This window comes from Salminus brasiliensis, chromosome 5 (assembly GCF_030463535.1).
Source record: "Salminus brasiliensis chromosome 5, fSalBra1.hap2, whole genome shotgun sequence".
NCBI classification, from domain to species: Eukaryota; Metazoa; Chordata; class Actinopteri; order Characiformes; family Bryconidae; genus Salminus; species Salminus brasiliensis.
The window spans coordinates 30413954-30484978 of record NC_132882.1 but is presented as its reverse complement, the minus strand read 5'-3'; the positions used below and the strand labels follow the sequence as shown (position 1 = coordinate 30484978).

Sequence of the window (71025 nt, the reverse complement as noted above, 5' to 3'; positions counted from 1 at the left end):
TAATACTTTGTACAACCCCCTTTTGCCAACATAACAGCACCTAATCTTCTCTTATAATGTTTCACAAGATGGGAGAATACAGATAGAGGGATCTTTGACCATTCCTCTTTGCACAATCTCTCTAAATCATCCAGCGACCTGGGTCCTCTCCTCTGCACTCTCCTCTTCAGCTCACCCCACAGGTTTTCAATGGGGTTGAGGTCTGGGGACTGAGATGGCCATGGGAGGAGCTTGATTCTGTGTGTGGTGAACCATTTCTGTGTAGATTTGGCCATAGGTTTTGGGTCATTATCTTGCTGAAAGACCCAGTGACAACCCATCTTCAGCTTTTGGGCAGAAGCCACCAGATTTTGTTTTAAAGTGTTCTGGTATTTCAAAGCATTCATGATGCCATGCACCCTAACAAGGTTCCCAGGGCCTTTGGAAGAGAAACAGGCCCACAGCATCACTGATGCTCCCCCATATTTCACAGTGGGCATGAGGTGCTTTTCTGCATACTCAGCTCTTGTGTTACGCCAGACCCACTTAGAGCATCTTAGTTTCACCTGACCAAAGCACACGGTCCCAGTTGAAGTTCCAGTACTGCTTAGCAAACTCCAAACGTTTGCGTTTATGATTGTGAGTGAGAAAAGAGCTTGTTGGCATGCAGATAGCGCCTGATGGTTGTTTTGGAGACTTTGTGACCCCAAAAAGCTACCATTTGTTGCAGTTCTGTAACAGTGAGCTTTGGAGACATTTTTATTTCTCTTATCATCCTCCTCACTGTGCGTGGTGGCAAAAGAAACTTGTTTACCACTGTTCCAGTTGTTTTAAACTTCTTAATAATTCCTCTGACAGTAGATATGGACAGGTGGAGGTGAGTGGCTATTTTCTTGTAGCCATTGCCTGACTTGTGGAGGTCAACACACATCTGCCTTACTTGAATGGTATGTTCCTTTGTCTTTCCCATGTTGAAGAGAAATGGCCTCTGTGTCACGTCATATTTATACCATATTTATAAGTTGTGAATTACTAATTAAATGTTCCTACATACTCTGATCAACTTCGTAAACTACTGTAGAATTGACAGAAATACTTTAATTACATTTATTTCCTAAGAAATGTTAGGGGTGCCAATAATTGTGGAACAGGTGATTTTATGAAGAATAATTATTTCTTAGTCAGGGATTTTTGTTTTCCCCTTAAAATTCACTTGAGTTAAAGGTTGGATTTTACTCTTTTTTTCCATCGTGGTCCTATATTATTTAGAAAAAAACTAAATCTAAAGAAGCTAAAGAACACATCTTAACCAGGGGTGCCAATAATTATGGAGGGCACTGTATGTCAGCCTTGACCCTATTCAATAATACAATCCTGAGAGGAGCAGCAAGTTGCTCACGTGGCTGTTCACAAATAATGCACAATTCTTAGGTGATATATTTAAACAAACAGAATTGACTAGTAGGAAAATGCTATGACTGTGATCTGAGCAGAGATTAGCCCTTTCACACTGATCCATAGTCTGGCGCTCCCAACTTTTTTCTTTATTTATTTGGAGGATGTATCTGCCATCCAAATAACAAGACTCACGTATCTGGTATCGGAAAGACCTGCGCATCCCTAATTATCATTTCTGTAACACAAATACATTACTAGTAATGTAGTGATAAGTATGATATTCAGAACCGCAATAGTTACTGAAGATGTATCAGGTGGTAACGCTTCAAGCACATATTCTATAAATTTGCTTTTCTTTTTTTTTTTCCTTCGGACCTCGCATACAAGCTTTATATTTAGACCATAACTGTAAAGACAGGATGCTATATCTTTATAAAAAAGGCTGTCCATTTTCTTCAATAGATAAGTCAGACAACCAAACCCTAATGAGTCATAAAATGCTGGCATTTTGATATCCAAGTTATGTTTTTACTATATTTCTTTTCAAAATACAATTCTGATCATTAATAAAGCATGAAATTGTATAGAACTGTTAGACATGGTACATAAATAGCACACACAATCACCCTTTTCATAGAGCTCTTAGCATGAGAGCAATCCCAATTAAGATTGTGATTAAAAATGTATTACAATTACAAACACACAATCCAAGTTCCTCCTTGGCCATATTGGTTTAAAACACCCAATAGTGGACACGGCAAACGTGTACACGAATTTACAGTCCACTCACAACCAAGCTCACATGGCTGAGCACAGTTTGGCTCAGCCAAATACATAACAGGCCTCTCCTTTCTTCAGTATCCACTGCTCAGTTTCTCAAGACTCCTCATCTTCACTTCTGTCGTCTTCCACGTTCTCTTTTCTTCGGCCGCCTTCATCATCTTTATCGCCTTCATCCTCCTCTGATGTCTCGTCCTCCCCACTTTCAGAGTCCTCGTCCTCATCTTCTTCCTCTTCCCCCCTGTGCAAAAGTACAAAAATGTACAAATCATGCAATTTAAGGCTTACGTATAGTAACCAAGTACAATTTCTCAAGAATTTCTCTTCTTACCCCAGTGGTCTGTTGAGGTTCATATACTCCCTTCCAGAGTCCACATCGAAAGGATCTGTATAAGCACACAAGCAGACAAGCTTATGGACAAATTAGGCTGGTTAGTATTGTGCTCCTACACCTCTTTTTTAACGTCGAAACCCATACCTATCTCTTCCTCTGGAGGAGCGGTGCTGAGGTACTCTTTCTCCACTGTGAGCAGCTCCTCCTCTGACTTGCTGGCAGCGTAGCGCTCTAGAAGCGTCTTATTCAAGTCGAGAAATCCCTTTCCCCACTTGAACTTCCTCAACAGGAGCACTGCTAGGTCCTGAAAACCTGTCACACACACAAGTGTGCTTAAGGAAACATTGCCTGATTTTGGAAAAATGTGCATTTTCAAGTTTATTTATTCAGCTTCATGATCATTAACAGCTGAATGTAGCATAACAAGCCATATCCAATGGTGCTGCACTGGTATAGTGTGGTGTCCTTGCTTTGGAAAGAGTAGAGGTGCTACCTACCCACTGTGCTATGCCAAACAATTTGATTTTCTTACTTTTCTTTTCCGAGCTGTTGTACATATCTTTATGCTCATACATCCTTATGTTCCAAATATGGTATAAACCCCTGAATACCTGGGTGCTTACTGCATTAAAAGGAAAGACACTGTGTGCAGTACAGCATTAGATGCAGACATAAGTGATTATAAGTGAAGTGCCCACAGACGGGCCAAAACATTATGCCGCTAATATGCTGCTGGTCCTCAAAACACGAGAACATCTTCAACCTGCCGAGACATGGACTGTACAAGACCTCTTAAGGTGCCCTGAGTTATCCAGCACCAAGATATTAAAAGCCTTGTATGGTGTGAGGTGGAGATACCACGCATCAGACATGCTGTTTCAGAACATCGCAGTTCTACTGAGGAATTTGGAGGCAGGGGAATGGTACACATGTACCTAGATGTCTGTGTGATGTAAACAGATGATATTCCTTCTTCCATTGCTCCAAGGTTCTAATGCTAACGCGCCCACTGGACAGAGTTTAGACCGGTCTGCAGCTATGCAGCCCTGTACACATCAAGGTGTGATGCACTGCGAGTTGACACATTCCTTCCATAACAATTTCTTTTTTTTTTTTTTACACTTGGGACAGTCACGCGGCCTTTCTATCCGTTTGGGCCAGCCAGACGAGACAGCCTTTGCTGCCCCCTAGCATTGATGAGCCGCGGGTGCTCAACTGTTGCTGTTGTCAGGCCAGTCTCAAAGTCACTTCTGTCGACATGTTGGCTACGCAAGCGGACTGTTCATCTAATATATTCCAGCCCTTGATTTGATCAACGGTCGTGAGATACTCAATGTTACCTGCTTTGTCTTTTTGCTCACTGGTGTACACTACGGCTTGTAATACTCAACGTGATCTAACTGCCTAGTTTAGGTTTGCATGTGCCAGGCTTAGATTCAAATTTCACAGCTTGTTTCCCTAAAAAAAAAGTAAAAATTGTCCCCTGAATTTTCGCTTCATTTTAGCCCACTCAGAGCTTAAAGTGTCAGGGAACTTATATTTCACATTTCACTTACATACATACAACATATTTTCTTTGTAATAAACAACTTTACAAAAAAAAAAAACTGTAGACATACAGTGTACAAAGCATGTCCCATTACGTCTTATTCTTGGGTACCACTCTCATACTGTAACCACATGTCTGGCAGCGCCTCTTATACCCACACAGCTTTAACTGTGCGTTTTGCTGTGGTCTGTATCTCTTTTCTTTCAGAGAAACAAACGAAAATTAACTAGCAAGCTAAAAGTAACCTAACCAGGATAACCAAAAAATAGCAAGCTTGGTCATTTGTCTGTCTTTCTGCTGGTCTGCCTGTCCATCCAGCCAGTATGTATTCCTTGGACACAGACTAAAATGTAGCACTAAGGTGAATCTTATCTTCTTTAAAGTGTCTCCACATGCTAGATAATGTTTTTAGTGAGTGAGTAGTAAAGCAAACAGCACCACTTGCATTTTGTAATAGTTCTCCCCACTCATTTCACCCATGCTGTTTAATTCAGAGTGGAGAAGCAGTCTGGGAGTCTTACAACCTTGCCAATCAAGCATGCTCATTAGAATACCAGACACTTCTCAGATAGGCTTGATCATGAAGAGACATTATAAATAAGTAGACTGACCACAGATTGAAATTTGAATGGGAGTTCTCGTAACGCTCAACATGGCGTCTGTCCACGAATAAATTCCCGCCCTTCAACAAAAAGGGCCAAACAGCTTGCTAGTTATGCCTCCAGTGGGGGAGGGTTGACATGTTAGTGGGGAAAGCACCCCTTTACGAGGAAATCTGCTCAAGCGCAGTAGCCAGAACTAGCAGAACGCTACAAACTACAAAAAAAAAAAAAAAAAAAAAAACCTTATTCAAGATAGCTGCTTACCTACAATGCAGAAGGTGGCAGCGTAGGCCTCCACACAGCTCAGCTTACAGGGTTTGCCATAGTTCACAGGATTGGCTGCCACAAGGTACGGCAGGAGTCTAGGATGGGACCCAATCATCTTACTGAATGGTGTTTCCTCAAGTTTTGCCCACGAACAATCAATAACTGCAACTCCACTCTGAGCCACGATCCCCCTGAAACCAAATATCGTTTCATCAACCATGAAGTAGGATTATTCTTTTAGTGAAAAACACATACCAAATACAAGAAAAATTTTGCATATGGGCCTTTTAATGCAAAGTCGGGCTCTGGAAATGCGTTACGGCATGCTGATCGTGCAAGGGAGTTTTACCGGTCTGCAGGAGTGACATATCTGGTGCCCATAGGGCTGAGGATGAGGCCGTTAAAGCGTTGGTTGAGACGAAGGCAGCGCACAAAGCCCTTTCTGGCAAGTTTACGTCCTGTGCAGCGTTTAGGGTCACAATGACCCAATTCCCACATCGCCAACGGGCATGGCAACTTCACATGCCCTGCAGCCTCCGACCCACCATCTTCACATGCTAAAAATGAACACATACACAAACGAACACCAAAAAACATGATTCACACAGACGATGTGATAAATGCTATGTGCAGAATAGTAACTATGAAGGAAGGCACTGAAATACTGTGGTCTGTGACTGTAAATGTAACGTTTGATGGGATTTGTACTTTTCCAAGCATGCTCACGTGACATTCATTTTACTACTCCTAAAGAGCACTTGTGAAGAAATGGTGCTGGCTGCTTTTCTGGAGCACCAAACATGACTGAAACCCTAGATTTAGCTGATTGATGTTGGATGTATGGAGCTGCCTGTTTTTACTTAGCTAGTTTGGTCTGGTTGCCACTTTCACTTCCATTTGATTAAACGGATGAATTAAGTTAAATTAATCTGGACTGTGCATATTAAAAATAATAAAATATACACAATAACAGGCCCTTGCTTTACTGTAATGACAACATCTATCAGAAGGGGAACTAAAGTTAGATCCTCGCTCATTTGTCCCCTTTGAATCTGTACTCCAGAAAAGTTTAGAGCACATTAGAATAACACACCTTGCAAAACATCATGCATCTCTTCGGTAAAGGTTTCCAAAGACTTCCCTTTCATTCTGTGTCTCCTGTCTTTGCCCTTGTTTACCGACCGGTCGCTCTGACCCTGCTTTTTGCGTCCCATGGCAGGAACTTTGTAGACCACCCGAGTTAAACAGGTGTAAACAGCTAGCTAGCTAATGGCTAGCGCTAACAGTCAACCCCTAACCCAAACCCAGACACGCAGTACTGGAGTTGCACTAAGGCTTAAGTCTACTTCAGCCGTACAATCACCAGACCATGACAGTCAAGGAATCTTTGATTTTTGCAGTTTTTCGAGCTGACATGCTGCTGCTGCTACCCACGAAAACGTGAAGCTGCTGCTTCTTCTTCTTACGCCAGACTCAACGCTGCATGTCGTAATGCTGCCCCCTACAGTGTAGTAGCAGACACTGCACGCCTTCGTACAAAGCAGTGTTGAACGCGAAATCCCTAAACTTAATAAAAACACAGGTTCCGTCCCAAACCGCACACTGTATGCAAAAAGTGTGCTGCCATTAAAAGTGTATTTATTCGTGTAAGGAAAAAAAGTGATATTCCACTCATTAGACATCCATTAACTAGAACAAATACACAGCGAGTCCCGTGGACTGGACTCTTACAGTAAAACGTTTGGTTATATGAAGGGCAATGCAATATGGAAAAATTACACAAGAGTGGGCGCATTCATATCGTATTTTTACAAACTGTCCAGGTTTTTTTTTCCACAATAAAACAAGAACCTGTTACTGTTTTGTGCAGACTTTTATTTTGACATCGGTTTAGAGTGATAATTAATTAATTAATTAATTAATTAATTAATTAATTAATTAATTAATGTATTTATACAAAAAAAGTTTGTAAGTAAAAATATGTAAGTAGTCAGGTAGTAAGTTACAGTAACGTTTTATTTTCTAAATACATGAATTATTTAATAAATAAATAATACACAATTATGTAAAACATCATTAGCAAGTGAGACTTAGTGGCGTCGATCTTCACAACAGTAATAATTTGAATTATTATAAACACAGAGTTTAACTCATATAGCTACAGTTAAACACCGCAGGTGTACATTTTCCAACACCACCTCATCTCCTCGACTTCATCTCCCATCTCTCCCTCGACTGGCCTTCCTGCAGAGTCACATGATCAGTAGCGGCATCATGGCGACGGCTACGGATAAACAGCACAGCATAACATAACGTTTCTGCACATTTCTCTGGCAGGTTTGAGATTTTTTTGAAGTCATGTCGCGCACACTCGCCTCTCGACATCTGCCATGGCTGACATTACTGGGTAAGTCACTAATAGAAAGGCTGTTTTACAGCTGTCTATTTTCGTCCCTGTGTTGTTGCTGTTCTTCTTCTTCTTCCTCCTAATGTGGGTTTGGTGTGAAGGTCCTTGTGTTCGTTAGACACCCCAGCGTAAAAGGTCTGCTGCTTGTGTTACAATGACAAATGAGGTGTATAGTGCAGTTGCTTTAGCACAGCAGTCAATCATGGTCAATTACTGTCAATAATTATTTCTCCCATTAAACTGAACTGAACAAGTGAGTTAAACTGCCCTTCTGTTCCAGTGTCGCTTGTATTTGGTGGGAAGATGAAGATCGTAGAGGAGCCGAACACATTTGGGTGAGTACTGGCCAGTCTGATTGATCTCAGTGCCTGTAGACTGGGCTTCTCAGCAGTTGTGTACATTTATTGAACATCCCACCTACTGTGTCACGGTTAGATCACTGGGCTATTGAAGACAGGGTTGTGAGTTCGATACCTGCCACTGTTGGGCCCTTGAGCAAAAGACCTCTGCTTCCAGGGGGCCACAGCAATGGCTGCCCACCGCTCCAGGCTTGTGTGCTCACTGTGAATGATTGATCACTAGTGTGTATGTGGGTGTGTTCACTCACTGCACGGATGGGTTAAAGGCGGAGGCCAAATTCCATCTCTGTCCAACACTAATGCTGAATATGGTTGTCTTGTCTCGTCTTGTCATTACATTAAAGAGTCATTTGGAGGGGTGTGACTTAAGAGACAGTTGGTCAAATTTGAGAAGATGGCAGAAGTTGATTACCCAAACAGTTAAATTAGCTGTGATGTTTGGAGGTTTAGCCAGAACATTACACTGCGACATGATTGCAGCATAGTACTGTTACAGACAAGTGTGTGGCATGTCTCTTTTCTCTCAGCTTCGATCCATACCTAGCAATGCAGTGATCAGCCTGTCATTAATGTCAACACAAAGTTAATCAGTTTTTATTGTCTTGACAAAAAAGGCAGCTGGATGTATTTGGTAATATAATGTAGGGCTGCGTGACATTGGAAAATATTACAGGAATTCAAGAATTCTCACCAGATTTCACCAGAAGTCAGTGATCCAACAGGTCATAATATTAATAATGCAGTCTGCGTATCCAAAATCAGAGTAAAATAAGTAATATTGGGCAGATCTAATCTGCTCTGGTTGGTCTGTCACAGAAAATGAGAACAGCACACATTTTCCTTTTGTTTCAAACAGAGTTGTTGTATGACATGCATGTATAATTTGCCTTGACATTGCACATCCTGTATAGTGCAACTATTGAGCATGTACACAATGCTAAAAACCACTTGTAATAGAACAACATGGCCAACATATTCTATTGCTATATTATGGCACAAAAATTACACAAATATGAGAGTAAACACATCCTATTAAACAGGACTAAATATGCTGTTTGTGATGAAACATGCTGATAGTGAGTGTTCTATAGGAACTGACGATATGCAGAACATGCTCAGAAAAGTGTGCCCTGTGTCATACAAAAGGCTTTTACAATTTTAGTGGCAAGAATGATAAATTTGGAGTAATTTGAGCAAACAATGTAAAACTGTTTAAGAGGCGGAATTCATTTTAGCCCAAATTGACAGTGAGAAGGACAGTGCCTTACAGGCAGCTCCACCCACATCTCTTGTTGTGTAAAAGCAGTAGAGCTATTGCTTAACTGAACTCTCAGCATTTCCAGCAGAATGTATGTCCCTGAACTGGTCAGTTACTCATTTGCATACACAGGCTTTCACATGATCCTGTTCTGGGCCGTTGTCACTCAATCTTTCCTTCTCTCGCTTTCACTCTCCAGGTTGAATAGCCACCTCCTGGTCCAGGGCAGTCGGCTGCAGGCCAGAGTCAAACCGTCTCCTGTGTCTGGCCCTCCTCATCTGTCCAGGCTGGCCGGGAAATGTTTCAGCTACATCGAGTCCACGTCAGTAATATTTAAAAGCCTGCTGCGGGTATCGTGTGTATTAGTGGGGTGTTGCAGTTGACCTTATATTTGACCGTTCTCATGTTTTAGGTATAAGTACGAGTTCTGTCCTTTCCGTAATGTGACGCAGCATGAGCAGAGCTTCAGGTGGAACGCCTACAGCGGAATACTGGGGTACACGCACACCCACACCATGATCATTTTTGTTTTTAGTTAAATATACTAATATATAACACTGGGGTCCAGACATTTGTAGAGATCATCAATCATCTAGTGCTTCTTCTGAAATGAAGGAAATTAATTGTGTTTTTGCCACCCTTTACTGCAATAACAGACTGCACACTTCTAGGAAGATGTTGAAAACATGGCTGTAAGAATTCAATTGCATTCAGCAATAAAGCACTGGTTCACACACACCACTCCAGCTCATCCCAGAGGTTCTGAATGGTTGTCCATTACTACAGAGAACCAGGTCCACTGCTCCACAGCCATTGCTGTGGGGCTTGTACCCCCTAAGAGACATGACCTTATGCTCTTGTGCCGCTACTACAGTGTTTCTCAGAAAAAAATGATTGCTTTAAATCAAAATGTGAATTTTGTGAATCACTACACATCTACTTAGCATACAGTACCTATTTTTCTGTATTGATGTTTAGCATCTGGCAGGAGTGGGAGATCCACAACAACACATTCACTGCAATGTGGATGAGAGAGGGAGACTCCTGTGGGAACAAGAACAGGCAGACCAAGGTACTATGCGTGTGTGTCTGTGTGTACGTTAGGGTGTATTATGCTAGACTATATTATATATCAGGTATCATGTATGTATCTGTGTATGCAGGTATGTGTGAAAGTAAGTATGTTGTGCTGTGTGGTAGTTCTGTGCCATGTGTATAAATGTGTGTAATGTGCTTTCTCTCAGGTCCTCTTCACATGTGGGAACAGCAGTAAGCTGGCAAAAGTGTCGGAGCCACAGACGTGTATGTACTCGCTCACGTTTGAGACGCCGCTTGTATGTCACAAACATTCCCTCCTGGGTGAGTGCAGAGAGAAGTGTGAATAATTAGAGTAGATTGTCCAGCTTATGTATTTCCATGTCCTGCCCAATGTGGTGTTGTAAGGTGTGTGTGTGTGTGTGTGTGTGTGTGTGTGTGTGTGTGTGTGTGTGTGTGTGTAGTGTACCCAGTGCTGAGTGAAAAACTGCAGAAGGAGTGGGATGAGATTGAACAGGCTCGGTATGATGAACTCATCACTGAACAGGTGACTGAAAAACACACACCCACAAACAATCCAGAACAGTTTATGCATGTAAATAATTTTCAGCAATAATACAATTTATTATCTAATAATGCAATCTAAATAAACTACTAACACACAAGCAAATTTACTGTTTGTGGTCATTTGTGGTCACCTCTCCTTTACCACTCCCTTCTCAATTTAGGTCATTAACAGAGGTTCACTTACTTTTTCTAGCCTGCGTTGTGGATGTTTCCTCTGTGTGCTCAATCTAAATAAACTACTAACACACAATCAAATTTACTGTTTGTGTCTTTTATTGAGCACATTGATTAAACCACATTGCAGGCTAGAAAAGGTAAGTGGACCCTTGAATTTAATAACCTGTAGATGCCTTTAGCAGCAGTCACCTCCACCAAATCTTTCTATAGCAGCATTTTTTTAGCATACTTTTGTATGTCTTTTGCTGTTACCCATAGGTTCCTTCTCACCTCTTTCAGAATTGACCAATGTGCTCTTGGAAGAATTTTGGCGAAATGCTAACGTTTAGAGATAGTAGCAACAATCTCGAATTTTCAGGATTTTACACATTTTGTCTAACCGTGGATTGATATACATCCTTTAGCACATCCTTTATGTGTTTGTAGTCCTTTTCAACTTCACATGTCTCTGCAACACATTTTCTGAAAGTTGTTTACCTCAAGGCATGTTTCACACGTACTAGTCTTCTGTGAGCGCAACATATTTGCCTGTAAAAAGGCTTTGCGTACGTGTAGCACCTTTGAAACCTTCCTCTCCTTTACCACTCCCTTCTCAATTTAGGTCATTAACAGAGGTTCACTTACTTTTTTAGCCTGCGTTGTGGATGTTTCCTCTGTGTGCTCAATAAAAGACGTAAACAGTAAATAAATAAATTATATATATATATATAGTTCAGTTAGATTGTATTTGTCCATAATTGTGACTTGGATAATAATCGGATCATGTTCTATTAGTAATCGATGCAGCAATCCAGGTAATTCAAACGGGTTCACTTACTTTTTCGTGTGTTTGTAGGGCTACAATAAGATGCTGAAGGACTTGTTTGAAGAAGCTGGCTTTCTGAGGAAAGCTCGGCAGCAGAAACAAGAAGAGAACACGAACACTCCCCGACACCAGAGTCTGGAGCAGTGCACACAGGTCTGTATGTGTATGCTTAAGGATGATCTCTGCTGCACCGACTGCACAGTACATTTCTGTGAGCAAAATTATGCACTGTGTGTTAACAGGACTTTGACAAACAGCATGCCGAAATTGAGCGGCTGCACTCCCTCCTCACCCAGCACAACATTTCCTATGAGGCAGAGCCTGGTAAGAAACACTATAGGGCAGATGACACACGACATCTGAAAATGCTAGTTGGTGCTCAGCTATGAGTGGCATTTTCATCTGCCACTCATTATGTTCTTAAGATCATGATACTATATATAGGCAGTATAGGGTATTAATGCTTTAGTGTACTTGATGCTAATTGATCATTTGCTTATTAAAATATCGATTCATTGATTTATCCAAGCACCCCTAGAAAACTATAGAAACTGGATCGTGTGAAGTTGGTTGAGAATACTCAGATAAATGTAAATAAATGTGAAAATAGGCTTTTAAAAAAACATGCATCTATGTAGTAGCCTTTGTGCTAAACAAATAAAACTGTACATGCACTCAGTGTTTTTTTTAAATATAATATATGTCTTTGTCTCAGGCAGACCAGATACCCCATTGACCCCTCGTCCCTCAGTGCTGCAGGACCAGCATCTTCGTGGTGACGGTGGAATCATTGCAGACCTTTAGCAAGATGCTTAACAACCACTTATTACATCCCAGTCAAGAAAAAAACTACTAGAGGGATTTACTTTGTTTTTATGAAAGATTTTAAGTGATGGTTATTTGGTTTTAATTAAAGGACAGTGCTGCCGTTCTGGCAAATGTTTAGTTTTTTGTTTTTTTAACCCAGTTTACACCTCAATTTTAGTGATTTCCAATTCCTGCACTGATGAGCATTGCACTGAGTGATGGGAGGAAGACTAAGGTCAGTTGTGCTCTCTGGGACTCCTGGTCGCTGTTGACTGTGGCGTCACCAGTGATCTGTTCTGACAGCTGATTTAATCAAGAGCTTTTGATTTGGTTTTTAAATGAATAGTTAATCTGAGCAGCATGGACTTGTCAAGACAGATCTGGTGGGCTTACAGTATGAACGGAAATCCAACCACTATTGGTCACTATTGGTCAGTGGTCATTTACACCAGTGGCCTCCGATCCTGCTCCTGGAGAGCTACCTTTTTGCAGACTTTGAATCCAACCCTAATCCATCTTCCCTGATCCAGCTGAGTGGCTGAGTGCAATGTTAGATTTCAGTAGAAACCTGCAGGATCATCACTTTCCAAGAGGGAGGTGTGAGCTTGTCTTTAAGGCTGCACTCTAAACAAAGGGATCTTTAACTCATAACAAGAATGGATCTCTTTTTGGCATGGGACCATCTACAAATCTGCTGTAATCTGCTATAAAGAGCTCTTTTTAATAGGAAGATTAAACCACCAAACCACCAAATGGTTCTCTGAGCTGTCATAGTTTTATGTAGCACCAATGCCATTGCCATAGAACCCTTTAAGAAACATTTTTTGTGTGGTTCAAGTGTGGTTCCCAACCCTGGACCTGGAGCCCCCTTCCTCTTGTTTCCACTGCTCTTACACACCCATGTTAATTTAGTAAGGACCTGGCAGTGAGTTGAGTGGGTCATGGGTCACACTTGAGTTGTGTTAGGTGGGTCATTGAACTTTCAAGGTATTTTCCATTTTGCCTTCACTGTTAACAGTGTCAATCGTGGTCGTGGAGAGTTCAGCTCCAACACACCTAAAATTCAGATGCTGCTGAAGACTAATGTGTCTCCACCCTGGCACTGGAGGCACTCTGCCTTGCACATCTTACTGTTTTCCCTGCTCCCATTAACAGCTCATTAACAAGCCCTGTCAGAGTTTCAGGGGGTGTGTTAAAGCAGAGAATCCACTAAAATGTGCAGGGCAGGGTGCCTTTAGGATTACTGTGTTTGACTACTGTAGGAACTAAACTGAGGGCACCTCTCCCATAGTGTTTGAATTTTTCCCACAAGTTCTGAGTGGATTTAAAACCATGGCTACATTTCACTTAATGGAATCTTTGTATTGTTGGAATATCTATAATTTGTTGTGGTTTTCTTCTTGAACAGACAGGTTAAACACACTATAAACTGTAGCTAAACGTCAGTCAAGCCATTCTTTTTGACTGTTAATATATTGACTTGCAGGGTTTGTGAGTAACATGCTGTAATAATGTTTCACAAGTGTTCCCCCATTAAATTAAAAACCAATGTCTTTCCATTAGATCAGATTATTTTCACTGTGTAATGATGTCTATAATCTGCAGCACCAGTACAGCACCTACAGCTCATTGCTTTCTCAGGTGCCCCTCATTACTTCTGCATTGTTGACATTAGCCACACCTCAAAAACCTGTTGCATTACAAATGCTTGTGAAAAAGAACTAGAGGCATAGCTCTGTACATAAAGGCATTGCGTTTCATTTCAGTGGCTTGCAGGTAAACTGCATGTTCACACAAGTTCTGATAATATGCCAGACATGAACCATTTCATACGTTGCAACGCAGACCTCCTGAGAACAAGATGTTCAGGAGGGATGCACCTATGCCAAAATTCAGAGAGCATCCTTAATGCACTATATATCCCATAAAAACAGACATTACAAGTTTACTTTCACTTGCCAGAACACATTTCTGAGGAGATTAGATAGAAGACAATCCACTTCAGAGTGGAACAAATCCACAGGCCTGTCTGATCTAACTAGACCACAACTAGTCCAGACCTCGACATCGTTGAATGGTTATGGTGAGAAATAGAAAATGCTTAAGGCTGAAATTAAGGTGTAGGGAGAACGCATATGTTGGGGCATATGCAGAATAAGCAATGCTAAACATTTCCTGAAATTCTAACTTGTGTGCCAAATTCTGTATGTAACTGTATTCTGCCCCATAAAAAGAACCGCTCGAAGAAATCACTGAGGATTGCCATAACATCCATAATGTGTGTGTGTGTGTGTGTGTGTGTGTGTGTGTGTATATTAATACATTATACAAAGTTAATGGAGATCAAAAAAAATAATTGAGGAAAAAATCTTTAAAAACACAAGACAACTAAATATCACCAGTCACCAACCAATTTATTAAAAATGAGCAATTTCTGCCCCCTGTACTCCACATATACATTTAAGTCAAGAACTCAAAACACAACAGTCTGTTCTTCCATATTTAACTTAAACCATATTAAGATTGACAGAAGAAACTGTTACTGATGTTGATGTTGTCATTCATTGGTAACACTTTCATTTCCTTGTGCTCTGCCTGTAATTTATTTTTGTCCAAAAATGTATATTTATTGTCATTAAATATAATAAAAATGTCTTTAGAGAAGTCAATACTGTTGAGTAAAATTTGGTCATCTCCAAAATAAAATAAAATAAAATAACCCTCACCACATTCTAAAAGATCTGAATAAAAAAACTGCTTCTCACGCTTTCCTCATTGCTGTCCACACACTTCCTACAGTGTCTGGAGTATTCCTCTCCACACATGTCCCCCTATCCAATTCCCTAATAAGTCCTTAATGCTGTGTCATCCAAAACATCACCAGACCTTCGCCACTCCTCAGTCCACTCCATCACTTGATGAGCGCTGACATCTTGCGTTGTTTTGTTGTATAAAGTCATACAAGGACACCTACGACAGCTACTAAGCGTCAGTGTATGACTTTATGTAAACCTTCCTGTGGAGGTGTGGATGGTCAGTGGAAGGTCAGTGGATCACTTGCTTTCAGATGGTCTTTAAGGCTTTTTCTCTGGAAGATTACAATACCACTGTACTGCTTATCTTTATGGGACACTGTCATTCATCCCTGACCTCCTAACCTTAAAGGAGAATTTAGGAAGTCAGACTAAATCGTTAATCTGTACAGTTAATGAAATAGTTGTGAATTCACTCATTTCTGTTTTAAGATATGCTTTTTGCCTACATTTCTTTAAAAAAAAAATAATACTCCATTCTAGGTGGAAGGCATCACAGGATAAAATAACCCCCAAGGGGAGTCTATCATATTCTGCATTACATTTAAAGAATGAAAAACACATGTAGGTTCACTGGTGCTTTCGAACAGTAAATAAAAATAGATTTATGTCCAAATGTTCAGAATCTGGTGGATTTATCTTTTAAAGTTTGGCCATGTCCAAATAAAAATGAGCAAAATTCAGACCTCAGGGTGGCTTGTTAGTATTTTAGCTGGCCAACATGCTGTGTTTAAAGATGGCATGCCAGAAGAAAAAAAAAATGTGTCAGAAACCCTATGAGCAGGTCTACCTGAGATTGCGTAACACCTGACTTGATGATTTAGGTATGCAGCTGGCATGATGCCAAACTGGTGGCTTGCACCGTTTTTTTTTTTTTTTTTGTAGATACGCTCTTTAAAAGAAAGGTGCTGCAAAGGGTTCTTTGAGTTGATGCTGGCTGCAATTCAGTACCTGCAGTTTAATCTGGCTCCTCAGGGCCCCCAGTGTAATTGTACAAAGTCTAATAAATGTCTGAATGTCTGCTGTATTTCACCAGTACTGCTCTCCATGTGGAATGGGTGGTCCTGGAGAAGTGGAGAATGTCAGCATACCCCTCACCAATCACAAGGCTAACATGGCTCCGCACTCTCTTTAAATCTGAGCAACCTAGAGAGCTAAAGCTGAAGCTCGTCGACCCCTTATGTCCGGATCGTCGCCTCTTCGAGTCACTGTGGAATTTAGTGAATTAGCACCGTGGCAGAGCAGATCCGCAAAGCCATCGAAGCGGTGAGGTGACGGGCTCCGGAAATGAGGGCAGCCGCTGCCCTAGTCGCAGCTGGAGCTTGTACATATACAAGGAGACGTCTCAGAGATGTCTAAAGGAGTGTATTTTGGTGATTTCTGAGGAGTGTTTTATCATATTTCTGCTTTGTGTTTTCTATCTAAACTTTGCTGAGCAGCTGTGGGAATTACATACGGGTGTTATCCAAGTCCTCCTCACACCAATCCTCATGCTCATTCACTTCCTCTTGCTGTTCTTCTGCTCCTATCTCTCCTCGTACTTCCCCATGCCATCCTTCCTTCATACCATTCACCATGTTGGGCCGTTCCTGCAGTTCCAAAGTCTCACTGTCGGAATCAATGCCATCACTTATGTAAATCAGTTCTGTAATTTCTGTAACCAGTCTGGCGTCTGATAGCTTTTCCATACGTTCTCGATGTAGCGTCTCTTCACTAGCTTCGCTTAATTCCTGACCGTCCTCATTGTGCCTCGGCTGTTCCGCATCCATGATTTGCTCTGAAACTTCAAGCATTTCACTTGAGGGCTCTTCCTCGATCGGACTCATCCTATCCCCCTGCACCTCGTCTGTGTCACTGTCTTCTACTCTGTCCAGATCTGGTTCTCCTTCTTCAGCTGCCTCTGACATAGTCTCTCCACCCAAGGCCTGTATCTGCTTCTCAAAGACTTGCCGAAATTGGGCAGTCATGTTTCGAAAGTATGCCTGTACGTCAGGCAGGATGATTTTCAGTAGGTTTGTTTCTGCTTCAATCCTGGACACAACCTCATACTTCTCTCTGATCTCCTCTATCTCATGCTTATGTATATCCTCAATAGCGTTTCTCTGGCTTTCTATCTCTTTTGCCAGTCTGTCCATCTCTGCCTCCCCTTCCCTGTGCCTTTCTAAAGCTTCTTTCAGCTCCAGCTCTAGCTCACCTCTTTCCTCCTCGGTCGCCGCATGTTCTAGCTCCTTCTCAAGGTTAGCCATCACCTTAACGTTGGCCACTATCCTTCCGTGCTCCTCCTCCATCTGTTCTTTCATCATCAGAGCATACCTGACAAATTCTTTCTCAAGAGCTTCCGTCTTCTCCTCTTCTTCTCTCGTTCTTCTCTCCTGCCTTTTCCCGTAAATCCATCTCTCTATTTCATCCAGCTGGTCTGATGGGTCCTCGTACATTTCGCTCAGCATCTCTTTAGTCTTTTCCACAAGTTCAGAGTCGAGAGGTTCATGGGGCGCATTTGCTGTGCTGGGGCCTCCTTCATTCACTGCAACCAATCAGACACAAGAAGCCACAAGCTTAGACATAAAAGACATTCCAACCAGCTAAGCCAAACCAAAACACCTCAAAACAGCTCGAACGCACCTACTATGTGCTACCACTCTTCACAACCGATTCACAAGCTTCATAGACCTCTGTAGTAGCCAAGCTTGTTCCTACCATCATACTGAATTTGGCTACACCATATTCTAAGACTGTATGGAAAATTAACATCGTTTTGTCAATCTTTTTGTGAAATGTTCCCAAATATAATTTTTGATTATTCCAAAATTACCCAACTTACTTATTAGTACTCTCCCCCATCACATGTAATGCTCCAGACACTGGAAAGGTGAGGGCTGACACATGCGCAACCAGCCACCACCTCTTTTTCGAACCGCTGCCAATGCAATGTCCCCGGGCAAAAAAACGCACCAGGTAGCCAGTTCTGATGCATCAGCTAGCAGACGCCCATCACGGTCGTCACACTGAAATGATGTAGGAGCAAGGTAGCCATCTACAAACCCACAGAGAGCTATACCAATTGTGCTCCCTCTGGCTCCGGCTACTGATGGCAAGAAGGATCCTCTGTGATTTGAACCAGTGATCCTTGGCTCATAGTGCCAGCACCTTAGTCCACAGAGCCCTTGTGAATTTTTTAATGCACTCGGATCAAATCAGATTTGTATGGTCAGACTAAATTGGAATCAGATTTGAAACCACTGGAAGTCGACTGGAAAAAGTCGGAATTCATGTGGCTTTTTGCCGTTCTAACTGCCCACAAATCTGATCCTGTTAATGGTGTTTAAAACCTAACAGGTCTAGTGTAGTATGAGTGTATGGTTGTAAACCGCAGATCATCTGTTGATGCACAATGCATCAGCCTAGTTTCTGAGCACAGAACCACTGAAGGGACATACATCAATCCACCATAACATTAAAACCATCTACCTAATATTATGACGTCTCCCCTTGTGCCAATAAAACAGATCTGACCCATCAAGGCATGGACTCTACAAGACATAGGCAGCATTAACGTTTGCAGCCATTTGTCCTACAGCTCTTCTGTGGGATCGGACCAAAGCAAGGCTAGCCTTTGCTCCCCATTGCCATCAGTAAGCCTTAGGTACCCATGAGAACTGATTGTTCACTTGCTGCCTAATATGTGTATCCCACCCTTTGACAGGTGCCACTGTAACAAGATTTTAATGTTACTTGTTACTCGCTTCATATCATATGAGTGCTTTTAATATTACGGCTGATCGGTGTAACCATCGACGGGGTGAGTGACAGACTGTAACTGTACACCAGTAAGGTGGTGGAGCTCCTAAGAAAGCTTATAAAGTAAATGAGTTAACCTGCATGCAGCAGTTGCTCTCTTTCCTCTTGACGTTGTTTCTTTTCCTGCTCCAGTTCCTGCTCCTTTTCCTGCAGGATGACCGTAAGCTCCTGGACCACTCTTGCTCTTGCTTGTAGCTCTTCTAACAGTACCTTGCGCTCACCCTCCTTCTCTTGTAGTTTCAGTGCCAGCATCTCCAGTTCTTGTTTAAAGGCCTCCAGCTGACTGGCCATGTTGTTCAAACGGACCTCTCTGTCACTTACTACTTTCCTCATGCCGTCCAGACCAGCGTCTCGGTCTTGTAGGAGTTCCATGACCCTCCTCAGCTCGTTTGTCGTGCTTTCCAACTCTGCAATCTTATCTTGAAGCTCTTTCTCCTTTTTCTGCAACAGTTTCTTCATCTCTTTAAGGTACATTAACACAAATTAAGACATTCTGAAACATGCCTGTGTTCTAAATGTAGTTACTTAACATTTCCTCACACATCTTCACAGCAGTCTGATTCTGTGGAGGAACCCTTCTAGGTTTCTCAAAGGTACCTTAACAGGTTCCTCCGCTGTAGTGCTTCTGTACTGATTATGCATACGAGCTCATAATTTAGTTTATCAAAAGCTTAAATGCAATGATTTCCTATTGATTCACTTAATATCCACAGAGCTCATTTTTAACAATAATTTGAATAATTCTCCTGATTAATCAGTCTGATTAACTGCGCTCTCACCAAGTGAATGCACAGACTCTTCCATATCCAGGCTGTCCTGTTCTGCAATCTTCAACCCACCTGCAGATCCACAAGCAGAAGCAAAAAAAAAGTCTTTAGCATGGATTCCTGACCAGGTAATTGCCTGGACATGTTGCAGCCCTTCCCATTTTGAAAAAAAAAGAAAAGGCAACAGGTTTCTAATTCAGAATAATGAGGAACGTTTGGAGGTTCTTCAAATTAAAAAGGTTAAGGAACCTCCAAGAAAAGTTTTTTAGAAGAAAAAGGTTTCCTCAAAGCACCTCAAGAGGTTCTTCCACAGTTTCAAACTGAAGAATCTCCAACAGTTACGTGAAGAGCTTATACTTTTACCAGTGTTTTTATTTATTTATGTGTTTGCATTTTGATGAAGCTACACTCACCAAGTACTTTCTCAGGAACACCTACTGCATACCTACTTCTATATGTAGCTTTTTAGTTAGGCCAGCAGCTTTAGCTAATGTGTACTATCAGAATGGAGGAGATTTTGAGACCTGACAATCTCCTGGGATTTTCAGCACAACAGTCTCTAGAGCAGCAGTTCTGTCATGATGTACAGGCACACAAAGAGTACACTGTTAGTAGCAGGTATAAGATCCTTGATTCTTGATCCTTTGGAGGTTCCTCAGTTCAAAACTGTGGAGGAACCTCTTAAGGTGCTTTGAGGAACCTGCAAGAAAAGGTTAAAGTTGATTAAAGTTCCCTTAAAGCATCTTAAAAGGGTTCCTCCACAGTGTAGGGAAAGAATTTGGCACCAACAACACAAATTCATTGACCCAACCTGCCATGTGTCAACAGTCCAGGCTGGTGGAGGTGGTGTAAAGTGGTGTGGGGAAAGTTTTTTCTGCTTTGGGACGATTGGGAATGCCCGCCAGTCATCAATTGAATGCCACAGCCAATTTGAGTACTGTTGCTGACCATGTTCATCCCTTTATGGCCAGAATTCACCTTTTAAACGGCTACTTCCAGCATGCTAATGCACCATGTCACAAAGCAAAATAATGTCCATGAAAATGATTTCATTGTTCTTCAGGGGCCTTTACAATCACCAGTTCTGAAACCAACGGAACACCTTTGGGAGATTTACATTGAGAAAGTGCTCCTGAAAGAGCAAAAGAAGGTTCTGCCCAGTATTAGTAGAGTGTTCCTAATAAAATGCATTGTGAGTGTATATGGCAGGGGTGTTTTCAGGAGCATTTGAGTACTGGAGCAAGGTGTGTTGGATCTTAATCAACCAGGATTGAGCACCACTGCTGATCAATGCATGGAAACTGGAATTGCTCTATATAGTTTTTGGCTTTACAGTTAATCTGCAATGTTGGTCTCATGTTCACACACTTGCTTGATAGTGAATATAAGACCTTATAATATAAGAAAGACATTAATTAATGGCATAACTCACATCTTTCCGGTGAAAATACTTCCGCTCCTAGACAAGAACAGGATACAGAGTACATTACAGTGCAGATACAGAGCAGGTTTATTAGCATTATAATTCCATGCTGCAAAAATCAAGACATATTTCAGAGAGGTTAAAGAGTGCACACATCTGATTTTTTCTCCTTGAGGGCATTTAGGAGGTTGTTCAGTTTGAAACTGTGGAGAAACATCTTAAAGAACCATTTTCTTTTAAAAACCTTTTCTTAAGAGGTTCCTCCACAGTTTTAAACTGAAGAACCTCCAAACATTCCTCAAGGATCTTATCATTTTAACAGGGTAGTTGTATTTTAGCAAAACAATCATAATTCCCAACCTCTCTTTACTCCTCTTAACCCCTTAAACAGCCTACAGAGTGTTTTGACTACTGTGTGTTTTGCTCTTGTCCTTTTATATGTAAAGAACTCCCCGATTGTGCCCCATTCTAAAAGTCATCTGGCCTGAAATGTGCACTAATGCCACTACTTATCACTTCAGCACTGAATGGCTGTAGAACGAATGGGTAAGAAAATACGTAAATTGCTCATGCTTGTGACGTCACAACTGTGATTAATTCATAATTCATAACAGTTTCCATATGTGTGTGATTCATTGGGGAACATTTATCACAGACGGCAAAGTACATATACACAACACATGGGCCCTTCAAGGCTTCTGACAGTCCGATTTTGCGACTAAATTCATGAAAACTATAAACAGAAGGATGAGCTATCAAGGCAATCTCTGCTACACTCACCGGACATGTACAAGTGTATTGTCCTCTCGGCCCTGTTCTCCCTGTTCTCTCCGCTGATGACCTGACAGCTGTAGATGCCCGTGTCTGCCTGTCCGACGTCTTTCAGAAGCAGTGAAATGTTTCCCAGCTGCAGCTCCTTAGTGAACAAACTCAGCCTGCCCTCATACCCCCTGCCCACCGTCACCTGCTTGTTCTTATACAGGTAAATGCATTCTATCCCCCTGAACCACCTGACCTCCATGTCAACCGCGCTGGTCTCCGGGGAGAGGTGAGAGGTCAGCGTGACATCATCGCCGGGGTAGGCGAACACCCGGTTGTAGCGGCACACCAGGATAAACATGTCTGTAATGATAAACAAGCGTGTAATGGCATTACCCACATATACAGCCCCCTGCACAGGAATATGAACAGCTGGATCAAATCCTTCGCTTTTTGTTATAAACTGAAGACGATTAGGTTTAAGATCAGATCAGAATTTCAACTTCTGAAACTCTTAAAGTAAATGAAGGTAACTTAACATGGCATATTTTGTGAACCCCTCGCCAGCAATAACTGCATCAGGTCAGCTATGCAGTTCCACATCACCCACAACTGCTGGATTCTTTTTGCAGGTTTTTACCACAGTTTTCCCTTCAGTCTCCTCCTCGGGAGAAGAGGTGAAAATCTGCTTAATTGGGTGGGAAGTTTTGGTAATTGACTTGACCAGACCAAAACCTTCCACTTTCTCCCAGCAGCAGCTTTAGGTAATCTTCACATCAGCAATCAGTATGGAGACGATTGTGGGATGTGATTTTAAAAAGGTCATAATTGTTGGTGCCAGAATGGGCTGGTTCTAGTATTTCTAGGACGGCAGCTCTCCTGAGATTTTCAGCACCACAGTCTCTAGAGTTTACTCAGAATGGTACAATGAACAAAAAAACATCCAGTGAGCAGCAGTTCTGTGGACAGAAACGCCTTGTTGATAGGAGAGGTCAACAAGGTCAAGACAAAAGCTGACAGAAAGGTTACGGTAACTCTAATAGTCACTCTGTGCAGATGTGGTGAGCAGACAAGCATCTCAGGCAAACCTTGAGGTGGATGGGCAACAACGACAGAAGACCACGTTTGGATACACATTTGTCAGCCTACAACTGAGGCTGAGGCTGAGGCTGCAGGGGCCCTTTAGTCTCCTCTTCAGGGGGTGAAAAGCTGCTTAATTGGGTGAAGGTCTGCCGATTGGCTTGACCAGACCAAAACCTTCCACTTCCTCTTCCTGATAAAGTTCTTTGTTGTGTTGCTCTCAAAGTCCCAGACTTCTGAATTCCTTCTGCTGTTACTATTATGAGTTACTTGATTACAAGATTATGGAACCATGCATTCCCATGACACATGACGCCGCCTCCACCATGCTTGACGTATGAGCTAGTATATTTTTTAACATGAGCAGATCTTTTCTTTTTCACCACTTTGGCCTTTCCAATACTTTGGCAGAGGTTACTATTGGTCTCCTTAGCCCATTAAACTTTTCCGATTGTGGCTAATCTTTATAAATTCCCATTTGGCCATGTTCTTCTTACTAGAGTGAGAGTGAGTGGTTTAAATGGTGAGCAGAAATATCTCCACCCTGCCTAGTAAAGTTTATTGGGGTTGCAGACAGTTGTTTTTGTGCTCTTCAAAACTTCTACAATGTTTCTCAGCCTCAAAATGGCTTGCATTTGTCCCAGACGACTGTTTGGTCCCCATGTTGATATTCATACATTTATTCTCATTTTTTAACATTAGCATGTTCTGTGGTGCAGTAATGCATCCCTCAGCTTGGGTTGGTTGAATTGACAACTGCCCTGGTTCTAGTTCCTGAGGCCTGCTCATATTTAAAATGACAAAACTCATGCATGAATTACTGCTCACAAATCACTGTACTTTTATACCTGTACGCTTCTGCAATGCACCTGCTGAAATACCAGGAACTTTACACTAGACCAGTTGTCTCCAACCCTGCTCCTGGAGAACTACCTAACCCTAATCCACCTCGCCCGATCCGAACTAATAACTGCTTTCTAAAGCCCTTGACCAGCTAAATGGGGGGTTGTAAGATTTGGGTTGAAGTTGAAACCTGCAGGAAGGTAGCTCTTCAGAAAGTGGGTTGGAGACCACTGGACTAGATCATATATCACACACATGAAAGAATGTCACTTTAAAGAGCCTAGCAGCCTCGCCCTCACCCAGGCTCTGCTTCTACAGAGAGAATGAACCCGAACTATGAAACTTGGATTTTAAAGCAGGAGTGGAAGGAAAGAGCACATTCTGTTCTTACCTGGCCTTTGCTGTCTTGCCTTCCTGCTGCAGTGTAGTGTGTGCACCAACACACCAGAACACTCACACCCCTCACACTCCCGTATGGACACACCCCTCTATCTCAGATTAGTCAGACACGTCAAAAAAAAAAAAGAAAAAAAGAAGTGCAGAGCAAGCATAAAATCTGCTGCAGGCGAGAAACACAACTCACTCTGACAACTCCCTCACACAATCATGTCTATTCAGGAGATCAGCACTGCTGGAGGCTTTAATGGGGAATCTGCCAATCTCCCAATTTTCTGCATGAGTTGATGATTTAGGTGGAGAAAAGAATTTAGAGTGATTTGATGTAAAAGTATTATTTGTACGGAACCTCACTAATGCTTTTGATAGGAACCAGAGGTTGTGATGTCTACAATACAATTATAGCCATTTTATTTACTGTCCAAAACCAACAGTGATTAGTGAACCTATGCAATGTTGATGATGATAAAAAATATCCACTTGTAAACAATTCTATAAGTTTCTGTAGAACAAAGCATTTCACACCAAACAGAATTTTTTAATTCAGTCATTTGGGTGGTATTCCCCCCTTATTAGAAACAGCCACTAGAACGGAACAGTCAATACTAGCCAAATGTTTCAAAGAAAAAAACACACCTTCTTTGCCTGCGGTTGCCTGGACTCTGATAAGTAATTAGTGGAATGATTTGTCTAATGATTGGAACCCTTTCACCCTCCAAGGTTGGTCCAACCACTTTCAGAACAGTTTAAAAAGATTAATCCACCTCATTGAGCAGTAAGCAGCTTTGTGGGAATGATTTGTGAGAACGGTTTAGAGCAGAGGTAAACACCTCAGGAAAGTTCAGTTGTAACCACAATCAAGTAGACTGACTCAAGTAGAGCTGGATTGGATGTGTTCTGCTGGGTTAGGGAACCTGCTCCATAAGCACCTATGCAATCCCAGCACATGGCACTACCTCCACCATGCTTGACGGATAAACATGTTTGATTTGGTCTCATCAGTCCATGAAACCTTTCAGATTGTAACTAAAATCAAGGAGACTGACCTGGGTTGGATGTATGCTGCTAGGTTGAAACTGAGCACTTCAGGAACGCCTCTAAAATGTACAGTGCACCTGCCTCAGCTCAAGATGGACTGAATTACCCAAATTGCCCAAAGCCAATGACCTACAGTGGAATCAGGCCTAATCTACTGTTTATGCAGGTCTCCCTTTGAAGGTGGATGCAAGAGGAGACCAGATGCTCAGTCAAAGAGAAAAGACTAGTCTCCCCAGTTGCACAAACTGTCATCTCCTCTCTCCATCCCCATAGGTTATGTGATGTCACCTATGATAGCAACTTCTGACTGTCTTTAATGATAGAAATAAAATATTCATATACTATTATATTAAGACCTAAGCTCTAATCAATGTACAATACACCTGAAAAGTCCCTTTTTCCTTCCTTAAGCAAGAAAGTTAAGGATATCTACCTTCCCAGTTCCTTAAACTGTGTCGTTTCTCAGAACGTGCGGCAGAACGCTGGCCAATCAGATCGCTTTTCGTAGCTGGGGAACCGAACGTCATTCTAGAGGGCGTGCTCTCGGTACAACGGCCCGCCCCCCACCAGTTCACAGTTGCCAAGCAACAGGTTCCCAAACTTAACGCATCGAGCTGCGGATCTTCAGGGAGAGAGTAAGTTGGTTAGCAAACAGTCAGGAAATACCGTATAATAATAATAATAATAATAATAATAATAATCATAGATATTACATAGCTGAATTATATATTAGCTATAGCTATATAAACTAGCTCGCTTCACTTATAATAAACAGACGGAAGTTGTTATTGCCTTATAACGAGGTGACTTATTATGAGTAACGCTGTTTGAGTTAGCTAGCTAGCTAACACTGAAGCTCACAGGCCTGTGTTTTGCTGAGTAAAATTAATTTTGCTGAGTAAAATTAATAGTAAAATGTGGATATTTCACTGTTTTAGTAACACAGACACTCAAGAAGTTCAACTGCAGAGGAGAAACGTAACCTACTTTGCCCTAAAGAAGTGTGGTCAGTTAGCGACAGCGTTACCGTGAACCATTGCCTGTATCCTATTTACTTATTTATTTATTTATTTATGTATGTATGTATTAATTATTATTAGTAGTAGTATTGTTGTTGTTGTTGTGAGAAATTTCGAGTGGTGAAAGAAAGGAGTCCCACTCGCCTCTTTTGGTCTCTCTCTCTCTCTCTCTCTCTCTCTCTGTCTCTCTCTTTCTCTCTCTCTGTCTCTCTCTCTCTCTCTCTGTCTCTCTCTTTCTCTCTCTCTGTCTCTCTCTCTCTCTCTCTGTCTCTCTCTGTCTCTCTCTTTCTCTCTCTCTGTCTCTCTCTCTCTCTCTGTCTCTCTCTTTCTCTCTCTTTCTCTCTCTCTCTCTCTCTGTCTCTCTCTTTCTCTCTCTCTGTCTCTCTCTCTCTCTGTCTCTCTCTCTCTCTCTCTGTCTCTCTCTCTCTCTCTCTCTGTCTCTCTCTCTCTCTCTCTCTCTCTCTCTCTGTCCCTCTCTCTCTCTCTCTCTCTCTCTCTCTCTCTCTCACCGTCAGCTGTTACTAATGAGGTCGTAGTGAAGGACGCAGGGCATCATTACATCAAGTTTTAGAGAAAATCAGCTTCATAATGGAGACTTTCATAAGCTGTTAGATCTGCTGTTCAGTAGTAGGGATGTGAATGGGTGACAAATTAAAGGAAAACTGAATACATGAGTGAGGATGCTTTCAGACAGGTGTATGCCTACTGCTAGATTCAGTTAAGCTGTTAGCTAACATCCTAATACGCTTAAAATGCAGAAGATCAAATCTAGGTGTATCTGAGCGAGTGTGACGCTTGTGCATTAGTGTGTAAGGAAATGCAGACAACCTCAGTCAACCTCAGGTGACTGCTGGTGTCAGTGCAGGAAAGTCCTCCTGACTGATCGACTTGATCCTGTGATGAAACTATGAAATAATGTAAATCTTATGGCATGGCTTTCACCTAGTTGAACACATGTTGGAGATTTTGAACTGATGTTTTAAACAGAGATCAGTGGTCTCAATCAATGAAGCTTGCTGGGACTCCTATGGGACTCCAAAACTCTTATGGACATTTCACCAATCATTACAACTGCTGTTGCATCTTCTGCACGATTGTGTGTTGGGGCACCTCACATTTGGATCAGTCTTATACTGATCAATACCTAAGGTACCATGCTGTTCCACCATGCTTTTCTTGGTTACAGGTATTTTGTTACGAGAATGAGCACAGGTCAGACTGTGGAGGGTGCAGGCTGCATCACTTGGTGGGGTTTCGGACCAGCAAGAGACCTGCTTGGTGCAGGTGAGCTCAGTTCCTCATTCTCCTTCACTCGCACAGTGGCCCCATTTTTAATCCCAGCTTCTATACGCATATGGACACAGGTGCAGTAAGGCCAGAAGGGGAGGTGAATGTGCTGTTGGTGGGCAGTGGAGACCCTAGACACATCCTAAAGACCATTGCAAGCCTAAGAGAGGCCGACACACTTCATGTAAGTTACTAACAAGTGTTAGACTACAATGCAAGGCCTATTTGCTGTTGCATTGATGCATTTTAGTTGTTATATTTATACTCGTACTCGTATACTCATGCATGCATGCCATGATCACGATACAGGGGTTACGATTTTGCAATATATTGCGATTCTGTAAGCAAGGTAATATATAGTGATATTTTTTATTACATTTTAGGGTACCTGTTATAGTAAAAAAAACACCATCATTTGCATAACATCTGAGTAAAAGAAATAGTGTGTTTTTCAAAATTAATACAGTATTGCAAAACATAATATCACAATACTTTGATACATTTTCTACTCTGCTAGCCAACAGGTTTAGCCAGCAGACCTCACCTTTCATTCTGTAAACAAGATGTCACCAATAGTGTTCCAGCAGCTTTAGGTTGCCAAGAGGTGAACATGCTTAGGTAGCAGGCTGATAAATGCATTCAGCTTTGCACCACTGTGTAAACATTCGCTGTTTATTGCAATATTTGTAATATCTCTGCAGGTTTGGGTCATTGAGAACAGTATGGAGGTTGTTGCACGACAACTGCTGCTGCTCTGTCTGTCTCTGACTACCCCAGAGATCATGGGCATACATGGTAAGTGTGAATCAGCTGAATCCAGTGCATACTGTAGCTCTATCCTGAAATTGTGTGCATATATGTTTTTACCATTCATGACCCATGCACGCACGTCCTTGTTTATTTTGTTACGCAGAAAAGACGGAGGTGTTTCTCGAGCTTTTTGGGAACGTTGACATTCGCTGTCAGACTGAAGAGACACTAAAACATGTTGCTACTCAACTTTCTCACGCAGTGACTGACGCGCTCGACACACACACCGAGGCACACCCCTGCCTCGACACTAGTCTTCTTAAGGTAAAGTCAGAGCGTGTGTGTGTGTGTGTATTCCAGCAGGTTTACGATGACATTCATCAAGTCAGATGAAGGCATGATGTATGTTAAGGGTCTGTGAGGAATGCCTGAAACAGTCCCCTAAAGACAAGCTCAAACAAACTACCATGTGCATTTAAGAGAGGGAGTTTGTACCAAAGCTGCTTTAATGCACAGTATGCACAATGTGAACCCCAAAGTGAAGAACACTTTAAACATATTAAACAATTAAACTAAACTTTAGTCAAAAACCTGACATATTAAGTTGTTGAGCAGTTATTTTGAAAATATATTTATTGGAACCCTGGAAGTCCTTCTGAAAGCACAGCTGTAGGATTGTTAGAAGGGCAAAACCCCAACTTAAGTGCAAAACACCTGCAGGAAGGGTTAGCTGGCTCTGGAGTAGTGCTGCACTCTGCACAAATATGACCTTCATATTTGAGAATCATTGAAAGAAACCTGTTACCTGCCTTCTTTACTGCAAAATTCTGCATCAGCCGTTTTTAAAAGACCATCTAAACAAGCCTGATGCATTTTGGAATCCTGAAGACTACTGAACGTCTTTGGTCCAAACTTTGCCATGCCACTGAATTTGTTGGATTTACCAAAACGTTGAATTTTGTTTAGGTTTATCAGTTAATTTAAAGGTAAAGAAGTGATTGTGGCCTGTGGACAGCTTCTGATTATACCTGACAATGGTGGTTCTGCTCATGATGTTACTTACTGTTACTACATGGAAGGAACATATTGCAATAAGCACACAGTTGTAGCTGATATTCGCACCCAGACATTGTTCTCAGAAATATAATGTTCCTTTTGCTGTGATCTTAATTGTAGTTTAAGGAGAGAGATGAACTAGCTCGAATCTTTAAACAGTGGCAACATCCCCCCTCCTCCCCGGCCAGTGTGTTTAAAGCCTGGGACGCCCGAGTCAGACAGCACCTGGGCACACGTTACGACTCCCGGAAAGGCTGCTTCGACTGGGACCTCACAATGAAACTACACCAGAAAGGGGTTTGTAACTTTCTCTCTTTCTCTCTCTCTCTCTCTCTCTCTCTCTCTCTCGCTCTCTCTCTCTCTGTTATTGTTATCATAAATCATAATGAATGCAGAGTTTGATTTTGCAGCAGGATATTACTGCAGATGTACATAGATGTAATCTGTCTCAATATAGAGTCATTTACAATCAGTAGAATCCACTGAACAATTAAAAACAAATCATATCTATACATTACAGTCTTGGAACACCCACTCATTCCTTGTTCTTCCCAAAATCAAGGATATTAAATAAAATAAAAGTTTAATTTGATTTAACGTGTTAAGAGTGTTAGTGAGGATGTTGGATGATCACCAACCCATTTCATCCCAGAAGTATTAGCTAGAGCACCATTTTCCCAGAGACCCACAGCTCAATGCTGGGGGTCTTTATACCCCTCTAACCCATGCCTGGTACTAGGTTGATGTTTATCTGTTCCAGAGAGTCCTATTCTATTGGCAGTACTTCTCTACAAGGACCAAACTAACTGCATGTGCGTGTGCATTAGCACGTCTGTGCCAGCAGTGCATTCATTAGCAGTGTCCACAAACATTTGGACATATAGAGTATGTAAAATATAGCTTATTCAACTATTAGAGACATGGAGTATGGTTCTCTTGGATTCAAGATGTGCCCTCTACTGTGCTTTCTGTCTTGCAGTGTGGAGTCATACACAGACAGCAGTACATCAAATGGCGGGAGAGGGGCGTGGCTTTTGAGATGAGGGAGGGATTATACCAAACTGCCAATCAGAGTTTATTGTCCACCCGTGTGTTTAATCACGTAAGTAACTTGGTCGTGTGAAGTGTCATATTTACTACGCTCGTGACAAGTCTCTATGAGAAAGAATTTCATGAAGCATTCACATACCTTCTCGATGTTACATGATTGACAGACTCTGTCATGTACACTGATCAGAGACCTGTTTTGCCAGTTCTTTTATAGATCTATTCAAACCTGAACCCTTGTTTTGATATGTTTGTTAGTGAGAGTCCCCAAAGAGAAAATTAATAGCCTGTCACAATTCAATCCGAGCTGAACAACTGTGATTTTGAATGGCACCCCTAGATGATCTGCAAAAATCAGGGCTTTCAAGTACTGGTTTGAGAACAACTGACTAAGATTTTATGCAGCATGTAAAAACATTTTTAAGTGGGGTTTTGGGTGATTTTAAAAGACGAGTGTAAAAGAGGCAACATGCATCTGTGTGTGTAACTGTATGTGTTTGTCAGAGAGGAGACAGGGTGGGAGTGAGAGGATACTGGGGAGACATTGTCTCGAGTCCCTACCTTTCCTTTGGCATCGAAACAGAGAACAAAGATCTTCTGGAGACACAAAACAAACAGCATGTGAAGGTAAAGAAAATGGTGATGCCACCAGTGATCTTTGTTTCCTAAAGAACCATATTTGTGAATGTGAAGAATTTTAAAGATGTTTAAAGGGCCTCTATTTTAACATTTTGCCAATGTAGTGAGCTACAATGTTTACTACAATTTAGTGCCCTAAAAATCACGCTCGAATTTTACTTATCCATGATTCGGACATACCATTGAAAAATGGTCAACATACTCAATAGTGACCCATTGTTCTCGTGATAATGTGCTTTTCTAAGCATATCGAGGATATTGTTAATGCTTAATAAACACTGATCAACATTCATACATTACTAACAGTGTAATTAGACTGGTTTAATTAGATGAGGTTCAGCAGATGTTATGGAAAAATCAATGTATTCAGTACAGAAGAGTATCTGAATAGTAGTTTATAAAACTGTTGCTATTGATGTATTTAGTCTGAGATTACGTGTATTGTGAAAAATGTCTGTACATTTTGTGATAAAGTATGTTTACCATATCCCCCAGCCCTTCTCATGAAGAACAATTTTATACACCATATTCATTAAGACTGCGCTGGTCAAGTGATAAGAAACAGTAGGATTCATGTGCTTTCGCTGCTTTTTCCATCTGGCTCAGTTAAGCAGATAAGGCAAATTATATTAATATTTCAGCATTTTTATAATCAGTTACTATAGTTAAATGCACTGATGTTTCATTGTGCTCAGTAGCTGAAAACCAAGCTCTCATAACAGAGACCAGTGGGCATTTGCTACTTCTTTTTTTAAAATGGTAAAAAAGTCTTTTCTTAAGATATTGCATACTCATTTCCCTCCACAACAAACATTCCCTCTCTCCACCTGTCTCTTTGTTAGACTGCTCAGGATATCTCTGTAGCAAACGTCCAGATGTTGTTTGAGTCCCTCTCCGCTAGAGGGGGCTACCGTGCTCCTCAGATGGTCAACAAAGGTGAAGATTCACAGAATATCTCAAACAGTCACATGGCAGAAACTCAACCACAGTCTGACCTGTCAACCAGTGATGGAACAGAACAGCCACACCAGAACCAGAACTCTACAGACAGCCAAACAACAGAGGAGGAGACACAAGCAGTCAAGACAGCCTGTGAAATACAAGCAGAAGTTAATATGCAACCCAAAACCCACCACAGGACCTTTCAACTAGGTAACAGCATTTCTTATCAAACTAATTCTGATATTATTATTTAAAATGTTGTTCCTCACCAGCACTGCATTCAAACACTATATAGCATCATATAGCTCCAGTGACTGACGTAATAAGGAGAATAGCGTCTCTATTCTGGCTATTCCGGACTTGGGACTGCTGATGACTGCACTATGTAACTATGGGCATGGCGACGCTTGTGTGAAATGTGTAACTCTGTGCAACCCGAGTCATATTTGTGTAAAATCCTGTAATATTACTCTACAACCTCACGTGCTTCTTTCACTTGAAATGTCCAGAAATGCATGTCCATGGACCTAGTGGTGCTTCAGAGCACGAATTACACTTCCCAATTGTAGGGGGAGCCCAGGAACAAGATATACCAACTCTCCAAAATGCTGATTTAAATCACAAGTAATTGTAATATGCAGTAGCCTAAACACTAAAAAGAGGTGACTGATATGGTTTGTGAGAAAATCAAGAACACGAAAAGCACCAAAAACTTTACTACTGTACTATTATTGTTGTCATTACATTTATACTTCTCTTTGCATGTCTCGGCCCTGAGTGCCAGGGTCAGCCATGGTACCCCTCCCCTTGAGCAGAGAAGTGCAGACGTGGGTATCAAACCCACAAACCTGTGATCCATAACTTGTATGGAGCTGCATTTGCAGTAAAAAAAAAAAAAAGATGTAGTTGAAGGGATCTGTTCCTTGTTGTTTGAAGGTCAACCACCAACAATTGAGAACCTTTGGGACTGTGTTAGGAAATGTGTGAAGAAGAAAAACCCTACCACTACAAGAGGTGTACAGACAGCAGAGAAAGAATGTGTGGGAAGAACAACCTTTAGAAGGAACTTACAGCCACGGATGACTGTGGCATCAAACGCAGTTTTCTAACAAGTCTATAGGATGTGTCTGTAGTGTCAAAGGAAAATATAAAGCTTAAAAACAAAGTTTAAAAAAACCAAGGACCCAACCAAAGAAGTAACCATGGCAGTGAGCTTGAGGGCGGTCAGCCACTGGAACACCTTAATAGTTGGACTTCTGTGATGCTGGAGAAGATGAACATGTGTGTCAGTTTATGAGTATGAATGTTGAATATAGACCACATTAAAAGGCATGTTTTTTTTCCAGAAAATTGGATTTGGGCAGTTATGTCACTTGGGAGCCTATAAAAAGTTTTTTGTGTGTATCAGTGATCATTACAAAACGACATTTGAGTAGTTCTTTTTTTACTTCCAGTGTTAATGCCATGTTAAACCAAACTGATGTTGGTATTGGTGCTTTGGTATGTGTGCGTGTGTAGAGCTGATGAAACTGAGTGGAGTGAGCGTGTCGTTTCTCCCTCTGGACTCCCTGTCCAAACTGCCCCTGAAGACCAGATACAGTCATTTGTTCAACACCATCTACTGTTCAGCCAGGTATGGTGTTAATGCCTCCTTTTCTGCAAACCAGTTTATTTGTTTATTTTTGCAGGCTTTTTATCACATTTACACCATGTGATTCTAACAATCTTGCACATGTTCTGCCTTGTTAGCATGGTGCACCAGTTAGATTCGTCACTGAAGGAAATAGCTGCACCAGATGCTCTCCTGGTTGTGGAGCTCGCCAAGTAAGTCTAACATACATTACATGAGCATAACAACGTCCTTATATGGATATGAAAACAGTGTGTAAGCTGTTGATTGCCTTGTTGCTGGTTTTTATTGTGTGTGGGTGTGTTTTGTGTGTCCAAGGTACCTGCTGGACTTGTCTAAGGAGCAGGAGGGTGCTTTTGCAGTGAAAGTCGTAGAGATCGCTAAAGGAGCAGGATTCATGCCAGTCCTTAACCAGAACGATGCTGCATACGCTGCATTCACACTGCAGAAGAACTGATGAGATCACAATATCACACACACACAGACACACAACCTCAAGCACACTGTCAAATTACATGAACAGAAGACACAAACTCCAACCTAAAGCACACACATTTACCCAGCTGATAACTCTGTGTACTTAAGGTGAGCAGAATCAGAAGCAGAATGTGCTACCACAAACTAACTGCCAATTGTCATTTAAACCCAGTGTAATAAAGACAGAGTACTACAAAGCTTTGGTTAAATGTACATGCTTTAATGTGGAGGAATTATTATATAGTTAATAATACAGTACACTATTATTCACTCAGTACTTATTTCATGCATTATACCTCTAAATATTTGTCTAACACTGTATAAGTTGGTGCTGAAATTATGCATATTGTGGTGTTTATTCACTTCCAACGTCCGCCAACCTTGCCCTTGCCACCGGTGCCTTTCTTACTGTAAATGGAACAAAGATGGTTACATTATCGTGACATTAACGTTATTCTATGAAGAAAATCAACACCTCATTCATGCGCTCAATCAGCATCCTATATTCTTCTTTCTTTCAGCCAATCAGACACCTTTACAGATTAAGAAAGATGATCTTACAATTTCTGAGCGTGAGAGATGCGATTCAGAAGTACTTTGATCTAAAAACGGATCAAACAAGTATTATTATGATAAAGATGACAATTTCATTGGGAAATAAAATGTATGGGTTAATCTTTAATCTGACCTCGTATTTCTGCCTCCTCATCTTCTCAATCAGGTCAAACTTCTCAGACTCCAACTGATAGATCCACTCCGACATCTCTCTAGCACACTCTCTACACACAGTCATATTAATCATACATTTTCATACTTAAGAGTGACGAACGCATTGCAATCACTGGCCACATTAATTAAAAACACAATCTTGTGCGTAGCTCCAAATTGTGCTCACAATCTAACTAAACTAACAACTAAACACACAAACTGCTGTACTCGGCACGTCTTTACTTGAGCATATTATGTAAACACCCACAGCGCAGGCTAGAAAAAGTAAGTGAACCTGTAGATCCCCATTTAGCATCACCTCCATCAAAGTTTTCCTGTAGCTGTAAATAAGATTTGCTCATTTAAACATTAAGGAGGAATTTTAGGAACCACTTCTCTTTGCAAACGTGTTGCTCTATATTTCTGGGATGCCTTGCATCCACAGCCTTCTCTTCTCTTGTTTTTTTTTTTAGTTTAAGGTCATAGACTGCTGCCCTTACAATCACCTGCAAAAGGTTATGATACACATCCAGGCCCTAACGTCCTAAACTATGATGCCCCCCCCCCATAATGTTTCACAGTTGGGATGAGGTTGTGGTTTTCTTTAATTAAAGCATTGTGCACTTATACTAAAAGTTCCACTCTTGTCTCATCTGTCCATAGAACATTTCCCCAGACGCACTGTGAAACATCCAGGTGGTCTTGGGCAAACTAGAGGGGTTTTTGGACAGTATTGACTTCCTTTGTGGTATTCCTCAATAAACACCATTCTTGTTCATTGTTCATCTAATAGTGGACACATAAACAAAGGTTTTTGCAGTCTGTAGAGTCATCTGTAGATTTTTTTTGCTGCTATACTAGGGTTCTTACTCCCCACTTTTAGGATTGCCCATTGTGCCCTTTTGGGGCAATCTGAACAGAACACCCACTCCCATTTAGAGTGGCTACATTCCTGAATTTTCTCTATTTGTAGACACTTTGTCTAATCGTTGATTGATATACACCTTCATGCGCCTATATTACATGTCTCCTAAAAGGTGTTTGCATCAAGGCATGGTTTACACAAACTTCTTCCAGAAGAACAGATTTGTCAGTAACCAGGATTTGCGTACTCTTGTTAATGAGAAAGCACCTGTGCAGCCCACATTTCCAATCTCATCTCCTTAACTGAAACACCTTTTGCCATCAGCTCTTGAAGAATCATTATTGCAGAGGTTCACTTACTTTTTCTAGCCTGCATTGTGTATGTTTTACTTAAGATCATTGAAATATTTCTTTTTTTTGCTACATCAGCAACAGTTACATAAGTTTGAATACCTATGGAACGTACCTTAGTCCATCCTCTCTCAGATTGTCAATCGCGAGAGGTTTGCGTCTTTCTGCCAAAGTCTTCCTTTTTATTTCCCTCCCCGTTTGTCTTTTCCCCCCTCTTCTCTGCTCAGCCTGTGCCGTCAAACACACAGGGTGCCCAATTAGACAGAAGGAATCACAGAGAATGAGAAAACAAAAAGTTTTCCCAGAAAGCCTCCGAACCTTAGCAAGAAAGCCTCCAAAATGTGCTCCCATGTTGGACAGGACTTTCTTCTTCTTTGCCTCATCCTCGGCCCTCTTCTTAGCCTCTTCATCCTCCTTTCTCTGACGCTCCTCCTAAAAATAGAGAGAAAGCAAAACCACTGTCTTTATAAGTAACAGCATCTTCTGCAGTACTCATTAGCCCAATTCCACCCTCATACTCTCACCGCAATCCTGGTCTGCCGGTCTCTCTCTTTCTCTGCTCGGACCCGCTGCTGCTCTGCCCTCTCAGCCCGGCGATTTTCCTGATGTATGCATACACATAATTTAGTAAAAAAAAGATAAAACAAGTGTTTTCTCCACATTCATCACTAAATACCACTTTTAATGATGACTGCAGTCTCAGAATTATTCACCCTCTTCAGGATGACCAGCTGCAGACGTGATACATAGCCAGACACCAGCTTCTGGCAGAATTCCTGAGGAATCTTACCTGCTTTGCAAATGTGTGCTCTTATGAGCGATTCTATTCAGGGGGTTTGACTGATTCTGAGACTGCAGTCGTCTGCATTTTGCATTGAATGTGAAGAAAGCACTTGTTCTATTCGTTGTGTTGAGCTATTTAAATTGGTCTTGTTTGCTTGGTTTACTGCAACTGAAAGTTTATATATCTTGTGAGCAATGTGAGTGAATTCATTTGATTGCAACTAAATCAGTTCCTTTAGACTGAATAACAAAAGAAAAAAAACATTTCCCACTCTGCCCTGTAGATGGCACCAATACACCATTCACCATCATCTCCCCTAACCCATCACCTTTTATTTAGAGGTGCTTCTGTGACTGAAACTATTCCAATGACAACTGACTACTATATGGCCCTTAATTTTAACTTGGTCTAAAATACAAATACATTATGGCAGTGTACGTCAACTGATGTCACTATTATATCAGAGTCTGTTTCAGTGGACGGATTACACAGATGGACTTGATGGCTTTAGTATTTGGGAGGCACAGAGTGCCAAAAAGTGCTATATAGCAGTTTATTTCCATCCAGTTCCACTCACAGATACACTTGTCTAGAAACTCTTAAAAATGGACTTGGGGGAAGATAATAGTGAATAGCATATTGGTGTCAACTACAGGGCGGAGTGGGTGCCCATATATCTCGGAAAATTATTTTTTTAAGATAATTACTATTATTGGGATATTAGAAATTGGGATAATTATCTCGAGATAATTATCCTAAGACAATTATCCAAGAAAATAAATTTAGGATAATTATCGTGACATCCATCCTTCCATCCTTTTTCTTACTAATCCGACCAGGGAAAGATCTGAAAATGGACTCACAATTCTCTCTTTCAGAGCGATCAGTTCTTCCTCTTCTCTCTTCCTCTGTTCAAAGTGAACTTCAATAAGAGTCTGCAGCTCTAGTAGATCTTTCTCCATCCGCTTCCTGTGGATGTCCTAGAGAAAGAACGAAACTAATCTAGAGGAACTGGTACATAAGGAGAGGGTGTGCTGAAATGCAACTATGTGTTGATGCTGATAGTGAAGAACTCAACTCACATCGAAATCCACTCGCTCCCCTTCTGGGATTTTAGGAGCCAGTTGAGAGTGCATTGGTCTGGGCACACACACATACACACATAAACAATACGTTAACTGGCATAACACAAAATACTGGAAATTACATGACTGATACAGTGTCCACCATACTGTTTAGGACAAAGACACATTTTTACTTGATATGTCTCTCTGCTCCACAGTTTAATATTTTAAAGTAAACCAATCGGACATGATTAAAGTACACATTCCAGACTGTATTTTAAATTTAGTTCCACCATGTTGAAATGACACTTTTTACACTGTCCCACTGGGCACTGTAATGCTTGTGTAATGACGGGTACGTTAAAGCAGTTATGAAGTCTGTGAGTCATTGGCGCCACCAGGTGCTGAGTATCTCTGCCAATCCCTCTAATGCAGTCCTCTTCAGCTCTTGCTTGTTTCAGGGCATTTTCCCAGCATATGGAACACATTCTCAATTGAATTTAAATTGGGGGACTGGCCAAAACTTTCCATTTTCTTTCTTTGAAAAACACAGATGTTGTCTTAGCAGTGTGTTCGGGATCATTATCTGTACGTGAAGCACCGCCTGATGAGATTGGAGGCATTTATTGGAACTTGAGCAAATACATACCCCTCAGAATACATTTACATCATCAATGAAGATAAGTACGCCAGTCCCTGTAGCAGCCATACATGCCCAAGTCATGACACCCCACCACCACCATGTTTCACAGATAAGGTGGTATGCTTTGGATCGTGCATACTCCATCTTTCTGATACAGGTTAATCTTGGTCACATCTGTCCACAAGACCTTTTTTATATATAATTCTGCAGCTCTTATAAGTACTTTCTTGCTAATTGTAACCTGGCCTTGGTCTCTTTAGTGGTTTGCATCTAGTGGTTAGCCTCTGCATTTCTGTTCTTGAGGTCTTCTGCGGATAGCAGGCTCTGGCTGATGATCTGTCGGACAGACAACACATTTTGCTGAATTTTAGTGAGCATTCTTCGGCCATCAGCAGTGGAGGTCTTCCTTGGCCTATCAGTCCCTTTGTGATTAATGAGCTCACCAGTGTGTTCTTTCTTCTTATTGATATTCCACACAGTTGATGGTAGTTTGGTAATCTCAAGGTTTGACTGATGTCTGTTATGGTTTTATTCTTGTTCTTCAGCCTCATAATAGCTTCTTTGACTTTTACTGGCACAGCTCTTGTCTTCATGTTGAACAGTGGCAGCTACAGACGCCAAAGCCGTGGTATCTTATCCCTGCACTAATGCAGCAATGGAACACACCTGAGTTAACAAACACCTGTGAGCCAAACGTCTCAAACATTATGGTGTCCTGAAATGAGGAGGACTGTGTAAAGAATTGTGTTGATTTAAAATATTAAACTGTGGAGCAGAAAGACAAATCAAAGAAAATGCGTCTTTGTCCTAAACATTATGGTGGGCACTGTACATCCGATGTTGTGTGTGTGTGTAAGAGAAAGAGACAGGAAAGGTAGTCATACTTGTATTTTGGGCGTTCTTCTTCTAAGCCGAAAGACAATAAGGAAAGAGACAGCATGAAAAACACAAAGTTAGTCAGTCCTAAAGCTTACACTCTATACATTCACCCCAAACTGATCTCCAGTTACAAGTTCCTGACCCCACGTATAACATTTCTCTCCCATAAGCCTTGTTATTCTAAATGAAACACTGGAGTCAACTCAAATAATGTAATTACAGAAGATTAGAGGAGGACAATAAGGAGCCTACGTTTAGACAGGTGCAGTCAGAGAAGCAAAAGACATACAGTACTGTGCAAAGGTCTTAAGCACATTATTTAAAACCAGTAAGTGCATTTTGGTCTGTAAAAACAGTTTCAGTTACACAAATTCTGACACTTTACTAATAACTTTATTTCCATTTATCCGTGTTTGCTCTAACATTTACTTCACCTTGAGTTCACATCCATTATCCTAAAATCAACTCCTGTAGGTTCTAAAATTTTTTCTAGCACAGGTATCCCAAAGATCAACTCCTGTAGGTTCTATTTTTTTGTTAGCACCGGTATCCCAAAGATCAACTCCTGGAGGTTCTAAGATTTTTGTTAGCACCGGTATCCCAAAGATCAACTTCTGGAAGTTTTAAGGTTTTTCTATTATGGGTATCCATGGGTTGGTCTTACTTTAAAATATAATTTTGTTCAGTTATGGCTGCTGTCCATTATTTCTTTATTTAATAATTGTACTTTCTTTTCTAATGCTTTTATTATTCTTTTTGTCTTCGTCCTTTTCTGTGTTTATGTAAAGCACCCTGAATTGCCATTGTGAATGAAAGGTGCTATAATAATGCTGTCAATATTTATAGATTGAAACACCAAGTTGCTTATGTGGAGTGGACAAATATGTGCACAAATATGACTTTAATGGAAGAATCATCATGAGAAAACCTTTCATGAGTTCAATAATTTTAACACAGCATTACAACTAACTCTACCATGTGGACGCTGTTCTCTAGCCTGGTCAGCTCTCATTAGGAGCTGTTTATACTCCTGAAAATGATACAGTGTTACAGTGATCTAGAGGGTGATTACAGATTCTATAAATTCTAAAAGGTTACTTTTAGTACATAAACAAGCAGAATCTTAAAAAGCATCTCTCCGGTTGCTATAGGAGTAAAATTCAGATACACTCGAATCTGTTAAACTACAAAAAAAACGGTATGTTACATTTTACAGCTTAGGTGCTCCACTGTCCCCCACGCCTCATACACACACCACCCCACCTTTGATGCAGTTCTGTTATACAAACTGAGGGGATGTAGTGTTATTAGTGATGGGCCAGCACAAACCACAGTGGCGAAAGCATGAGCACAGCACAAACCTCACCTCCAGCCTGTTCCCTAAAAGAGAGCAGAAAAGGCCTGCTGTTAATGGAGTTCAGGTTTCAGAGAGATGAAGAATGCTTTTGAAATTAAAGACAAATGAGCCACTCACTCGTGCTCTTCCTCTATGTCAGACATGGTGGAAAAGGCAGACACTAGAAAAAAGAGAGACAGAGAGAGAGGTGTTATTATATGCATTACCAACAAGACAAAACGCGTCCAGCCAGGTTATCCATGGGAGATAAAGTGACAGAGAAGGTTTCACAGGGAAACACTGCAGTATTAGCGCTGGCTAAAGTTATTATTAGTGCTTAATCCACAGTAATAAGCTAATAATAACTCATTTCAGAGAAGATTGTGGGACTTACGCCTATGAATCTGGATATGGATTGCTATTCAGGACTTTCTGGACAAGTTTTCTGGACAGTGTTAAACTATGGCTGTTTTTGGGGCCAGAAGCCCTATTAGTACCATTGAGGTAAAAGGGGTTTTGCAGAACCTTTGAATTAAGCCTAATTCCTTAATTCCTTCAACAGAAAGGAATGGGATTGCACAGAGATCAAACTTGAGATGGCCTGGAAAGACATCTGACTGACGGCCAGAGCAAGGCTCCGAATCAGACAGAAAAGAGCAACTGTGGTATAACAATGATAACAATGGGGATATGATCTAAAGCTGGCTTAAAGCTCTGATCCACCCCCAGAGTTAACATTTAAACCTGACCTCAGTCAGTCAGCATTAGCAAACATACCACAGAGAGAGAGAGAGCGCGCGAGAGAGAGTCATAGTCAAGTTATTCCTGGATTGCCTATAAAATAAATAGATGAGCAAGTGATTTAACTATTCATTGCCTGCAAGTGAATTAGTTTAATGTAGGCAGAGAACAAACTGAGAAACTGAGCTTAAGGCCTTCACAAAACTGCTCCTTCATTGCATGCAAATGAAGCCCATTTATACAAAAATGTTGAATCACTGACAAGTTGGTCTATTTGCATTGAACGAATTATTTTTCACATTCAGTTCAATTCAGTGCAGTCCAAGGTTATTTACAGTCACACCCATAAGTCATTAAAAGGAAGTGATCAAGATTTGACTTTTCAGACCAAAATATTGTACTGACAAGTAGGAATTACCATTTGCAATCAATGAAAGCCTTTATCAGGCCTTTTCTGACGTCAGTGGCTGCTTGTTTGGGGGTAATTCTGCCTGTAGTTTTCAGTTGTGAAAAGCTGCTGAATTGGGTTGGGTTAGTGAAGATTTGTCAATTTTGCAGCATCTGAGCAAAAAGTACAGCTCTACACACTTCAGAACTCATCCTTCTATGTCTGCTTCTAACGGTCATATCCTCAGTAAACACAAGTGACCCAGGTCCCATGTCTCAACAGTGCCTCCACCATGTTTGAAAGGTGATTTGGTATGCTTCAGGCCATGAGCCCTTCCTTTCCTTCTCCACACTCACGTTAATTTTGGTTTTGTCTGTCTAAAGAATCATAATCCAGAACTATACACTTAAAACATTAAACGTAGAAGATTGTGGAGGTTCTTCTGTTTGAAACTGTGACAGAACCTCTTACGATGCTTTGAGGAATCCTTCAAGGAATCTTGGTCTTCTAAAAAATCTTTTCTTGAAGGTTCCACAAAGCACCTCCAAAAATGGTCTTTCTGTTATTGAGTGTTTGCATCTTACAGTAAATAGTCTGTATTTACTGTAATTCAAGAAGGTGTCTCTGTGACAAAGGCATGCTAGGAGTGGACCCCATATGCGTACTTGCGTACAGATCACACTTTCGTAAATGGCAGTTACCCATGTTTCACTGCAATCCAGTGACGTTAAGGGTTACCACCCTTAGTCTACTTCATAAAAGTACTCTTTCAGAAGGGGGTTAGGGTGAGAACTGGGACAGGGCCAAAGACATGCCTAACTCCTTTAGAGTGAGCTTGATTTGACTAGATATTTTTTGGCAAGAAAAATATTCTACAACAATCTGCTTTCGTGGTCTCCCGTGGTCTTCTGTGGTTTCTGGTGTGGCAGAACTCACCACTGCATTCCTTTTTTTTTTTTTTAATGTACCAAAAGTGTCCAATGTTGAAGCGTCCTAACAGTCAGTGAGCATGTCCTTCGCCTGCAATCGACAGATCAGATCTCTACGGATATTGCAAGTTCTCATAAACTGCTACCAAATGCAATGCAAACATGTGAAATCAACCCCAGACCTGTTTTTCTCCTTAATTTGTCAAGTCAAGTCAGATTTATTTGTATAGCGCTTTTTACAACTGTTGTCGTCACAAAGCAGCTTTACATAATTAGTACTTAATAAAAGACAGAGACAGAGAAGAATGAAGAAATAACGTAAGACATGAAGGATCAAAGACCCCCAGTGAGCAAGCCAACGGCGAGCTGGAGGAAGAAACCTTGGGAGGAACCAAGACTCACATCCTTCTCTGATCAGAACTATTTAAACATTATTGATAAAAATGACCAAACCAGATACAACAGATAGTTAATAGTGGTGATATTAATAGTGGCAGATAGTTACAAGGCCATTTAGGTTTAAACATGGTCATTAAACAGGGAGCAGTGGTTGGCGGGTGAGCCGCTGGTCTGCTATGGTTGGTGGTGGTGGGGGGCCTGCTATTTGGACCGGTAGTTGGCAGCTGGTTTGACACAGTTTGTCATGAAATAATGAGGGATCTGGCCTCACCTGGCCATAAAACTGCTTATCAATCAGTGCTAAAAAAATTTTTTGAGGCTGTGAAAATGAAAGAACTACAAAAAATGGCATTTAAACATTTAAACACTTAATTCAATATATAGTTAAACCCCTTAAATTAAAATGACATTCACATATTAATTGCTTCACCTCAGACCCATTGAGACTAAATAAAATGTTTCACAGTCCAAATCATTATAACCTAACTGTACAAGTTACTGAAATGCATAACAGACTACTGCACTACATCCACACATTCCTGCTTACTTTCCTGCAAAAAAGAATTTCAGATCACATGCTCATATGCAAGAAATGTTGATGGATAGTAAAAAGGATGGAAATGGAAAAATTGCAGCATCTCCACCACACAAAATAAAATCTATTAAATGTATTAATGATGAATTATTCAAACAGCTGCCAGTTTCTGAAAACAGGGAGACTATTGGCTAGATATCACTTTTCTTATTATAAATGTGAAGGAATGCATAAAGAAGGAACATTTCATTCATATTGAGAATGATATACTGAAATGTATAGCACGAGAGCTTCAAATAAGCTGATCTAGTTGTTTTACTGTGCGGCTGAAGTAAGAGAAAGGATGAGGTTCCCTACCTTTCACTGTCTCCAGACTGTATGAACCCAGTTGGAAGAGAATGAAGAACGAAGAGGCGGTGTGCTGGTTGTACGTATATACTGAGGAGGAAGTCTTCAGTGACGGACAGGGCGGACTGCCCGCGTGTGATGGACAGGGCAGAGTGTGTGGATTACAGGGATTTTGTGGGAGAAACATTTTTAAAGGATGATGGACAGATGAGCACAGATGATAATTACATTCTAACACCAGCCAGTCAGAGGGAACGCAGAGCATCTGTCCATCATGATGGACTCAAACGTCACAGCAGACTCTGAAAAAAGCCTCACAGTAGGACAGAGTTGTGTGTGGGATTAATGGGCGGATGGATGGAGCCTTACACTCCATGAACCAGCTGAGGTGTCCACATTTCATTTCCACTCACTTTAGGTGAATAGTAGTATGGTATGGTAGCTTCTCTGTAAAAAAAAACACAGCACTTATTAGACTGACCAACACAAGGTCCAAGGAGCTTAGTGCACATCTGAGAAAGATGATCACAGATTTCCACATTCAGAAATTGGGAGGCGTATCCGGTTTGCCAAGGTCTAGAAGACGACCCATACTGGTCACCCTCAACTGAGAAGAAATTGGGTTGAAACCTGGAAATTGGGCGTTCCTACAGGATAATGACCCCGCAGTCACGTCAAAGGTGCTTGTGGAATAGATAAATCAGGCTAATAATAAGCTTTTGGAATGGCCTTCCCCAAATCTTGATCTCGACTTTACTGAAAATATGTGGACTGTCCTAAACTTAAAGAAACTCCAGCAATTTGTCCAAGAAGAGTGTTCAAATATCCAACCAGAATTCTGTCAGAAGCGTGTTGACTGCTACCAAAAGTGTCTGGTCGAGGTGCAACTTTCTAAGGGACATTTAGCCAAATATTAGGTGTGCTGTATGGATATTTGTGACCCCCTGTCAATTTTAGAAAACCTTGTGCATCAAATTCTTCCAAATTTTTGCAGTTAAATATATTGTCCCTTGTCCCATTTAAAGAAACCATTGAAAGATCAATACTGCCATGACACTCCAGCCAGGATGATGAGGTCATACCCGTAGAAGACATTCCCGGGGAAAATTAAACCTGGAGTTTCTAATAGTGACATAAGGACTACAGAAAGACACAAAGGACTTTTTCTTAAACAGCAGAATCTGCCTTAATATACTAGAAAATGTTTAGTTTGAATGAAATCTTCATTAAAACATGTTTTGTTATGCTATTGCTTTAACTATCTATGCACACAGTCATTTCAGAATATTATGACCTCCTACCCAATAGTGGGAATAACCACCCTTGGTTCTGATGACACTAGTGAGTAGTCTTGTCATGGGCTGTATTAGGTGACGGGAGGTGTTCATTATAACGGCTAACTTGTCACAGTGGTGACTGTTCTGTATCTTCCACATAGCATGTCTGAAACTGGTAAGTTAGTGAGATGTTCTAGTCCTGCTGTAGTGAAGGTGTAGCGGCAATGGTCTTCACGCACACTGAGTGCTTCCCAATGGCACCAACAGTGGTGCCCCATGGGCCGTTGGTGCCAGAAGGGAATGGCGACTCCAGAAAATGGTAGAGAGCAACAGACCCGCCACTGTGGAGCAGTTAGATATTATTTCCCCTTTTTACTTCACAAGTGTGTAAAATAGCAACAAAATAGATATAGAAAAACAATATGATCAATTCATATTTCTATCTCTATATATACACTGCTCAAAAAAATAAAGGGAACACTCAAATAACATCCTAGATCTGAATGAATGAAATATTCTCATTGAATGAGAATTCTCATTTGTTCTGTACAAAGTCGAATGTGCTGACAACAAAATCACACAGAAATCATCAATGGAAATCAAATTTATTAACCAATGGAGGCCTGGATTTGGAGTCACACACAACATTAAAGTGGAAAAACACACTACAGGCTGATCCAACGTTGATGTAATGACCTCCCTTCAACGCCTGGGCATGCTCCTGATGAGGATCTCCTCCCAGACCTGGACTAAAGTATCCGCCAACTCCAGGACAGTCTGTGGTGCAACGTGACGTTGGTGGATGGAGCGAGACATGATGTCCCAGATGTGCTTAATCGGACTCAGGTCTGGGGAACGGGCGAGCCAGTCCATAGCTTCAATGCCTTCATCTTGCAGGAACTGCTGACACACTCCAGCCACATGAGGTCTAGCATTGTCCTGCATTAGGAGGAACCCAGGGCCAACCGCATCAGCATATGGTCTCACAAGGGGTCTGAGGATCTCATCTCGATACCTAATGGCAGTCTACTTCTGGCGAGCACATGGAGGGCTGTGCGGCCCTCCAAAGAAATGCCACCCCACACCATTACTGACCCACTGCCAAACCGGTCATGCTGAAGGATGTTGCAGGCAGCAGATCGCTCTCCACAGCATCTCCAGACTCTGTCATGTCTGTCACATGTTCTCAGTGTGAACCTGCTTTCATCTGTGAAGAGCACAGGGCTGTAAGCACAACCCCCATATGTGGACGTCGGGCCCTCATACCATCCTCATGGAGTCGGTTTCTAACCGTTTGTGCAGACACATGCACATTTGTGGCCTGCTGAAGGTCATTTTGCAGGGCTCTGGCAGTGCTCCTCCTGTTCCTCCTTGCACAAAGGCGGAGGTAGCGGTCCTGCTACTGGGTTGTTGCCCTCCTACGGCCTCCTCCACGTCTCCTGGTGTACTGGCCTGTCTCCTGGTAGCGCCTCCAGCCTCTGGACATTGATGTGCCATCCTGGATGAGCTGCACTACCTGAGCCACTTGTGTGGGTTGTAAAGTCTGTCTCATGCTACCACGAGTGTGAAAGCACCACCAACATTCAAAAGTGATCAAAACATCAGCCAGAAAGCATAGGTACTGAGAAGTGGTCTGTGGCCCCCACCTGCAGAACCACTCCTTTATTGAGTGTGTCTTGCTAATTGCCAATAATTTCGACCTGTTGTCTATTCCATTTGCACAACAGCATGTGAAATTGATTGTCAATCAGTGTTGCTTCCTAAGTGGACAGTTTGATTTCACAGAAGTTGGATTTACTTGGAGTTATATTATGTTGTTTAAGTGTTCCCTTTATTTTTTGAGCAGTGTATTTATAAATGCTATATAACTACAAGACAGTTACAGTTTTCAGACACTGCGTGACTGACAGTCATGTGCACATTAAAATATTTCATACGAACCAACATTAATATATATAAACAATAATTTATCTGCAGAATTTACACTGGTCCCCTCCACCCACGAAGCCTACACATAAGCACATTCTACAAGTCAGTTAATAAGGTCGGGCCCTGTTATTGACGTTGCATGCTATTTATTTTCACTTGTAAATGAAAGGCCACAAATATATCCAGAAATGTGCTTCAATCTCTTTTTATTAAAAAAAGTGATTTCAGTGTTGTCATTTTTTTTAATCAGTTATGTATAAAATACAGAAGCGCACTACAGTAAGACCAAACGGAGAAAGATTAAAGCCCTGCTTTACACAAGCCTGGAAAGAAAGGAAAGCAAGTGGGAGGAAGCAGAGAAGGCGAACAAACCACTGGCTTACAGGGAAAAAAAAAAAATAATCATACGCTAACAGCTTTTTTTGTTGTTGTTATTATTGTGCAGTTTAGCATCAAGGATACAGGACAGTACTGGCCAAAAGAATGGATGGACTGATAAGTGCAGAGATGAGGTATAAAGTAAAAAACGTGACCAGGCTCTGTCTAAATGATTGCCTTAGATCCGCACTATGAATGCGCGCGCCATTTCTGATTTCGGCTTTAGCAACAGAATAAAAACATGACGGTTATAATCACAGTACCAACAACATCAACAACAACAGCAATCGGAACTTGATGCATACAGTGGTCATTACGGCAATGCGTACAGGCCATGAAAGGAGGTCATGAAATATAAAATACAAGTAAACTCAGTGCTGACCAACTCGTCTTCTTTACACAATTATGTATGTGAGCCTGGACGTGAGCTGCTGCTTCAAGACTAAATGTACACATTAACGGAATAGAACAGCGCTGCTGTTCAGACGCTGGCAGTCATACTCAGAGCTCGGGTAAAGAATCGCAGTTTAACCTAGAATAACAAAAGGAGCAGCACTCATTCTAGTTTCAACAATAATCATCAGAATAATACTACTAATAATAATTACAACAATAATAATAATAATGAAGTAAAACCCCCTCATCTTCATGTCTGTATAATTGTGTGTGAAGGAATCGATCAGTCTCAGATTACTGAGCCAGAAAGCATTGCAGCATCTACAATTCCAGCTCATGTTGAATTCCACACCTTCATTTGACTAATCTCTTAACATTCTTGCAAACTTTAGTCCAGCTGTGCGCATGTTGCACTAACATTGCCATGGTTACCCTACATCTCCAAGGCAACTACATCTCCAAGGCAGTGAAACTACATCATACCGTCACTGAGATGTTAGCAGCCCTCAGACTTAGACTGCATAAGCATTTTCTCTTCAGGCATGACCTTCTGTCCTTGGTTAGACTAAAAATTATACTCAAGTAAGTTGTAATGCACATAGAAATTACTAGGCGCCATTAGATTCAGGACACTTACTTCTCAACATTTCTAAACACTACCTAGTTTTTTTTGTTACCTTCATTTTAGGTGGTGTTTGCTTCACTGCAGATGTGACTAAACTGTTGAGCAGGTTGCACACAGCAGCTTTGTCTTATTGCAGGATTTAGAATTTCTAGTACAATTCTAAATGTTACTAGAATTAGTTTGAAAAAAAAGACAAAAATATCAGTAATGTTTAAGAGGACAAAGAAATCCTTAAATATCTTCATTCAGGTAAAATAGATCAAGACCAAAACCCATAATTGGTTCATCAAGGTCCATCATACGGTTTCCTGCGTTTTTTCTAAAGGAGCAAGTCTAAACCTCTCCTCTATGTGGGACTACTCACTGTAGGTTAATACTGGGGCCACCACCAGTTCAGAGATTCACTTCTGCCCTGCATTAATGTCTCTCATGACCAGCTGCACCACCCAACCAATATGTAACCTGTGCAGATGGCCCAAAAAAAGAAAAGAAAAGAAAAGAAAAAAAAAAGAATTCCCAGCCTAATAACCAGTCCAAGATCAGTCCCATGGCACACCTACTATACTACCCTTATCACTATAGTGAATATCAAATTACGGTATGGGACATTTTTGCGAAGCAGTTGTGAGGCAGCTTAATTTTGTGATGGCTCTTTTGTCAGTGTCAGTTTAAGCGAGTTGAGTGAGGGTAGAAGTAGGCATGGGACATCATAAAGAGTACAGACTACAGATTTCAGACTGGTTTATGGAGTGAAAGGAAGCCTTCTCAAAGCATGTGAAAACAGTAACATGCAGTAGCAACGTGAACAGGGGAATGTTGCACATTGCTCCTTTAAACCTAAAGCACCAAATGTAGGTTCTAAACTGAAACCCTTGAGTCTAATCTTTGTCTAGATCTAAACCAAGGGATCTTAACGATGCAGGGGGAGAATGCAGAAAGAGTAAAACCTGTAACAGACAGTGGTAACTAAACTCTTGCTGTTTTTAAAGTGACTTTTGGAGCTCCACCAAGAGTGGTAACTTGTTACATTCATTAAAATGCTATATGAAGGAGTTGCGCAATAACAACTTGGGGGGAGGGGGCAAAATCAAATCACACTAAATAAGACTGAGGCACCAACAGCAACTGTGAACACTACATGCAAGAGATTCGTTATAATTGTCTATACCTACCCCCTGCACATTTAAGGCATTTACGACAGGAACAGTGACCTCCTCTCTATTCTTTTGCTACAGTTCCTCGCAGCCTGGCGATTCCATCGGTCTAAACGCTCAAGAGTAATCTCTTCAGTCCCAATCAGTGGTTCTATCCTGCCTCTGGTCCCGTGGTTCTTTCTCTCTCACACACACACACACACACACACACACAGAAAACAAACCCTCTCAATCTCTAAAATGTACTTGTATATTTTCAGTGCCTTGCATGATGCCAAAACCCTGAAATATTAAACAATGCCTAACCAAAGGTGCCACCCAAAAAACACTAATCCTTCCCTAATCCGCCACCGCCATCGCCACGCCTCTCTCGTCCTACAGCTCTTTCTTGCTCTGGGGCTTTGGGCTGTGGTTCTGCTCGCTTCGGGGTGCATCTCTTTGGTCAACGGTCATGAGCTGCAACAGATCCAGCAGAGCCTTCCTGATCTGCACTCCAAACTTATGGGAGTCCTGTGGGAAAAAGAGAGAGCGAGGTTACTTGTTTACTGATATTTTGGGCATTTTTCATAACACTCAGCTTAGCATCACCAATTAGTACGAAGAACATACTTCGCCCATATTAGCTGCCTATTCACTGCATTTTTGAAAATAAATACAGAAAGTTAATACTGAAAGTCATGACAAAATACAAAGTTTTGACAGGCAGTATATTATAGTCAGTGTCACTCAAAAAGCTTGTATCTCAAACAGTAACTTTACAGCAGAAGGAAAAAAGCGTTAACTTTCAATGGACATCCACATGCAAAGAGTTTATTTTAAGACATGTTGGACTATTTGTTTTTGTCCATTAATCGTGAACACAATGTAAAGACCTGCTGCCAGGTTTAAATGATGTGAAAAAAATGACAGCAAAAAATAGGAATACAAGATTTGGTACCATATGGTACCTGCACACACAAACTCACAGTTTGAGGGCATGAGTGTTTGCTAGAGACGTGAAAGCTGATTATCTTCTCTCCAATTAAGGAGTAGGACACACCATATCCATCATCAGCAACCTGAAATATATACACACACACAAAGTTAGAAAACATGTAATGTTTACTTTAGCATATAAAGTTTTCCATATAAAGGGTGTGAGTAAATATGTTACGCTATATAAACATGCAAATATGAAGATATTAATGAATAACAACAATAACACTGCTTATCTAGGATCATCACCAAGATTCTTCTTAATTTAGAAATATATGCATTAAATAGAAAACACTAAATCTGAGATCCACATTTTCACTTGTTCAGGATTCCTTCAGCATTTCACCTAGCCTGGTCTCTTTAGAGCACATCAGCATATGGATGAATCAGAGCATGGTAAAATTACTTCAGAGACAACATGCAACTACATGCCAGTTCATTCTCACAAAAAAAAAAAAAAACGGCACCATGTTGTCAGACACTGCCAGCTTGACCAGTTGTCAACACTAAACCTAAATAATAATGTGATGTTGTGCAATGCTGCATGAAGGTATTGATAAAAGTGCATAAGTTTATATAACAATATGCCAAAACAATAGGACATATGCTTCATATGCTTTTGGTACTCAGTATGCCAGTAAACACTGTAATGGATTATCTTCGATTCCTCCAATCATCCTGTAGTCCCTTTGGCAGTGGAAAGGGATTAGCATAAGCGGTCCGACCAGTCTGTAGCTACGCAGCCCTGTGCACGGCAGTCTGCAATGCTCTTGACAATAATTATTAAAAACCTCTGTGACTTTTGCAATAGTAGTCTTTTCTGTTGGTTTAGCCCAGATGGTATAGCCTGTTCGGTCACTGGTTCATGCTTAATTTTATAGTAATATAGTAATATTGGTAGTAATATTGGTAGTCACTTCTGATCAGAAGCACCCCACACACCTTGTTGTCTTAGAGGCCTTGGACATCAGGTCAACTACAAGATGAACTCATGAAAATCTGCCAAACAAGCAATTCTCCAAATGCACACACAAGAGTGAATGAGTGAGTGAAAAGGACTAACAGGTCCGAATCCTCCTCCACAGGTGATGTAGTCTGGATGGTTAACGAAGTCAAAAAGTTCCGCCTGCTGGAACGGAGTCTGACTGGTAGAAAGACGCCACGGCTCAGACAAAACCTAAAACACACATGTAAACACACATTCACATATTACGGTACATGCTTATTCCTCATCTCCATTTTCAAGCCCACCTCATATTCTTTCAATAAATATCAAATTTATTAACTTCAATCATTGTTCCTTCTTCTCTCTTGTGCACACAAGTCACACACTGACCTCTTTGAGGAAGGGTGACTCGATGCCCAGATACTTGGAGACAACGTAGAGACAGAAGAGGTGTCGGTCTATTCCTGCCCCGGTCATGGCCAGTCGGTACAGCAGCTGATGCTTCTCAGATGCATTACGGATCAAACGCCTACAGACTTCTACATCCTAGACAGACAGCAAAAGAGGAGAATAGTGATAGATGAATTAAGGGAACACCACATCGGAGATAATTACTCTGTAATGTTTACGTTCAATTTTTAACGTGTCATGCAGACAGGATTTACTTTTCTGTGTGTCTAGCTCACCTCTCCACTCTCAAAAGCTTTGATGAACGCACAGCTCTCGCTCGTACAGGAACGCACTGTCTCTGTTCTGCCCTCACGGAACAGACGGGTCATAGAGGCCTCATATGTCAGGCAAAATATTCCTCTGTCCTAAGAGAGAGAGTAAAATGGGACCAATACAGATCACTAAGGCCAAGATTTACTGTGCAAAATGAATCCATACACTTGAAAAGAAATAAATACATTATATCATAGATGTAGGTAAATGTATACAGCCTTACCCTGTAGAACGCTAGCTGCAGCGCTAACTGGATAAAGGCGTCAGGGCTCATTTTGGCCTTTTTGATGCTGCCTTTGCCAAAGTCTCGGAACGCAAACACATGGAAGTCGATGTCATCAGCCAGCGGCTGTGCTACTGCCAGACACTGAGCCACCCGCTCCTGGCACTGAGGAGACGAGAAGAGATGAGAGGGAAAGAACTGCGTCATTAATTTTTTAAAATCAATAACTGGTGTAGTGTAGTGTGTAACAACTCAGCCTTCCCTGAGAACAGGGTTCGGTCTATCGGCTGGGCAAGCACACCACACTATGCAACAACACAAGAGTCCTTAGCAGAGGTAACAAATCACAAAAATCACAGCCTGGTTATATCACGATTTTTTTTGTCACTGATCAGATCATTCCTCAGATCAGCCAAAAAAGGGGGGCAAATATAGCTTCCCAATGACAAACCAGAGTGATGTCACTTCAAATGTGTGGCCATGCTCAATGAATTGCAACCGTCTCGTTTTAGTGCCAGTGTAATGTAACAATTAGGCATTTATGGCAGTATAATATGGTAATAGAAATTGTGATATTAGTGTCACTAAAAAAAAAAAAAAAAGCTTTTTTAAACAAAGCTGTCATACTGGCTTCATCACATTACTGGGCTCTGCTCACTTTTTCTGTTTAAAGCCAAAAATGTTCCACTGACAAACCAGAGTGATGTCACTTCAAATGTGTGACCATGCCCAATGTATTACCACTGTTATATAAAAATGTCTTTTTTTAGAGGCTGTGTCAGGGTTAGGGTTACACACTGGAGGGTCCACAGCTCCAGTGTGGGAATGTTTTGGCTTTAAGCAAAACGAGCGAGGAGAGCCCATTAATGTGAACGAGCCAGTATGTCAACTTTGTTTAAAAACAGTGGTTTTGTTTATTTATTTACAATATTTCAACATTTTTAATATCCCAATTCTAATGTCTGAATATTCTTAATGATCAAAAGTTTATTGCTCTTCAAATGGATGTAATTGTGTTATTTTGCTATATCATATCATATCAGTGGCATAAATGCATCTTAAAATAATAATTATATTTATGATAATTATATTGTTTAAAATCATAAAATAAGTAAAAATTGTTTTAAATGATTTCTTTTGACAATTTATCACACATTCATCAGGTTCGATCCCAACAGGTCTACCACAAAACCATCAAAACAGAATGGCTTATTTTCGGTGTTGGGTTTAAATGATCTGAAACATTGCTACAGGCAACACCGTTTTCTGGACACAAGAAGAAGTGTCTCCTTGAAAGTTTGTGAAAACTGGATGAGAAAACAATGTAGCACAACAAAATATGCAGTAGCATGCAGTCAAGGTCAATTTGAATCTTTGTGAGCTATAGCTCAACAGACTTCTCTTCACTGTGTTCTGCTTTATAAATTCTTAAATTGTGCACATATGATGTAATGTGGTGTACCTGTGAAGGTATGTCCCATGTTAGCCTTTGTGGCTGGGGTAGAGAAGGGTTGACGTCTCCTTTGCAGTGGCCTTCTTCATTGTAACCTAACTGGAAGCTATCCGTGGCAAGAACATACTGAGGGAGAGAAGAAGAGGAAGGGACAGACAAACAAAGATTTCTTCATTTGTGTTTCAACTGTACTGATACTACAAATTACTTGTTCATATGGTCAATCAAACTTTAATTTGTTAATATGCCCAGTTATAATCCTAGCTGTATTTAAACATCCAGTATATCACTCTTACCTCCCACATATGGGAGACAATAGGAGCGTCTGCCCAGGAGTGCTCAGCATTGAGTCCATTCTTTCCATTCTTATAGATCACCACTGAAAATGACTTATCAAACCACCTAACAAACAGTATATCAGAGTCAGTACATCGGTATGTCTAAAGATGAATCTATCCATGTATTTCACATGGGAAATTAAAAAAACATCACGTTCTGACATATGATGGGTGGGGAACAGTTTTAGTTTTGTGGTTTTCCTGCTTAATCACACCAAACTCAACATGCAAGTTAATTTTAATAGAAAAAGAAAAGTCACCAAACTGTGTGAGACTTTGACCATGACAATAACCCAGCATGTCCTTAGAATGACGCATGCACAGGGCTCACCTGTCGTAGCATTTTCCGTGTAGGAGGGACTTGGCATAACGATCCAGACTAACAACTGGATCATCTCCCATCATGCCCTGTTCCTCATCTTCCAGAGTTACAAAAAATGCAGCTTTCTCAATGCAGTCTAGAGATCTCTTATTCACACCAGAGCTAAAGAACTCCTTCCTGGCCTGAGCCCATGGTATTCTAGGAAATGTAGAACAGACATGCATTTATAAGCTGGTGCAAAATCAGGCAAAATAACATTTAAACTAACTACTTAATCTGTATATAGCGCTGGTTTTCAGGCATGTAAGAAAAGAAATTTCATTACAAAGACGCAAAGTGTCACTGATGCAAAGCACCACTTCAACATAGCAGACTGGGGCTAAATACTACTGCAAACAAGCAGAACTAAACTTTAGTACCCCCAGTGGATGGTTTTATGTCCACTGAAAGTGGGAGCGTGTGTGAGGGAGTTACTAGCCAGGCCCATAAGGCACTTTGCATCTAAAAATAGTCAATTATGCAGACCTTTAAAAGAGTGTGTACAATATCCTGAATGTGTGTGTGTCTCTTTCTGTGCAGGTTAACGTCTGTGTGTACCTCTCTCCTGCAGTGAAAGCTCCCAGTTTTTCCTCTCCTGGTGCTGGGGGGGATGGGTCGTCAAGGATACGTTGGATCTGGTATTCTATCTCCCGTGGTGACAGCATCCGGCCGGCCTGGTACAGCCACAGGCGGAAATAGCGCCCCTTGTGATATACTGCCACGTACTCGCTGTCCTGCCAATGCACCACTGTGTCTACAGAAGGAGAGGCAAGTACACATTAACAGAAACCATGACAGACCCATAATAAGACACAAACAGGGAGATGGCCGTTAGATAGCACTAAAAATTAATGTTGCTTCTTGATTGGTTGTGGGCCATCATTTACAATTTAAAAACTGCACTTAATTTACTGAGTAATTAAATAATTAAACTTATTTACACAGCACTTTTAATTGTAAGTAAAAACACACACATCCAAGCAGGCTGATGGACATTACATACACATCTGCAGCCAAATGCTGGTACTCATATTATTCCAAAAAAAAAAATGTTACCATCACTGCTTTTATAGTGACACTTATGGACACTGGTCATTCCAGTTTGTTTGTTTCCAATAACAAAAAAAAAGAAAGAAAGAAAACAAGCACACACACTCCCCTTTCACACACTCCACTTTATTATCCCATTCTGTTCAATTAGTTCAATTAGAGAAATTCTGCATATCATTCGTGAAAATGTATGCAAATAGAAAATGTTAGATCACACACTTGTGTCAGTATATTGCATAGTGCATGGGGGAGTACCTGTGATAATTCCAGGAATTCGACAAGTGTCAAACAGCCTCTCAAACTGATAGGAACAGCAAGGAAGCAAGGACCTCAACAACCACTGAACAGAGAGAGGGAGAAAGGGAGGGAGGATGTGGGAGAAAATGGCCCAAATGGAACGGATGGACAGATAAAAGGTTCAAGGTGGATGACAAAAACATAAAGCGTGGATGAAAGAATAGGAAAGACCAGGAAGCAGAAAAGAAGAGAACCAAGCTCCAAGGATCAGAAGACAAACGAGGTTGTGGATGTTCAAACAGATGCAAGTGTGAGAACATGGAAAAAGGCATGAACAGAGAAAGACAAGAAGCTGTCAGGTTGTAGCAGGAAACTACTTAAATCAGAAAGATACACACATACACACACACACACACACACACACAGATAAGTCTGACGAAACACACGCTCACACAACATTTTGCTGTTGATGGGGATGACCATCTCTCTCTCTATGTCCATCTCTCTTGCAGGTCCTTTATCCAACATAAACTCCCTAGTCTGTTTGTAACCTTTGTGCATGCATGCATGATGTGTGAATGTTTGCTTCCATAATCCCACATGACCTTTCCCAAAGCATTAGCGTGTGTGACAAGAGGGACGTGTATAGTGTGGGCTGTGTGAGTGTGGAGGTTTGTGTGCGAGTGTTTGAGAGAGTGCGTTACCGGTTTCCTCTCCTGGAATGCGCGTGGTGTTGAAAATCCTCTCGCACTGAGCTGCACACAGTGGAATAAAAGTACCAGGAATACGACTCTGGGAGAAAGAAAGAGAGAGGTAGGCAGGCAGGTGATGGCAGGAGAGACCAAGAGGAAGGAAGGGGATGGAGGAAAAAAAGAAAGCATAAAAAAAAAAATCATTAATGAAACAATTAAAAAATAAAGTAAGAAATAAATCTCAACTGGGCAACTATGAGAGGACTCATGATCATGCACATTAGTCCACACCCACACACAACCTTACTTCGACTTTTATAAAGAAAAAGAAAAAAGAACAGACGACTTTATTCCTTCAAATCCTAGTTCATAAGTTCAATTTCTAAAGCTGATAGAGAAGCATTTCAGAAGCTAGAGAATAATGTCACAACACCATCTTCTCCTCAGAAAGAGAACGTGGAAGAGAGAAACTGCAAAGTACAGCCTAGCATTGTTTTCAGAAAACAAAATCAGCATGACTTTGTCTATTCTGTAAAAATGAGAAGTGTGCAAGTTGTAACCCTATCAGATTCATCAGTTGGGCGGAGGGGGGTGGTTTTGTAACTGATACATTTACGTCTGGTATTTTCCGCACACAATTAAACCACAAAAACACACTATATTTATAATGAAACACTAAAGTTATTATTGCTAAGTGGACTTACAGGCTTGATTTCTTCCTTGTTCAGCTTCCTGCGGTACATGAGGACAGCATGTAGTGTGTTACCTGCTCTTGCTGCTTGGATTGGAGTGGGGGTCACATACAAGAAGTCCTGATGGAAAACATACATTTTAATGGTTTTACCATTTAAGTTCAAAAGGTGGCTCTCATCTAAAACTGGGCAATATGGTAAAAAAAAATTATATCATGACATTTAAAGAATTTTTTTTATAATAAACGATATTTACTGCAATCACACACAATCACAAAAGCATCAGTAGCAACAAATTCTTAAAAACTACTAATGAAATACTCTCCCATATTTTGTACAGTGATTTTTATTAAAAATCTGCTGCATTTCATCAAGGTAAACAACACTAATTACACTGGTTGTAATGAAATGTGCAGTCGATCAGTGTTCTTTAAGCACTGACAACCTCCTCGATGTTCTTAAAAAAGCATATTATGGGTCACGATAACAGAATTTATCATGATACGATATGAAATATCGTCATATTGCCCACCCCTACTCTCAGCCTACATTAAGCAATTTGCCTGTGTGTACAAACATACCATTCCATAGTAGTTGCTGTTCACCATGATGGGACCTCGTCCTCTTAGGTAGATGTACTCCTCCCACCAGTCACTCACCTGTGTTGGACAGCAAAAGCAATTCCAAATAAGCAAACAGGAAAAGCATGCAAGACACACATTTTTATACAAATGTTTCTGAGCTTTACACAGAAGAAATTGAAAAAAGGTCTCATGCACTTAACTTAAATGCAGTATTAAATGTTACCAATAAAAGTCCATCAAACTGTGTATGATCAGTATCACGTGTCATTCATGTTTATTGATTAACATTATTAATATGTAATAACATGGCAATACAATACAGAACACGCACTGCTCACAGTGAGTTAGCGGGCAGTTTTCATCTGGATTCCTTTTTTCTGCAATAGAGGCTTAAATATGCAGTACTAAAGCTCAAGTTGGCATAGTTGTAAGGATCAGCATCCAGCTTTGTGACACAGCTTAAGTCTTAGCAAAAATATCTGGCTTACTAAACCCTGCTACACAGACGACAAGCAAGTACTTACATAGTTGGAGGCCCACAAAGCCTTGAGCTTGAGGTACCACTGCAGTCGGTTTCCTAGACTGACCTCAAATTCGTTAGCTAGAGTGGTCATCCTCTCAAACTCAGAATCACTCTTCAGTGGGCGCACTGACTCCAAACACTGCAGGAAGAGAAAGGGAGAGTGATGACTACTAGAGTCTTTTTTGGGAGAGTGATGCAATTTGAATAATGATGATAACCGCAATGATTATGTCCTCACCCTCTTGATGGTGTCTTTGATAGAAGGTACTGGCAGATTAGGAAGGGAGCCCTGGTAGCTATACAGCAGAGGCTGCCGACCAGAGAAGATCCTTACCAACATCTAGAACACACACAACCGCGCACCATTACATAGTTCTTACAAGCACTGAAGTAACTGAAATACTGCGGCAGCACTAGAACTGAAACCATACTGACCACCCAGACTTTCGTGGTGTTGGACACTTTGCCATGCTGCTCGAACATCCAGCGGTGGTATGAAAGGAGCTGCTTCAGACACAGCTTCATAGTGAAGATCAAAGACAGCCACAGCAAAGTACTGAACAGCACAGCAGACACAACTGTCTGACACTGCACGCTCAGGGAGCCGCTGCAGAGGGGGTTAAAAAAAAAAAAAAAAAAAAAAGTTTGTGGACATTCAAGCAAGATGTGTTCCTTTATAGACATCCAACTATTATTGTAACATGTAAGCAGTGTGTGGCAGGTTATCTACATAAGAATCAGTGCAGGCTAAAGCAAAAGCAATGACAGCATACTTTACAACATAAGACCTAAAATACTGCAGAATGAACCGGTCAAAAATTCAGCAATCAAGCCAGCTAATGAAATGTAGAGAATATGAAGTAACAGTGACATCTATAATAAAAATGTCCTGCTTAGACATGAACACTAGCACTTAGCACAAATGAGTGGTGGAAGAAAAAAGGTTAATGTTCTACAATGGAACATCAAAGTCCAGACCTCAATCCAATCAAGAATATGTGGAACTATTTGCTTTCCACAGGCATCATCCAAAAACCCTGGATCAAATCTGCCTGGAATGATGGGTGGCCATCTATCCCAAACAGTAAACAAAGCTGGTAGAAACTTGCTTTAACAGATTTAAAGCTTTTACTGCAGTGAAAGGTAGTTCTACCAAGTTGGTCTACTAGCATTTACTTAGTTTTTACATTTTTGATGTGTTATGTTTCCAAGATTAGCTGACAATGAATTTTCGCTTAAAAACTTTAAGAATGACATAAAAACACTGGCTGAATTCATTATTTTAATCCAGACAAACCTGAAGTCTTAACAGATTTGATACAGCAATGACATCAGCTATACAATGCAAAAAAAGACTCCAAATATGACTATATTAACTGTAAATATGTAAATAATATGATCTGTAGCTATCATTTAGTACCAAGTAGATACACAAGGAACCAAAAAAACAGCACAATGCATATTGTGGTTAAAGTCATTCATTAATTTAAGGTTAAATTATAGATTGTATTCTTGAAATTATCGATGTACACGGGAAGGTGAGATGGTGCCGTGTTATTTGGTATTACCTGGCAGGCAGATGCTCCTGGATCTTGGCGATGAGCCCCATGGATGGATCGGAGCGTGTGTACATGGTGGCCAGGATTGCAATCACGACAAACAGCCAGGAGGAAGGACTTGCAGGATACACGCCTGTTATTACATTGTTCTGAGGAGAGAAAAGGCGAGCAAAAAAGACGGAAGAAATTGTTATACAAGTATTAACTAGAGGTGGGCAATATGGTAAAAGTGTTGTACCATGATTTTTCATGATACACAATATTTAATCACAATATTTTAACATTCACACTAAAATTCCCAGTAGCAGCAGATTTAAAAAAAAAACAACTGATATCCACATATCCACTTTCCAGCGACTTTATATATATATATTTTTTTTTTTTGTTTTTTTGGATGATATAGGATACTTACGATCCTGGTCATTGTGATTTGAATCTCATGGAATCCTAAACTACCAAGTAAGAATAATAATGATGCAATATAATTTCTTTAGTATTGCATGTGAAAACGTGCATATTAAAAAACTAAACAAAAAACAACAACCCCCCCCCTCACTTTCATTACATTATTTAGACACTGTTTTATCACTTTGCTAAAAAAACACACACAAAAAAACAAAAACAAAAAGTGATTCAAACCAACCTGTACGTTTCTTGAAAAAACACTGAGGCTAAGTCACTATGTTTTTAGTAAACAGTTGCACATACAATGTGACATTCTGGACTGGTTTGTTTTGTTTGATAGCCTTCTTTATTCAAATTTGACATTTTGACGTTTGACGTTTTTGACATCTAATCCTTTAGTCTGACTGACCTCCATTCAGCTATAAGTTACATTGAAAACGCTGCTGTGGAATCACTTGTTTTATGTTTGTGTGGTGCCATACACTCTCAACGGATACCTTTTGTTTTCAGTCGACTACTGATGTTAACCTTTTTATTAGTGTTGCACCGATAATGAACCCGCATCATTGCCGATACTGGAACTTACACACAGTATCGGTATCGGCAATAGAGAGCACCAATACCATGTAGCTCCAAGCCTTATTTTATTTATTTACTTATTTATTTATTTATGACATAGAACATTTTGGTGTGGATACTTTGTTTTGAAACTAAATGTTTTAACAACCAGTAAAAGCCAGTCATAAATAGGTGTTAACATTAAGACGGACATTTAGATAGACAGACATTTAATGGAACTTTGTACAGCACATTTTGTATCCAAGTGGTGTTTTTTTGGTTCTGAAAGCAGAAGTTTAAGCAGCTTGTTTAAACACCACACACTTTTTTACAAAGAGACGTGTAGCTGAATGTGAAATTGCTGCAGGAGCACTTTTAGTTTCTAAACTGGCATTTTTTCACTGCTCTAAAATGTGAATTTTAGCTGTTTGCTGAAGCTTAGCCAGATTATGCTTCCCTACTTGCATGCATTTCTGCATTGTGGTAATTTGTTTTTCATAACTCTGAAACTTCTCAAATGTGCAGTTACTCAACCTGTAAATTCATTCTTTCAAGCTTATTAGATCTTATATGGGATAAGATATAAAAAAGTGCAACCTATAAAAACCTATAAATATTAGGATTTATAGACATCTATCGAGTATTTAGATCAGAGCTGGTATTAGTACTCGGTACTGGCAGATACTTGAAAATCTGATATCTGTTTCGGAAAGGAAAAAGTGTTAGCGATTTTTTTTTATAGTGAGGTAAATGGGCTTTGACTTTGTTTTCTATAATGTTTCTGCATTATCCTCCTCTTGGTTTTGAATCCACTATTCAAGATTCTAATTAAAACCAAAGAAAGACCAGCAGTACCCGTGCTGGTAAAAAGGAGAGTATCTGCAATAGTTTCATTTCTAACCAGTCATAATTCAAGAGTGAACGATGTGGCGGGAGTTTCTCCAACATGTTTTTGGCGGCATGAGCAAGTCTGGTCTGCAAGACGCAGGCAAAACACTAAACCCGCAATTATATTATGTTTTCATGTGCCGCCGTAAAACAGTTCCATGCTGACTATAAACTGTTCTGCTAACTTCTGAGAAAGTTCCTCACCACTGCGGGCTGTAAATAACGTCTGTTAATGAAGCCTGAAGGACGCCAGAGGGTGCGCTGCTAGAACACAGTGGTAAAAGGATCTGAAAATAGACGATACCTGATCTTTTAAAAGGTGCCCTGATCTTGAATGAAAAGCTGTACAAAAAGGGGGGACAGGTCCAACCAGTACATTAAAACTAGTTTTCATAAAAGGAAAATCTTATTGATTTTGGCTAGGCTAATGGTATGGTAAAACAACAGGCAAACAAAATACAGCCCTTCCCTTTAATGTTTTCTCCAACCCTCGCTCACAAAATACCAGTATGTGAATAACTAAATATCGCTGGACTTGGTTAGCTTCAGATTTGCTGTGCAATATATGTGTAAATCTGTATAGCAGACATTGAGCTGTCAGTGTCTGCGTCAGCTCTCTTAGATCTCACCAGCATTTGTCACACGTTCTAGGTCGCTATATTTTTTATGAACGAGGCAACTGCCTGTGTAATGTGCGGCGTCTGCCAGTAAAGTTGCACATACAAGTACATACTGGTCTCCTTTTCCAAATTGGTTGACAGATATACCCAACCTCCTGGGCTCAGCTTCCTATAAGCATCTCAGTGCCAGGACTGTTTTATCAGGTAGAGAGAGTGTTCAGGATGCTGCTTGCTCCATCCTGTAGGAATCATTTAACTGATTCACTGATTCATTGACTTTATTTGTGTATTTGCTTGTCTTTAAAGAACACAGGGTTGTTATAGTACAAAAAAACCCTTGAGGTAGAAAGTGGACAGTGACACAATATTAATATTTTCCCTCCATTTTCACAAGCATACCACTACTTGTGCAGTCACGTGAGTCCACCACATTCAGTCTGCGACACAAAAGCAACAGGGAGAACTTAATTATCAAGCCAACTGAGCAACTCAAGCAGCTTATAAAATCATTCATTAACTGTAATCGAGGTACAATGTTCAATCAATCATGATATTGATTCATGAGGTCATATCGCCCAGTACGATACTAAAGAATTTTGTGTGACTACATTTAGCTACAAGGCAAGGCCTGCTGAATTTTAGCTCACTATAAACGTTTTATCTGTACCATGTACGTAGCATGGAACAGGCTATCGACTACAAAAAGGATGAGAAAACAAAATAAATAGGAACAGATACAGTGGGGGAAAAAGTATTTAGTCAGTCACCAATTGTGCAAGTTCTCTCACTTAAAAAGATGAGAGAGGTCTGTAATTGACATCATAGGTAGACCTCAACTATGAGAGACAAAATGAGAAAAAACATTCTGAAAATCACATTCACAAGAATTTATTTGCAAATAATGGTGGAAAATAAGTATTTGGTCAATAACAAAAGTTCATCTCAATACTTTGTTATATATCCTTTGTTGGCAATGACAGAGGTCAAACATTTTCTGTAAGTCTTCACAAGGTTGGCACACACCGTTGCTGGTATGTTGGCCCATTCCTCCATGCAGATCTCCTCTAGAGCAGTGATGTTTTGGGGCTGTCGGCGGGCAACACGGACTTTCAACTCCCTCCAAAGGTTTTCTATGGGGTTGAGATCTGGAGACTGGCTAGGCCACTCCAGGACCTTGAAATGCTTCTTACGAAGCCACTCCTTTGTTGCCCGTTTCATCTTCAATGCCCTTGCTGATGGAAGGAGGTTTGCACTCAAAATCTCACAATACATGGCCCCATTCATTCTTTCATGTACACAGACCAGTCATCCTAGTCCCTTTGCAGAGAAACAGCCCCAAAGCATGATGTTACCACCCCCATGCTTCACAGTTGGTATGGTGTTCTTTGGATGCAACTCAACGAGTTGTGTTTGTACCAAACAGTTCTACTTTGGTTTCATCTGACCAGAAGACATTCTCCCAATACTCTTCCAGAACATCCAAATGCTCTCTAGCAAACTTCAGACGCGCCCGGATATGTACTGGCTTAAGCAGGGGAACACGGCTGGCACTGCAAGATCTGAGTCCCTGGCGGCGTAGTGTGCTACTGATGGTAGCTTTTGTAACGTTGGTCCCAGCTTTCTGCAGGTCATTCACTAAGTCCCCCGTGTGGTTCTGGGATTTTTGCTCACCGTTCTTGTGATCATTTTGACCCCACGGGCTGAAATCTTGTATGAAGCCCCTGATCGAGGGAGATTAGCAGTGGTCTTGTAGGTCTCCCATTTTCTGATTATTGCTCCCACAGTAGATTTCTTCACACCAAGCTGCTTGCCTATAGCAGATTCAGTCTTCCCAGCCTGGTGCAGGTCTACAATTTTGTTTCTGGTGTCCTTCGACAGCTCTTTGGTCTTCACCATAGTGGAGTTTGGAGTGTGACTGTTTGAGGTTGTGGGCAGGTGTCTTTTATACTGGTAACGAGTTCAAACAGGGGCCATTAATACAGGTAATGAGTGGAGGACAGAGAAGCCTCTTAAAGAAGAAGTTACAGGTCTGTGACAGCCAGAACTCTTGCTTGTTTGTAGGTGGCCAAATACTTATTTTCCACCATTATTTGCAAATAAATTCTTTAAAAATCAGACAATGTGATTTTCAGAATGTTTTTTTTCTCATTTTGTCTCTCATAGTTGAGGTCGACCTATGATGTCAATTACAGGCCTCTCTCATTTTTTTAAGTGGGAGAACTTGCACAATTGGTGACTGATTAAATACTTTTTCCCCCACTGTATATCCAATCTATCCCACTGTAAAGCAGCCCAGAACACCTAATCTAGTACCTCTGAATTAAGGCTGGGCAATATGACTATTTTATCATAGTGTTTTTTTAATTTTTTTTTTATCGTGATACACAAAATGCTTTTCTAAGCATATCAAGGAATTAAAGAACACTAATTGAATGAAGTGCAGCAGATGTTGAGGAAAAAAAAAACATTGTATTCAGTACGGGAGAGTATCTGATAAGTAGCTTTTAAGAATTTTGTCACTATTGATGTATTCAGTCTGTGATTACATGTGATAAATATTGTGTATCGTGAAAATATCTTTAAATATCATAATATAGTATTTGTACCATATCGCCCAGCCCTACTCTGAAAAAAAAAGACACTTAGGAATAAACCACTTTTATAAGTGATCTGATATGACATGTTCCTGACTTGAGACCTAAATATGTTCTAATGATGATAATCCGGCTCGGTTTGAAACCTGCCCTCCTCATTACAGTCTACTTTCAGTCCAGGACAGTAAAAGTGATGAAGGGCTTTTCAGCTTAATATCTGGTAGATTCACATACCAAACCATTAATTTTAAAACATTTTTATCTAGTGTATTCACCTAACACACGGCCGTCAGAGTTCCTTCTAACAGTTTATGACCCACCTAAACACACAGCACCTTTTCAATCTGCATTACATGTTATAACACCACCTATAACTGGATATTTTAACTTTCATGTCGATAACCTCTGCAAGAGACCTTTCAACATGTCAAGGAGTCAGCTCTGTGATTGGATTTGTAATCATGCAAGGTATTTATTACATGCTTATGTGCATAAATGCATGAACAAACAGCAACTGAAAGTAGCTGCAGGAAAAAGGCCTAGCAAAGCATCTCAAGGGAGGAAATGCATGCCATGCAGCCATCAAAAACTGACTGTTCTGTATTGACAGCTACCAGAATGGACGTTTTCCCATTACTGACTCAAAATTTACTGACATACCCTTAAAAGTAACTGTTCAAACATACGTTTATAAGTTTTCCTAAATGTCTACAGTCCTTACCTTTAAGCGTACAACGCGTTTTTTCCAGGAGCGAAGACCAGAAAGGTAGACTTGTCTGAGTGCCTCATGAGACAGCTGCAAGTCTATCCCCTCGGGAGTTATAGTGAACTGGAACGCTACCGCCTGATGCGCCTCAGCCATCCCTGCAGATAAGAACACAAACACACACACAAAATCACTCTAACTTAAAAAAGATGACCTGGGGTCTGATATTCTCGTTCTCTTCACTGCCACACGCAATGCAACTGCACAGTGCCCACACTTGCTCCTTCTTTTTCTATAATATAAACGGATCTATGATTTGCAATGAGCATTATTACAATATGAATGTTGTAATGAGCATTAGCCAGCTGGCTAAAGTTAAATTAGCTTCAGGCTAAGAGCTGCACCACACAGATCCAGATACGCAAGTTTTACAATTGTTTTTGCTGTGACTGGGTGTGCAGCACTGCGCTCCCATCAGTGCCAAGCTATTCGCTATAACTGCATCCTTTATGTTTTTACTGTTTATGCTATCCACCTGTGGAGCAGAATTTCAGTACAGCCCAAGTCACACCCATCTCCCCAAGTCTAACGGCAAATGTCTTGTGTGACCGTGGCTTAGGAAGAGCCTGAGCTTGCTCAGCTCGTTCTGCTTGCTGTGTTTGTTGCTCCTTGTTACGATTCATCCATCTCCTGAAAACTGATCTAAAGGAGGACACTCCAAAGGGCAGACAAAAGAGTTTCAAATTTCACTAACCTAAAAGAAATAATGCACAGCCGAACTGCACAAGCACTACCCGGTCATATTAAATATTCATACACCAACACTGTGCATTAATATGGAATGCCTTCAGAGGGGTTAGTGGGTGTTAATGGGTAAATTGCTGCAGTACGGAAAACTGAATTTCATGTGCATGTTCTGCCTCTGAAACTGAACAGATGGATGATCATCAGGTGGAATGTAAATGTGTAGACAAGATAAAGTGTGTGTGTGTCTCATTTTTAACTTTTTTACCGGAAATCAGATCTCCCCTGAGAAACACACCCTCGTCTCTTATGTGCCTCTCATTCTTGGATAAAAAAAAAAAAAGAATCTCTCGGCGGATACCTCCTCATCCAGTATACGTAACTATGGCAACGGAGAGTCTCTATGGCAACAACACAAGAGGTTTCTTCTCACATCCCTAACCGTCTGGCCGAACAGTCACGCACAACTATTTAAAACTGTTTGGTCTGTTTTGGCAGATCTTTCAATACATTTTTTTTTTTATTTGAACTAAAATAAAAAAAGCCCCAGTGAGAAGATCCAAATCAACTGGGCTCGCTGCAGAAGGCACCAATAATCTTGGCTTAGATCAGCATTTCCCGATCCTACACCCGGAGCCACCCTACACTGAGCACTTTCCTGCTCCTACCAACCCAACTCATCCGTTCAAAAGCTTAAACTGGGAGTGTCAGACTGCAGGACTGGGAAACACTGGGGAAATCACACGGATCTGCATGATGTTTACACTGATGCCTGATGTGTACTCAGGGATCCATACCACGTATGTTATAGCAGTGCAGCTTATAAAGACCTTTGAACAGTCGAGTAGGGCAGATGGTCCCTGGACACCACAGCTAGGGCTGCCTACCTCTCTGGACATGTGTGCGTGTGTATTTGCTGCATAGATGAGTTTAAGGCAAAGGTAAAATTCCTATATGTGCAACACAAATGGTATAGAATGATCTCTTTGTTGCTGTAAACCCAAAAGCTGAACGACATTTCAGCCTTATTTTCAAAATTAGAAAAGAATCGAGGTTTAGTAAAGAAGAAGGCACAAAGGGGTCCACACCCAGCAGAACCCGGTTCCACAAAAACGCTCAGCTAGTTTGGTATTTTGCTTCAGGAGGCTTCAGACCTGTCAAATCAGTCAAATAGTCAAAATAGTCAAATAACCCAAAGCAAAAGCACTGAATCCACTGACAGTAGCAGGTTAATAAGACTAATAACACTTGGATGATTTTAAACGTTCCAGTCCTCTGGGTGATTAGACAAGGTGTGCGTTTCTGACTCAGTAACCCAATTAACTGAAGCACTTGTCTACCATTTGCACAGGTCAGCTTCTGTCCACTCGAGATACTGAGAAACTCACAGCCACTGAAACAAGGGTCTGCAACAGAAGCCCTAATGGTATTAACATGAACGATCATCATCATCATCATCATCATCATCATCATCATTCTCTCATCAGAGGGAGATGGAGGGGGTTCTTGGAGACCATGACATGGGTTTGGTTCCTGTGTTCACACACAAAGAGATGGGACTCATATTAAACGCCTAGCTACGTTAGCCAGCTAGATATTTGTATGGATGGATAACGTTAATTTCCCTTAATATTAATGCAATCAATAAAACCACGATGCTAGCTAGATAGATAGCTACGCTGCACGATCTCTGACTGACCACTGCTCATAACTAGGTTAGCTAGCCCCTAGTAGATAACTTAGTCGCGAGTTTATTAGCCCCTATTTTATGCACAATTCATGAACTGCAGTGTTAAAAACACAGTACTGAGACGGTTTGGGGGCTTTTCATGGACGGAGGCGAACTAAATGTGTGGCTTCCAGCGCCCAAATCTCTCAGAAACCATGGCTAAGCAGAGCTAGAGGGAATTAGCGCCGGCGCTAGCCAGTCAGTCAGTCAGCCAGCCAGCCAGCCAGCCAGCCAATCGCTAACCGTTAGCCGCTAGCTCGTATCTGTGAATGGGCTGAGCTCGTTAGCGCTAGCTCATTCACTTCACACCCCAGCCCAGCCCAGCCCAGCCCTGCTGCAATGCTAAACATAGGACGAGTGCAACAGCCGCCAACACACCAGCAAATGCACCGAAACCCTTCGCCTACGACCCCACTGCGACACACAGAGCGAGAAACAGCAGCACCGGGCGCCCGTCCTCTCCTACCTGAGATCCAGCTGATGGCTCGGTTGTCGAATTTTGGGGAAATATTTTGAACGGCTCACGCGCATCAACTGACGTAGCCAGCAGCATCCGAAGCGCGCTCCTCTCGACTCGTGAATCGCTCGTTAGTTTGAGTCGGCTCTTTTTTCAATAAAGCGACTCACAAAGACCAACTGAATCGAACTTGCTTTGTAGCGGCTCCAGGGATACGGGTTGCCAGGTCTGCGGTTTTCCCGCTAAGTTGGGCTAAAAGTGTCAGTTTTTTTTTTTTTTAGCCTACTTTAAAAAACTTGAGTAAGAATTATTCACAGTGCTGCTGAATCGAACCGGATGTCAGAAGAGTCGAATGGCCTCTAAAAGATCCATCAAACAACGGTTGGACACAGATGGAATTTGCCTCTACCTTTAACCAATCCGTTTAGTAAACACACACACACACTAGTGATCAAACACACACACACACACACACTAGTGATCAAACACACATAGTGAGAGTGAGCACACGTGCTCTGAGATGGTGGGCAACCAATTGCTGCAGCTTGCTGAACCCACAAACCTGCTATCAATAGCCCGGAGCTACCATACACACTGCCTCATGCCTGTGATATTGCTTTTTAATATTTTATACTTTATTTATGGCTAGGAAATACATGCAGGGTGTTGTACAGCAAAATAAACAAAACATATTTTCAAAAAAAAAAGGTCAAAATCACATTAAAATGTCCAGGTTTGATATATACTGAATATAAATATATTGCATTACTATTTCCACATAGACATTGGGTACGGTGTGAAGCGGGGAGGAGTCTTTGGTGGGTGCAGTGTGACTGAGCAGTTGGTAACAGACCCAGTAAGTAAGTAAGGTCACAGGTAGAAGGTAGAGGCCCTGTTGTACCTTCTTCGTCACCCGTGTGGTGTGTTTTGACCATGTGAACTTCAAGGAAGCTGAAGCTGCTGACCCTATCCACAGTGGTCCAATTGATGGTTGATGTTTTTTTTTTTTTTTCGGTGGATCTGGCAACCCTACCGCTGACGCGACATTCAGTTCGGTATCCGAGTGTGTCTCAGTCCTCAGACCGTCCATACACTCTTTTATTATCAGATACGATCACACGTGTTGACGCGATGTCTGCCTGACCCACTGAGATACGCCATACACACCCACACACACTCAGTCTAAACGAGGGCTCACAGGCTTTAGATAGCCTAGCTCACGTGAATCAATAGGACAACAACTGCCCGTGGGCAGCTCAAGCATATGTCCATGAGTCTGAGAGCCGCGTGTGTGCGTGCGCGTGCGGATCATTTGAACTTGAACATTTGATCATGTGAATCGGCTCGACCGCTTTATTGAAAAATAAACAGTTCAGAAGAGTCGGATTGGTCGGATCCACACAATACAAATGTAATCCATAAATGAATCTAGTGATAAATATTGTTATACAAACTTTTTTTGTCACATACATAGTCATACACAGCACATAAACATACATAATATAATGTCATATGCTAAGGAATCTCATAATATCATAATTGTATTATTTCTGCAACTTAAAAAACACAAAATAATCCGGACATTCGCTGAAACGAATGGTTCTATGGAATCGGTTCAGTAAAGTGAATCAAACTGCTCTCCTCCCCCCGCCCGCCCCCGCCCACCCCCAGCGTTCGGCTCGCACGTCGATTCTGTCCCTGTCAAACCGCGCTCGCATCTGATTGGCCCGTTGAACTGATTGCTGGCGAGCTTGACCAATCGGACGTTACGCGGCGTTCAACGTAGAAACAAAAGAAAAGCGAAACTTATGTAAGTCTGCGAAGTAGGCCAGAGGTCATCTCCCTCTTCTGCTCAGTCTGCCACAGCTGACTGCATAGGCTTCAAGTAGTTTGTGAACTGAGGAGGCTTTAGATGGGGTTAGGAGTTCAGGGCAGGTTTCTAACTGAATGAGGCACTTCTTTAGAAGGCCCAGCTCATCAGGATACTGTGGTTGTACATATTTAGCTCCACAATTAGATAAGTAGTAAACCTGAGCGTGGCCCAACGCGTGCTGTCTATGTGTACAAGTGTACGGTCTGTGTCTCACAGAGGACTTCGGCCTGTTTACTGCTGACGCTGCATGTAGTGCCTTAACATTTAGCCTCATGTCAG

General features: G+C 41.1%; 5 protein-coding genes across 6 annotated transcripts; 2 read left to right on the top strand and 3 right to left on the bottom strand.

Moving 5' to 3' along the window:
- Nucleotides 1-1883: 1883 nt before the first annotated feature.
- On the bottom strand, nt 1884-6367 carry tsr3 (TSR3 ribosome maturation factor). The gene is made up of 6 exons (XM_072680136.1): nt 6003-6367; nt 5259-5466; nt 4907-5100; nt 2636-2803; nt 2489-2543; nt 1884-2398 (listed from the first exon to the last, which is right to left on the bottom strand). The coding sequence occupies exons 1-6, from the start codon at nt 6121-6123 to the stop codon at nt 2254-2256; spliced, it is 891 nt and encodes a 296-aa protein (XP_072536237.1). The 5' UTR covers nt 6124-6367; the 3' UTR covers nt 1884-2253.
- Nucleotides 6368-7167: 800 nt separating this feature from the next.
- gnptg (N-acetylglucosamine-1-phosphate transferase subunit gamma) lies at nt 7168-13886 on the top strand. Its single transcript, XM_072680135.1, has 10 exons — nt 7168-7316; nt 7597-7651; nt 9133-9255; nt 9346-9429; nt 9912-10005; nt 10178-10292; nt 10433-10515; nt 11548-11670; nt 11760-11841; nt 12233-13886. The coding sequence occupies exons 1-10, from the start codon at nt 7268-7270 to the stop codon at nt 12319-12321; spliced, it is 897 nt and encodes a 298-aa protein (XP_072536236.1). The 5' UTR covers nt 7168-7267; the 3' UTR covers nt 12322-13886.
- Nucleotides 13887-25840: 11954 nt separating this feature from the next.
- LOC140556340 (dynein axonemal assembly factor 3-like) lies at nt 25841-34285 on the top strand. 2 transcript variants are annotated; one of them, XM_072680133.1, is made up of 12 exons: nt 25841-25876; nt 27447-27544; nt 27625-27731; nt 28249-28342; nt 28461-28621; nt 29513-29650; nt 30333-30455; nt 30905-31027; nt 31882-32191; nt 33500-33614; nt 33731-33805; nt 33930-34285. In XM_072680133.1, the coding sequence occupies exons 2-12, from the start codon at nt 27463-27465 to the stop codon at nt 34066-34068; spliced, it is 1467 nt and encodes a 488-aa protein (XP_072536234.1). In that variant the 5' UTR covers nt 25841-25876; nt 27447-27462; the 3' UTR covers nt 34069-34285. The 2 variants fall into 2 exon arrangements, with proteins under 2 accessions (XP_072536234.1, XP_072536233.1); XM_072680132.1 differs by having other exon boundaries at nt 29474-29650.
- A 26-nt stretch (nt 34286-34311) lies between these two features.
- LOC140556341 (troponin T, slow skeletal muscle-like) lies at nt 34312-37934 on the bottom strand. Its single transcript, XM_072680134.1, has 8 exons — nt 37878-37934; nt 37659-37775; nt 36536-36613; nt 36330-36443; nt 36127-36239; nt 34777-34867; nt 34650-34690; nt 34312-34496 (listed from the first exon to the last, which is right to left on the bottom strand). Exons 1-8 carry the CDS (start codon nt 37929-37931, stop codon nt 34448-34450), a joined length of 657 nt encoding a protein of 218 aa, XP_072536235.1. The 5' UTR covers nt 37932-37934; the 3' UTR covers nt 34312-34447.
- Nucleotides 37935-47452: 9518 nt separating this feature from the next.
- LOC140556339 (carnitine O-palmitoyltransferase 1, liver isoform) lies at nt 47453-68990 on the bottom strand. The gene is made up of 19 exons (XM_072680130.1): nt 68883-68990; nt 65959-66101; nt 60182-60321; nt 59049-59220; nt 58852-58953; nt 58615-58752; nt 58088-58165; nt 57519-57626; nt 56827-56914; nt 55394-55589; nt 54806-54994; nt 54433-54538; nt 54146-54262; nt 52684-52848; nt 52424-52552; nt 52128-52283; nt 51855-51968; nt 50782-50874; nt 47453-50326 (listed from the first exon to the last, which is right to left on the bottom strand). Exons 2-19 carry the CDS (start codon nt 66097-66099, stop codon nt 50192-50194), a joined length of 2367 nt encoding a protein of 788 aa, XP_072536231.1. The 5' UTR covers nt 66100-66101; nt 68883-68990; the 3' UTR covers nt 47453-50191.
- Nucleotides 68991-71025: the final 2035 nt, after the last annotated feature.

Bases quoted from the DNA above. Each gene is read 5' to 3' on its own strand.
- tsr3 (XM_072680136.1), bottom strand. From the start codon at position 6,123: ATGGGACGCAAAAAGCAGGGTCAGAGCGACCGGTCGGTAAACAAGGGC. The intron at 2,544-2,635 runs GTATGGGTTTCG...GTGCTTATACAG, and splicing joins TCCTCCAGAGGAAGAGATAG to ATCCTTTCGATGTGGACTCT. The intron at 2,399-2,488 runs GTAAGAAGAGAA...ACTTTTGCACAG, and splicing joins AACCTCAACAGACCACTGGG to GGGGGAAGAGGAAGAAGATG.
- gnptg (XM_072680135.1), top strand. From the start codon at position 7,268: ATGTCGCGCACACTCGCCTCTCGACATCTGCCATGGCTGACATTACTG. The intron at 7,317-7,596 runs GTAAGTCACTAA...CTTCTGTTCCAG, and splicing joins GCCATGGCTGACATTACTGG to TGTCGCTTGTATTTGGTGGG. The intron at 7,652-9,132 runs GTGAGTACTGGC...TTCACTCTCCAG, and splicing joins GAGGAGCCGAACACATTTGG to GTTGAATAGCCACCTCCTGG.
- LOC140556340 (XM_072680132.1), top strand. From the start codon at position 27,463: ATGAGCACAGGTCAGACTGTGGAGGGTGCAGGCTGCATCACTTGGTGG. The intron at 28,343-28,460 runs GTAAGTGTGAAT...TTTGTTACGCAG, and splicing joins AGAGATCATGGGCATACATG to AAAAGACGGAGGTGTTTCTC. The intron at 33,806-33,929 runs GTAAGTCTAACA...TGTGTGTCCAAG, and splicing joins CTGGTTGTGGAGCTCGCCAA to GTACCTGCTGGACTTGTCTA.
- LOC140556341 (XM_072680134.1), bottom strand. From the start codon at position 37,931: ATGCACTCTCAACTGGCTCCTAAAATCCCAGAAGGGGAGCGAGTGGAT. The intron at 37,776-37,877 runs GTGAGTTGAGTT...TTCTTTCTCTAG, and splicing joins GGGAGCGAGTGGATTTCGAT to GACATCCACAGGAAGCGGAT. The intron at 34,497-34,649 runs GTAAGATCATCT...TTCCATTTACAG, and splicing joins ATCTCTCACGCTCAGAAATT to TAAGAAAGGCACCGGTGGCA.
- LOC140556339 (XM_072680130.1), bottom strand. From the start codon at position 66,099: ATGGCTGAGGCGCATCAGGCGGTAGCGTTCCAGTTCACTATAACTCCC. The intron at 58,954-59,048 runs GTCAGTATGGTT...TGTGTGTTCTAG, and splicing joins ACACCACGAAAGTCTGGGTG to ATGTTGGTAAGGATCTTCTC. The intron at 54,539-54,805 runs GTGAGCCCTGTG...ACTGTTTGTTAG, and splicing joins CACGGAAAATGCTACGACAG to GTGGTTTGATAAGTCATTTT.